Raw genomic sequence first — 72,089 nt, 5'->3', positions numbered from 1 at the left:
AATTTAAATTTATTTTTTGGAATATTAATTTTTTAATTTTTAAGATTTTTTTTTGTTTTATTTTTCGGGATTTTAATTTTTAATTTTTTAAGATTTTTATTTTATTTTTTGTTTTTCGGAATTTTTATTTTTTTAATTTTTAAGATTTTATTTTATTTTATTTTTCGGGATTTTTAGATTTTTAAAATTTTTAAAATTTAAATTTTTTAACTTTATTTTTTATTCCAGAAATAAAGAAACTATAAACTTTAAATATCTTAATTTCAGATACTTATTATTATTCATTGCGTAAAATCAAAATTTATAATCCCTTGTGATTTATTTCATCACGAAAAAAATAAAAATAAAACAGAAAAAAGATTTTAATTTAATGATTTCTCTTAATTATTATTTTTTTGAAATTTCACTCAAAAGTAAAAAAAGTAATTTTAGATTTTCAAGAATTTTTAGATTTTCATGAATTTCGATTTTTAATTTTCAAGAATTTCGATTTTTAATTTTCAGTATTTTAAGTTTTTTTAAGTTTAGAGATAAGATTGTAATATATCTGTGTTTTTTCGTAATAATAGCAGTAATAAAACATATTTATGTAGAAGGTGTATGAATGCTTTTGATAGGGAAATAACTCTAGTTATTCACAAAAAGAAATATACATGATTATTGCGAAGTCAAAATGCCGCAGAAGGGAAACGCATCAGCAAACCTAAAATTTAAAAACCACTCGTTTAAAAATAGGGTTCCTTTCGTGGTGTTCGCCGATTTCGAAGCACATAGTGATAATTCAAATGATTCTGAGTGTGTTCTAGTAGTGTTAAAGAACTTTAGTGGGTTTTTTTTCGGGGTGTGGATTATATGTTATATGCTGGTCGGTGCCCAAATCAACAGTTTTAGGGTTGGAAATGGGATGCGGAGAGCTTGGAAATCATGAAAATTTAAAATTTTGAATTTGGAGCAGCCGATTTTGTCGTTTTTCCCTCGCTGGGGGGGGGGGTTGAAATGGGGGTGGAACCCTGCATATTACATATACTAAACACCGATGACTAATATCACCGAGTGTGGAGATAAGAGACCATCAGTGCTGCAAGCTGATATTTTGTGTGATCGAACCATCCCTCTTATCGATCAGATGAAAAAACACTATTGTATAAACACCGATGACTTATATCACCGAGTGTGGGATAACATACCATCATTTATCTCGACGTTACTGGACTGTACAGACGGAACCATGAAATTTCTTTTTGCGTTCATCTTGGTATTGGTAAGTTGCAAATCATCAGTCAGTGTTGCGATTATTTCAAAACTTCTTCTTCTCTTCTTCGTGGTGCCACAGCTTGGTGTATGAGTGGGGTTAAACACTTGGCTGTCAAGATGCGCAGCGATACGAAATGCAAGACTGGCTTTGCAACCCTGCATATTACATATACTGTGTTTATACAGTCGTGTATTCTCATCTGATCGATAAGAGGCCTGGTTCGATCACACAGATCATCAGCTTACAGCACTCGTCAAATGTATCCTGCCTTGTCCAGTGTAATTCAATAAATTCTTCGTTGATCGTAATGTAATATTTTGGCACCTGGGCCCAGTTGTTCAAACCAGTTTTGTGACTAAATACTCTCCCAAACGATGAAAATTCCTACAAAAATATATTCCCACGGTCCAAGCCAAACGGGCTGCAAGGGTTAATAAACAACCTTGTACCCAGGATCAAAAAAACAAAATTGCAGGTGTAATGTATCAAGAAATGTTTAACTTTTTCCTAGGAACAAGGTTTCTATCAACCCTCTCATACCATTTGGCTATAAATGGATATACCTTCTTTCTCTTGAGATTAACCACCTCTGTGAGGAATCGTTGCCTATCAATTGTACTTTAGAAGTAAGTTCCTTTTCCACATCTTTGTTGGAGCATAGAAGCAAATAGAGGGCCTGGTTCTAAAGAGGAGGATGCTGCGTCACTCAATACAGCATTACTTGACAGACAGTATAGTAGAGACCACCAGCCAAGTTTGAGATACATGCAAACACACAGCTGCTGATAAAGACTTTATATTCCATCTAACTCTAACTCTAATTTTATTGTAAAACAACATAGTTATATATAAAGTACATACAACAAGGTGCCACATATCCAGGTATAGTCAGACACCAGTCAATTAGACAACGGTAATTTAGACAAAGTTAATTAAAACAACGGTAATCTAGGCAATGGTCATGGTTAAGCAAGGAGGCGTTCTCTCCCCGATACTTTTTTGTATTTACACCGATGAACTGTTGTCAAGGTTAAAGGATTCTGGTTACGGATGCTATGTAGGAAATATATTTATGGGAGTATTTGCTTAAGCTGATGATATAGTTATATTATCCCCAACTAGGCATGGGTTACGCATGCTCTTACAAATATGTTCGGTATTCTCAAAAGAATACCAGGTTATTTTCAATCAAACGAAAAGTCAACTAGTGTATTCAGGGGAAGGAGTAGAGAATCACCCCCCTTTTGCCTGGGAGGGTCATGTGATTAATGTCGTATCTTGGGCCACTCACCTTGGTCATATTGTTGGAGAGAATAGTGATGGGAAAAACCTTGAAAATGCCATCAACGTTTTGTATTCTAGAGTAAATACTTTGGTTGCTCAATTTGGACATTGCCACTCAGTAACAAAATACAAGTTATTCAAATCATTCGCAATGGCACTATATGGATGCCTGCTCTGGAATTTTACCCCCAGAAAACTTGATCGATTCTGCGTCGCCTGGAGGAAATGTGTCAGGAAATTATATAATGTGTCCTATTTAACACACTCTAATCTGCTCCCACTCATCTGTGAAGACCTACCCCGAGAACTGCAACTCCATACGCGCTTCTTAAAATTCATTGGTGGGATAGCAAGAAGCACTAACCCATTGCTAAGAATTGCCGGTCAGTTGGCCCTTAAGGGTAGTAATTCACAGGTCGCTAACAACATCAATACCGTGTGTGCAAAAGCGGGTGTTACAAAATATGATGTTACACAGATTTCAATAAATAAAACTGTTTTTTTAAATGATGCAACAGTCATTCTAAGAGACAAGGCAAATGTCATCAGAGATATGATAAGTTCGAGACACAATAGAGACCGCAATTTCTTTAATCTTGATGAGATTAATACTATATTAAATGATTTATGCGTAAACTAAATTTTACAGACACCTGAGACTGAATAATTTGTTGATGCCCAATATAATATCTGTATAAACAAGTTCAATTGAGTATCACTGGTAATTGGTTGTGGCATTTGCTGCCTGTTTCTAACTTGTTTTTAAAATGTTCTTCCATCTATTTATTTTTCTCACTGCACAATACAGCACTGTACTCTGTTGAATGTACTATTATGTACGATTAAATAAATAAATAAATTTTAGGCCATGGTAAATTAGACAACAGTAATCCAGGCAATGGTCATTTTTGACCATGGTAAATTAGATACCGGTCAAGCAAGGACGGACTTTCACAACAAAAACGTTCATTTCCCAGTTTTCTCATGTTTAGTGAGATCAGTCTTCCTCATAAACTTTTCTTACAGTCTTGACACTGAAATGGTCTTTCACCGCTGTGAATAATTTCATGACTTGCAAGAGAGCTCTTGTAGGAAAATCCTTTCCCGCAATCTTTACACCTGTACGGTCTTACACCAGTGTGGGAGAATTCATGAACAGTAAGCTGGTTTTTTGGGGGTAACTTTTTCCACAATATTCACACTTGAATGGCCTTTCACCAGTATGAATACGCTCATGTTTTGGAACATCAGTTTGCCGCGAAAACCCATTGCCACAATATTCACATTTGAAAGGACTTTCCCCAGTGTGAATGTATTCATGTCTCATCAGATCATGCTTTTCAGAAAACCGCTTTCCACAGGACAGATATTTGCACTTGAATCGTTTTTCGCCAGTGTGATTATACTCTCAACAGATTCGCTTTGGTGGAAAACCCTTTCCCACATGATTGACAAATGAATGGCTTAACACCCGTGTGAGTCCGCTTATGTACAGCAAGGAGGCCCTTCTGGCCATAAGATTTCTCACAATACATGTACTTGCATTTGAAAGGTTTTGCATCAGCGTGAGTGTATTCATGCTGTCTAAGATTCGTCCTGGAAGAAAACCCTTTCCCACAATATGTACAGATAAAAGGTTTTTCACCAGTGTGACTACGCTCATGAACCTTGAGGTGCGACTTCCTTGCTTAACCCTTTTCACAAGACGTACGTGCACTTGAATGGCCTATGAATATGTATACCTTTATGAATATCTTCATGTTCTCTGCGGTCAGTTTTCAAAGCAAATGTCGTTTCACAAAATTTACACTTAAATGGCTTTTCTCCAGTATGGATGCGTTCATGTGTTGTAACCTCGCACGGCCGAAAGAACCTCTCGTCACAAAATTCACACTTAAGTGCTTTTTTACCAACATGAATGTTCTCATGTATTGTAAGATCACGCACCAGAATAAACCGTCTATCACAATACTGACACTTCAGTGGTTTTTCATCTATATGAATATATTCATTTCAGGCAAGGTGCTTTTTTGGGAAAATTCTTTCCCATAGGTTTTACACTTGAAAAGCATGAATTCAGCATTCATCGCTCGCTCATGTTTGGTAAGCTGGATCATGTCTTTAAAACAGTTCTCGCAATATTTACACGCGTATGATCTTCCCACAGTATTTTGTGTGTGTACCCCCGCATGTTTGGCACCAAGCTTCCAATTAAACACTCAGCCCCAACATAACTCCATCTGCACAATTTGTGCATCTTTGAATTTTTGCGATTTTCGGAAATTTCAGAAAAAAACACCTCACGATGTTTCGTTTGGCGGCTTACTGCATACTGGCGGTATCCTCTTTTTTCAAGATGGATCTTTCCGTGAATTAAGTATTCCCCCCCCCCCCCCCCCAAATAAAAAAATGCCCACGAAAATTAAGCGGATGACAGGTCGTCTATGATCCAAATTATACCAATTCCAATGTAATTGGTCAAAAAATGTCAGCGGCAGTACACTCACCTATAATCTTATTCTGAATGAGTGGACTAAGGCCTGTCAATGTTGTCCCTGTGTCTGGTTGTCCTAACTGAATAAAGGATGACTAAAATTGTTACAAATTTGGTTAAGACAAATGATCACTAGAATTCCGAAATTTGCTGGTAGCTAATTCGATAGTCCCAAGGTTGTCGTCATGTCAACCGAGTAGAAACCGAGTAACAAACTCGACTGTAGTCAAACTACGAAGAAGAACGTGTGCAAATACTCGAGTCGAACGCGTTCGAATTAACAGCCTGAGTGTAGTATTTGACCTCGACCCGATACTCTCGTCAAAATCGCAGCACATCAAGAACTGAGATTTCACAGGCAGCACCTGTGACTCCAGGGTTGTTTTGAGGGCGATATCGTAAGAGTTGGTCTTGCCTGTCCATTGCGTCTGGAGTGTAGACATCATCCTGATGAGATCCTTCGTAAAGCACGTTTTTAGAAGGTTGTGCATCATGTCCTCGCGAGATCATAAAGCCCTATGTCCGTATTAGTTACACGAAGATGGTCAGCTTTACCCAGCTCCATCTGATTATCACCTTGTCAGATATCCTGGGATAAAGGTGTGTGACCAGTCCAGACGTCCGTCGCATTATACTACATGTATATCATCCCTAATGATAACATATATGACAGCGGAGATTCTGAAAGAGCCGTGCGTACTAACGTGGAATTTTTAACGCTGCGACCTATGATAATACGACAAAACGGGTGAAACCGGTAATCATCACTGGGTTGGATATTGATTGAGGGTCGCGGTGATCACAACCGATACTTGTCTTATGCACCTGCAATGACCATCTCAAACGAGATATTTTTGACGCATGTTATCATGATCTCAGACCACAGTAATTTAAATCGCCCGTTTGCGGGGCGCTGTTTAGTCTGCAGTTAGGAGACCCAACTAACGAACGGGACATGACATGATATATTTTTAAAATGTGATACTTTTTTGGTTGTAATCTGATCACGTCCATGACATGTGTGATCGAACCAGCCGTCTGAGATCAGAAGAGAAGTTCATGTATAAATACAGAGTGGAGATAAGAGACCATCATTCATCCCGACGTTATTGGACTGTACAGACGGAACCATGAAATTTCTTTTTGCGTTCATCTTGGCCTTGGTAAGTTGCAAATCATCGGTCAGTGTTGCGATTATTCCAAACTTTTTATCCTCTTCTTCGGGGTGCCACAGCTTGGTGTATGAATTGAGTTAAACACTTGACTGTCAAGATGCGCAGCGATATGCAACGTACGACTGGCTTTGTCTTTGATGCAACTCTAAAAATGTTCGTGGTCATCTAAATTTAGTTGATGCCATGAGTCGAATATTGTTCATTTGAGCCATTTTAATTTTGCCTCCAAAACTTTTTTTTAAAAACTTTTGGCGGCGCATAAAAAATTGATAATCATTTTTGACGACTATGCAAATGCAGAATTTAGAATGTTAATCCCGGATGTATTACTGGTGTTTCGGGGTTAGGGGTTCAGATAGAGTTACAAAAAGGGTATACCAGCCAGAATGAAGCAGTTTTGAGATTATTATAGTCTAGAAGTTTCTCAAAAATATTATTTTTGCTTTTCAGGCTTGTGTTTTGGTGATATTCGCAAGAACTGAGGAAGAGGCTTGTGTAAGTATAGCGGCAGCGTCTAAAACCACATACCACATACGATACCCATTTCATGTACCAAACATTTAATTAACAATGAACTTTTATGAATTGCTTTTATAAGCAAGAACTATACTTACACTTGTTATCATCACAATGAAAACGCAAGACTGTTAAATACTCCAAGTAACTGGTCTGCTATATAACACCAAACCCGTGCCAATCCCTTGAACATTTGACAGCGACCAGGGAACACTGGTAGAAACGTCGTGCTAAGTAAAGTATAGAAAGAGTAACCAAAATAAGTTATTGCTAGTTAAAACCCTTTCTACAAATGCTTTTCAAAGAGGTTCAGATATTGTATTTCGATAGGGCCATATCAATGCGCGAGTGTCGATTCGACGGATATGCTGTACAGAAGTCATTTAAAGCCCCAAAATATACTTACACCAGTGCGACAGAAATGTCAGTCCCCCTGTAATTAATTCCTGATAATGCAATATGATGGGATCATGACGAACAGGGTCAAAACATATTGCCAGGATAGTCAAATAGGAGCTGTTTTAACTGCGACATCTCAACTCCACCGCGAGCGATCACGACATTTTACGTGGAAGGGCGTGGTACTTAATTGTAGTCGAGGTAGGAGCATGCAACTGACCCACGAATGCAAGGATGCTTCATCCCTAAGGCTATCCTTTCTTACTTGCAGCCCGCCAGTAAATGTGATTCAGAGAACAAGGCTTTGAAATGTGTAGCGAAATGGTCCTGTCAGCCAAAAGAAAGATGTGGTGACAAAGGGACCTGGATTGGTGGGTGTGTCCCCGACCACAGTAAGTTTTTCCCGGCCCAAAGCATTAATTTTGTTGTTGGTGGATCGGTGTGTTCTTTGATTCCAATTTATTACTGGAATAATATTGGTTCTATCAAGCACGTCATCAGTCTTTTCACGACTGCGAATGGTCAGGAGCCGTTGAGAGGGTCCATACATGTTTACATTCCTGTCCACGCTGTTTATGATGGCTCCTGGCCAAATTGACATCACAATATTATGTTCGTATCTATGGACATCATTGACAACTTTGGTGAAGTGCATCGAGCAGGTTTTCCTCCTGAAACCTCTCTTTTGCCGTTAAAGGAGCGATCAAATCATTTTGGAATCCTTCACTACTTTTCAGCTGCCGCAAATACATGTAAGCTGCCTCTGGAGACTGGTCCGTGCTTGGCAAGCTTCCGTGTGTGGGGCTTCAACAGTAAACAGGGCCAGTGTGAGCAATTTACATACGGAGGATGCCAAGGAAATGGAAACCGTTTCGAAAGCAAAAAAGAATGCGAGGGCAGGTGTCTGATGGCATAAATAAGCCAGTACTCTGGCATCATTTTGGTCGTGCATTGAATTATGAGACGTAGCCATAATTGTAAAACTCGTACTTGAATAAACTTGAACCGTCTCTTACCACGACTAGTGTTGTTACTTTTGTAAGTAGCAGGATACTATTCAGGCGTCTTGACACATAAGACCCTGGCTGGGATCACAGAGTCACAAGCTCGTGGACGTTTAATGTTGAGATTGGACTGGGGAAGATGGATAAAGGTGGTCAGAAATGGGATGCAGAAAGCCAGAAAGCCTAACCGTTCAGTGAAATTCAGGGTCACTTGACGCTTATTTCGCGATAAAAATATCTTCAGAGTTTCTTATCTCGAAAAAAGCCCCGAGTGACCAATTAATCTGTGTGATCAGAAAATAAGTGTTGTTTGGAATTGAAACCTCCTCGTGTTTGTTTTTTAATGGTGATCCAGGTAACTTATTCCTTTACCTAATATTTCTATCATTCATTTTAGCATTTCTTCTTTTTTCAACTGGTCAGTACAATCATCGGTTGTTCTTAAAATGGGTGCGGGATATTCCTCAATCCAGACACATGTATATAACTTATTTTAGAGCATCATCCTGAATTGAGAGAATGTCGCAATCATGGTGGATTGCGACATTGGCTTACATACTCATCTCGAAATCGGTGTCAAGGTTGTTTTCCTCCAACTGTAGTCCCATTCACCTGATTAAGTTCTAGCTAAGTTCTCTGAGTTTAGCTAATCATGACATCACCTCAACCGTGATGAATGTTTTGCCCGATACAATGTGTTGGTCAGGATAATGGTAAATAAAGAAAACGTGCCGTGACCTGACTCTTCATATTAAAAGACTCTGGTTGACCGTGATAATTTAAGGGTGTTGGAAGTCTGAAGTTTGGGGTCATTTTCGACCATTTTTGACCTGTGAATCGACTTTTCGGCCGCGACGGGTTAATTTGACCCCTGAGACTACATTATTTAGGCTACAGGACTTAAACTTCATCATTGATAGAGAAGAAATTCATTCATAAAATATATGTATTTATAATGGACAACACATCCATACTGGTGACTAAAACCATGTATCAGAATTCAAATTCAATTTTGTGTACAACCTAGTCTTAGGCACTTAATTACTATGTGTAACCTGGAAAATGATGACCCCTTGAGCCCCCGTCGTGAAATCTCTCTGAGAGCAAATTATTTCACCGGGGCTCTGGTTAACCAGCTTCAACCTCACGCAATGCTGATGTCTTCATTAGCATTCAAACGGGAACTGGAGTGGAACTGAGAATCAATTCGCGAACGCCAACATGGTGGGCTAAATGATGAACAAGCTAAATGTGCGCAATGTGCTCTGCGCCGTCATCTATCTTTTGGACAATGTTCATCTATGATTGATCCATAATTGTAGAGAAAAGTTCGTGTTACCTCTCCCGAAGTCACCCGCTCAACACTTCCCGGGAACGTCGAGATGCTCGAGCACCACAACCTCTACATCCGGGTTCTACTTAATTAGCATTGAAAATAGCTTTAGGGCAAGTGACCATTGGAGCGCGCAATGACCCCTGGGTAAACGAGGTTACTCGAGCACTGCGGTTTGATCTTTTTTAAACTAATGACGTCACGACGTCATAATAAAGCAATCACTGGAGGGCACACACTAGTAATACAATGCTAAAGCATTAACCAGTCAATTTGGCGACATCTAGCGGCTCATAACTTTTTCTCATAGCTCCGATGAAAGTAATACCCGGAGGTCTAATAGACCTATGCCAGTTCTTCAAACCATATATTTTTGTGAGTTGCTATCAGAGAGATTTTAACATGCCTTGTAGATTGTTTCGCCATGTGTTCGACCAATCGGTTCCTATGCTGGTACCAAAATTACTTTGTAAGATAGATCACGGTTCGTTAGTACCAGGAGCTGTCTTAACCTGTCGACCGCCAAGGGCGTCTATTTTCGACTTTTGCGGAATAAGAAAGGTCAAGATGAGGCTTGAGTGCAGGATAATGTTTATCACTCGATCACATAAAATTGTCACATGGCGGTGAAGAAAGTTGCCATTTGCCTTTTTTAGAGTTAGAAAACAACATCTCGCAGGGACCCAACACAATTTTTTGGCCTGTAGTGTAAGGTGAAAACGGGCAATGTTTTAAACTAGGTTTATGTCCACGAAAAACATACAAAACAATTATTTCGTTATCATATGGTTGCTGAAATGTGAAATTCCTCTTGGCTACCAAAAATACTAAGAAGATTTAAGAACAAATAAAATTTGAAGAAATCAGCCCGGTAGTTTTTTCACCGTAGCCCAAAAAGTCAGTAACATTCTCGTATAGCGCGAAATGTCATCCTTCTGTCGAGGAAAGGGAACACTCTACGGGTTCTAGCCTCGAATTATTTTCGGCGACATCTAAACACATCCCCCAAGGCACGTCTAAACCGCCGACCCGTTGCGCAGTAGATAAAGAAATTGACAAAACTGTTTAAATTGATTAGAAAGTATACAATACTAAGAGCAGTATCATATGCACGAAAGTCAATGGTGAGACCTGAGAATGATCGAAGAACTGCAGGTATTTGGCAAATACCACCAGGGAGCTCTAGTATTATAAATACAACCACCACAATGACTACTCGAAGTGTAACCATATCCATGTGTTTGGCTCGCCGTGTGTCATTCCTGCCGAGATGAGAAGTGGTCGCCTGCTTGAGGCTAGATAATATTAAGTAAGTGAGGATTGTCAGGCTAATTATTGGTATTACTGAATTGATAGAGATATAGACGCTTGTAAGATAGATGATGTCAAAATAAAAGTTAAAGTATATATCCGAAGGATACCACCTGGGCAGGATCATTCGTGAGCAAGGGTCGTACCGGTATTTTACCTCTTGCGTGAAAAACAGTGGGATTCGATACAAGAAAGCCCCCAAACAGATTGTAAATAATGAAATGTAAGCGTTTCTCTTTGTGCAAACAGTCGCAGCCCGCAGTGGCCTGCAGACAGCAATATATCGCTCCGTAGCTACACAAAGAGTGATGAAGATGGATGCTGTCTTTGAAAAGTACTGTGCTGTGTAAATGTAACGGTACGCATGCGCGATAAACAATATGTACTCGAACCATAAACCCGTGTAGTAGTACAGAACCTGCAGTGATGTTCCCAATACTTGCGAAATTAAGACTAGACTATCGGTTACTGCTAGACCTTGTAGCAACACAGAAGTTGATGTGTAAGGTCGCTCATATCCTATGCAAATAATCGCAAGTATATTTGCAGGCAACCCAATGACTGCTATGAGAAAAGTTAATGGTACTTGAAAGATCACTTTGCTCCAAGTGTAGTAACCAACCACCGGATATACTTGATGTAAGCAACGTCCTCGCTCTGTGAACATAGTGAAAGTAGTATTATCGTCTGTTGCCGCCATCGTATAGCTGTTTAACCTTCAAAATCAGTTGACACCTCTTGGTGCAAATTTATTATACCTCAAATCAATAGGACTTCACTGATCTCCTGCTCGATAAGCTTGGCGCTGCCTTCATAATGATGACGTCATAATCACTGTGAATATGTTTAACAGAGGAAAGAAGTCTTTTCTTGGTTATCCGAACATGCAAATGCTGGATGAAATACCACGGCCAAAGGGTCCCCAAATGGAAGAGCGGCTTTTCATGCGACGTTCTGTAATCAGTGGTGTTTGGTCGGTTGCTGCCGATGTATCCGTTTGGGTAGTTGTAAAACAAGAAACACAGAAACGAAACAGAAACGCAGAAACGAAACATAGAAACGAAAAGGTAACGGGTTTTCCTGTAAGTTGACCATGACCAAGTCGTTGTTATCGTCGTTAAAGTAACCTCTGTGGATGACTCGGTCAGGGGCACGAAGGGAGTGCAGTCTTTTTGAGATGGTGGTGAAGTGCTTTGGTAAGTTAGATTCCTACAGCCTGTTGTTTTAAATGGTGGTGCAGTGCAATGTATTGGTAGTGTAGTGTTCGTTCATGGGTTCAATTCTTAAAATCTATCTTTAGATATCTGCTTTATGTTATTGAGGTTCAAGGTAGATTTCCGGTAGAAATTGGGAGATTTTTCAGGCGAGATTGAACACTCCTCCTCGGACATGTTGGAGCTGCTGGCGATAAGGAGAAATCCGGAAAAAACTGAGGGAGTGAGGGAGGTTTACTCATTTGCATAATTTATGAACTTCGGAACCTACGAACGCCGCTTGAGGCCTTGAAGAGGCTAAAGAGATATTGGGAAATGAGCATTCCTTCTTCCATTCCGGATGAGTGCCTGATTTGTTACACCCGCTTTCGCGGCAACAACCATGGCCACATGATGGTGTCTGCACACCAGAATTCGCAACAGGAGTGGCGGTTCCTGCGTTTCTGTGTTTCGTTCCTTCGTTTCTGTGTTTCTTGTTTTACGACTACTCTCAGTCGTCCACATGCAATGTCGACGAAAAATGGCGGTGTTAGTTACAAAAACTCCAAGGATGACATTTAAACTGATTACTGTCGACAAAATCGTATGAAGTTTTCCATCTTTGAAACTGCAACGAACTACACCATCCAGAAGTTCTTGTCAAGACACCAATTCATTTCTCAATCAATTCCTGCGGGAAACATGGAATACAGCTCTTCGTAGTCTTCTCATCGGTTACCAATATGGGTGACCGTGGATTTCCTGAAATAGCTAGGCAATATCCTTCATCATATAATAGAATGTTGTCGGATGTGAAACCCTCCCCGCTAGCGAAACTCGAACTTGCGAACAACAACGACAGCCTTAACTATGCGGAAAGAAAACCACAACATTGCTATTGCACGCACTTCCTGAAGCCCAACAGCAACGCAATGACTCAGCTTGTCAGCCTTGCACTCTTTACCTTGTGTGCGTGTTCATAATGCTCGTAATCGTGGTTAATTGGAGCCGTTGAAAGCGGATAACTAATCTTGTAACTGGAGACAATTACACTTTGAATTCGTATCAGTGGTGTATTATGTCTAGTTAAATACAAGACATGTATTGTATTGTCAGGATCTACCCTGTGACGTCTTGTCGCTGACATCGATTTTTATAAGACACCTCCTGTTACGTCGCATCATAGATGATTAACTGACAAAACTGTTTGACCGTCTGTATTTTGTTAAGCTGTACCCCGAGCCCAGGCAAAGTAGTGTGGATACAAGCTTCCTGCAAAATTGCCAACAGCTTAACATTTAGTGTCACCTAATGAAGAGCTTTACTCCTAAAAAATATTGCCTCGGGGTTTTTCGTCCCTTACACTGTAGGCAGTTGTTAGGTAGGCAAGATAAAGATACACAAAGTCGACAATAGGGGGTGTCTCCCATCTCACAGTACGTCAAAGCTATTCACGCTTGTACAATAAATATATCAAGAGCTGAATCTAACATGACACAGTGCCCTTTATTTCTGTGCATGTTAGTCACCCGAAGATGGCCAATCGAACCCGAGGAGGAATGCGTGAACGATTCTGAAGAAAAGAATGAGTAAGATAGCCTGAATCTATCTTGATGTTTCGATTCTTTTTTGTAATCATAATCAATTGAAATGAAATTTTACGAAGTTCTCTCTCATCGAACAATTATCATGTCGCATCATATATACTGTCTGTTCCCACTTAACCGAGCGCCAGGAAAATGGCTCGAAAATGACTAAGTCCAGAAACATGGCAGTCTGTAGTTTTTTACGGGTGGGCTGCAAACATTCAATATGACAGCCAATTATATTGATCAATGGATATAGGAAGACAACCTTGTAAATGTTGTCAATTCAATAACGCCTGGTCGCGGCCAGGGCCAGTAATCCCTGCAGTTAGGGTGATGTGATTATTGAAGATTCGTAAGTCTATTACAAGTCCATGTAAATGGTTGACCGATCCAGAGTCTTTCAAATGAATTTATTTTATCTGATCGATTATGGAATCGTTTTCTTGTGGGGGAAATCCAATGAAGGGAACTTTCGTGTCAAATGTCATGATTGTTGACTACCATCTTGCTTTGACCACGTTCTTCAGGTAAGATGCACGCAATCCGATGGATTTTGTGGGTATGCCTAGCAGGCACCCTGATGATCATAACGTATGGAATGGAGCATGGGGAAGATGTTTACATCCCTGACCCTGATACCACTACTGATGACGACGACGACGACGACGACGACGACGACGACGACGACGACGACGACGACGACGACGACGACGACGACGACGACGACGACGACGACGACGACGACGACGACGACGACGACGACGACGACGACGACGACGACGACGACGACGACGACGACGACGACGACGACGACGACGACCAAGCTGTATCGGGTGTACGTAGGCACCAGAAAAGCTACAGTCTCAATCAGAAGATTGACCTTATCGATATATACCAATTGGAGCATGCTATAGGATTACATCATGCTGAAACTGCGACATCCTTTGCTAGACACCACCACATAGCACCGCAGACATTTAGACGTTGGATAAGCACACATGATGACATGTACCAGACGTCATCAGTGTTGTCATTGACGATCAGACATTCTAGTTAAATGGTAGTATTTTTTAGGAAAATCAGAACTTCCATGACTAAAATTGTTGTAGGTTTGTCATGGATGCAACCTAGTTCCTGAGGACGATGACGAAGTCGGGGAGGGGGTAGAGATGGTAAATGGTGAGCTTGAGCAGTTTGTTGAGGGGATTGAGTTCTCGGAAGGAGAAGAGGGTGATGATGTTATTGATGATGACGTGTAAACCCCGTTTGGATAATACAATTGATTGGTAAATTGATAGGTAAATCTGTTATCTTCTTTAATTTATTCGTTGACAACAATACTTCTTTATTGGGACATTCTGCAGACCCATGAAGCTGGCTTTATCATAGACCCCATATTAGACATTTCTGGTCAACCAACACTATAGGCATAAAATGAGGACACTAGCTGTATTGTATTCATGTTCATGTCTTTTATCCACTCACGTGGAAGGCAATGGCATTGCCCACGAAAAGGGAGTCAATTATCAGCTGTGGCTGTTCTTTCTAATGTTCGCCTGCCACCAGTCAAATCGGCCTATTCATTTTGGACTTAGTCATTTTACGATTCAGCCGCGCTCGGTTAGGTGGGAGAAGACAGTATGTAGTTAACCATAGCTGGTTAACGGTTCTTGGACAATCCCCCCACCCCAAAAAAATTGCCCCCAGTCAAATAACTCATTCATTTCAATTGATTGTTCTTTTGAGTTGCCATTGGTCTCGAGGCAACTTGGACCCTTTTATTCATGTGTGTGATTCACCACGTGGTCAACTAAACTCGAAAATTGCCCAAAGCCAAATTGCCCCCCCCCCGTGAAATTGCCCCCGTAAATATTTCCCTCAGAAAAAGTTCATGAAATAATGAATTATACATTTTATGATGGTGAAAGATCAGTTTCGCCCCCAACGATTCAAGGAATCTTTGAGATTCACTGAATCCATCATATATTGTTTCAAGATACCTTGTAGTCAGAGCCATAGACAGTTTTGAAACGACTGGTCGAAAGCTTCTCTTAAATGGGTTTTCAAAGGACTTGGCTGGAGGGAGTGAGTTTTAAAGGTGGCAGTACATATCGAATGCAGTCTTATTGAAGAGATAGCTTAAACACGAAATAAAGAATAGTTTACGGGTCTACTGCTTGCTATCTTAAGTACAATTTAGGCATGTAGAAGACCCATTGCCTAATATCAGACCAATTAAACGTTTATATGCAAGCAACAGCATGGAGCGAGCGTCTAGGTATCCTGACGTTTAGCACATGAGGTTTATATGAACGACTGGGAACATGAGCAGCTTTTTAGCCCGTGTCCTGAGTGCTTCTGCAAATACCTGAAATATTGACAGTTTTTGAGACAAACCAGGTCACCTTCATTGAATAAATCAATGGCGAGCTATGGCTAACCTTGGCTAACACAGCACATTATTCTGTTTAACCTAGGCATAACAACTCTTTATTCAGGGGTTATTTTCACCAATACATTCCGGACTAAAGTTTTGAGATTGTTCTAGTCTAGAAGTTTCTCCAAAATACTATTTTTGCTTTTCAGGCTTGTGTTTTGGTGATATTCGCAAGAACTGAGGAAGAGGCTTGTGTAAGTATAGCGGCAGCGTCTAAAACCACATACCACATACGATACCCATTTCATGTACCAAACATTTAAGTAGCAATGAACTTTTATGAATTGCTTTTATAAGCAAGAATTATACTTGTACTTGTTATCATCACAATGAAAACGCACGACTGTTAAATACTATAAGTAACTGGTCTGCTACATAACACCAAACCCATGCCAATCACTTGTACACTTGACAGCGACCAGGGAACACTGGTAGAAACGTCGTGCTAAGTAAAGTATAGAAAGAGTAACCAAAATAAGTTATTGCTTGTTAAAACCCTTTCTACGAATGCTTTTCAAAGAGGTTCAGATATTGTATTTGATAGGGCACATAAGACCCTGGCTGGGATCACAGAGTCACAAGCTCTACTAAGGGTTCAGAGCGACATCCTTGGTAGTTTGGACAGGGGTGATGTGACAGTGCTTGTCATGATCGACCTCTCTGCAGCCTTCGATACCATTGACCATAAGATCCTTCTAAAAAGGTTTGAACAGTTATTTGGCATCACTGGCTCTGCTCTTGCCTGGATTGCATCATATCTTGATGACAGGTATCAGACCGTCGTTATTGATCGTCAAAGATCTACGGCTGTTCTCTTAAAATATGGTGTTCCACAGGGGTCAGTGTTGGGCCCAAAAATGTACTGCATGTACACAAAGCCACTTGGCAACATAACAAGAAACCATGGCCAAGGTCATCATTTTTATGCTGATGATGCCCAGCTTTATGACTCTTTTAATCCGGTGATCCAACATGCACAGGAAGATACAATTGACTGTCTTGACTTATGCATAACTGACAATGGTTCCTAGTTGAAGGAGAACATGCTGAAAAAGAACGACGACAAGACGGAGGTGGCACTCTTTGCATCCATTCATCGTTCCAAGACCCTGGATCACGTTTCGGTGAATGTTGGTGACTCTATCATTGACTCTGTGGCATGCGTACGAAATTTGGGGGTGATGTTTGACAAGAAAATGAACATGGAAGCACAGGTGAATGCTGTCTGCAGATCGGCCTACGCCCAACTGAGGAATGTTGGACTTATCCGGCAGTATCTCAGCGCTTCTGCGGCCCGCTCGCTAGTGTGCGGCCTAGTCACATCACGGCTGGACTACTGTAATTCACTGCTCTATGGCATTTCAAAAGACCTTATGAACAAGTTGCAGAGGGTGCAGAACGTGGCGGCCCGCATCATCACGCGCACCAAGCGTCGAGACCACATCTCCCCTGTACTACGCGAGCTCCACTGGTAGCCAGTTGAGCAGAGGGTGAACTATAAAATCCTCATGCACGTTTTCAAGTGTGTGCATGGAACAGCCCCGGGTTACCTGTCAAGCCTAGTTAATATCTATAGGCCAGGCAGAGACCTTCGGTCAGCTGATGACAACAGACTGGAAGTTCCAAGGGCCCGGAGCAAATATGGAGAGCGTTGCTTCTCTTTCTCCGCTGCTGTTCTGTGGAATGCGCTCCCTTTTGAGGTCAGGCAAGCAAGGAGCCTTGAATCATTTCAGACGATGCTAAAGACTCATCTTTTTCGACAATGTTATTAATATTGTAAAAGCGCCTTTGAACGGATAATAATCTGAAAAGGGCGCTTAAATTTAAATATGGTATATACATACATACATACGCACATACAAGCTCGTGGACTGCTGTTTAATGTTGAGATTGGACTGGGGAAGATGGATAAAGGTGGTCGGAAATGGGGCGCAGAAAGCCAGAAAGCCTAACCGTTCAGTGAAATTCAGGGTATAGAAATAGCTTCAAAGTTTCTTATCTCGAAAAAAGCCCCGAGTGACCAATCAATCTGTATGGTCATAAAGTTAGTGTTGTTTGGAATTGAAACCTCCTCGTGTTTGTTGTTTAATGGTGATCCAGGTAACTTATTCCTTTACCTAATATTTCTATCATTCATTTTAGCATTTCTTCTTTTTTCAACTGGTCAGTACAATCATCGGTTGTTCTTAAAATGGGTGCGGGATATTCCTCAATCAAGACACATGTATATAACTTATTTTAGAGCATCATCCTGAATTGAGAGAATGTCGCAATCATGGTGGATTGCGACATTGGCTTACATACTCATCTCGAAATCGGTGTCAAGGTTGTTTCCCTCCAACTGTAGTCCCATTCACCTGATTATGTTCTCGCTAAGTTCTCTGAGTTTAGCTAATCATGACATCACCTCAACCGTGATTAATGTTTGGCCTGATACAATGTGCTGGTAAGGATAATGGTAAATAAAGGAAAGCTGACTCTTCATATTGAAAGACTCTGGTTGACCGTGATAATGTAAGGGTGTTGGAAGTTTGAAGTTTGGGGTCATTGTCGATTATTTTTGACCCGTGAATCGACTTTCCGACCGCGAGGATTCTCTTTGCTGGGTTTAAGGATGGCCAAGCTAATTGTGCACATCGTGCTCTGCGCCGTCATCTGTCTTTCGGATAAATTTCATCTATGATTGATCCATAATTGTGGAGAAAAGTTCGTGTTACCTCTCCCGAAGTCACCCGTTCAACACTTCCCCGGAACGTCGAGATGCTCGAGCACCACAGCCTCTACATCCGGGGTCTACTTAATTAGCATTCAAAATTGCTTTAGGGCAAGAGACCATTAGAGCGCGCAATGACCCCTGGGTAAACGAGGTTACTTGAGCACTGCAGTTTGATCTATTTTTAAACTAATGACGTCATGACGTCATAATAAAGCAATCACTGGAGGGCACACACTAGCAATAAAATGCTAGTGCTAAAACGAGTTAATTTGGCGACATCTAGCTGCTCGTAACTTTTCTCATAGCTCCGATGAAAGTAATACCCGGAGGTCTAATAGACTTATGCCAGTTCTTCAAACCATATTATTTTGTGAGTTGCTATCAGAGATATTTTGACATGCCTTGTAGATTGTTTTGCCATGTGTTCGACAAATCGGTTCCTATGCTGGTACCAAAATTACTTTGTAAGATAGATCACGGTTCGTTAGTACGAGGAGCTGTCTTAACCTGTCGACCGCCAAGGACGTCTATTTTCGACTTTGGCGGTATAAGACAGGTCAAGATGGGACCTGAGTGCAGGATAATGTTTATCACTCGATCACATACAAATTGTCACAAGGCGGTGGAGGAAAGTTGCCATTTGCCTTTTTTAGAGGTAGAAAACAACATCTCGCAGGGACCAAACACAATTTCTAGGCCTGTAGTGTAAGGGGGGGGGGGCAAGGGGCAATGTTCTAAACTAGGTTTATATACACGAACTATATACAAACAATTACTTCGTTATCATATGGTTGCTGAAATGTGAAAATGCTCTTTGCTCGCAAAACTGCTATATATAAAATATGAAGAAATCAGCCCTGCAGTTTTTTCAACGCAGCCCCAAAAAAAGTAACATTCTCGTATAGCGCAAAATGTCATCCTTCTGTCGAGGAAGGGGAACTCCCTAAGGGTTCTAGCCACGATTCATTTTCGACGACACCTAAACACCTCCCCTAAGGCACGTCTAAACCTCCGACCCGTTGCGCAATAGATAAAGAAATTGACAAAACTGTTTAAATTGATTAGAAAGTATCCAATAGCGAGAGCACTTTCATATGCACGAAAGTCAATGGTGAGACCCGAGAATGATCGAAGAACTGCAGGTATTTGGCAAAGACCACCAGGGAGCTCTAGTATTATAAATACAACCACCACAATGACTACTCGAAGTGTAACCATATCCATGTGTTTGGCTCGCTTTGTGTCATTCTTGCTGAGATGAGTAGTGGTCGCCTGCTTGAGGCTAGATAATATTAAGTAAGTAATGATTGTCAGGCTAAATATTGGTATTACTGAATTGATAGAGATATAGACGCTTGTAAGATAGATGATGTCAAAATAAAAGTTAAAGTATATATCCGAAGGATACCACCTGGGCAGGATCATTCGTGAGCAAGGGTCGTACCGGTATTTTACCTCTTGCGTGAAAAACAGTGGGATTCGATAAAAGAAAGCCCCCAAATATATTGTAAATAATGAAATGTAAGCGTTTCTTTTTGTGCAAACAGTCGCAGCCCGCAGTGGCCTGCAGACAGCAATATATCGCTCCGTAGCTACACAAAGAGTGATGAAGATGGATGCTGTCTTTGAAAAGTACTGTGCTGTGTAAATGTAACGGTACGCATGCGCGATAAACAATATGTACTCGAACCATAAACCCGTGTAGTAGTACAGGAACTGCAGTGATGTTCCAAATACTTGCGAAATTAAGACAAGACTATCGGTCACTGCTAGACCTTGTAGCAACACAGAAGTTGATGTGTAAGGTCGCTCATATCCTATGCCAATAATCGCAAGTATATTTGCAGGCAACCCAATGACTGCTATGATAAAAATTAATGGTACTTGAAAGATTACTTTGATCCAAACGTAGTAATCGATCACAGGATATACTTGATGTAAGCAACGTCCTCGCTCTGTGAACATAGTGAAAGTAGTATTATCGTCTGTTGCCGCCATCGTATAGCTGTTTAACCTTCAAAATCGGTTGACACATCTTGAAACATGTTTATTATACCTCAAATCAATAGCATTTCACTAATCTCCTGCTCGATAAGCTTGGCGCTGCCTTCATAATGAGGACCTCACAATCAATATGAACTTGTTGAACAGAGGAAAGAAGTATTTGCTTGGTTATCCGAACATGCACATGGTGGATGAAATACCACGGCCAAAGGGTCCCCATATGGAAGAGTATATTTTCATGCGACGTTCTTTAATCAGTGGTGTTTGGTCGGTTGCTGCCGATGTATCCGTTTGGGTAGTTGTAAAATAAGAAAACAGAAACGAAACAGAAACGCAGAAACGAAACACAGAAATGAAAAAGTAACGGGTTTTCCTATAAGTTGGAATTGAGGCGCAGGCATAGGCGGTACCTCGATACTTTCCATGACCAAGTCGTTGTTATCGTAAAATATAACCTCTGAGGATGACTCGGTCAGGGGCACGAAGGAAGTGCAGTCTTTTTGAGATGGTGGTGAAGTGCTTTGGTAAGTTAGATTCCTACAGCCTGTTGTTTTAAATGGTGGTGCAGTGCAATGTATTGGTAGTGTAGTGTTCGTTCATGGGTTCAATTCTTAAAATCTATCTTTAGAGATTTGCTTTATGTTATTGAGGTTTAAGGTAGATTTCCGGTAGAAATTTGGTGATTTTTTTTCCCGGCGAGAATGAACACTCCTCCTCGTTTGCATCATGTATGAACTTCGTAACCTACGAGCACCGCTTGAGGCCTTGAGGAAGCTAAAAGAGATATTGGGAAATGAGCATTCCTTCTTCCATACCGGCTGAGTGCCTGCTTTTGTTACACCCGCTTTCGCGGCAACAACCATGGCCACAGTATGGTGTTTGCAGACCAGAATTCGCAACAGGAGTGGCAGTTCCTGCGTTTCTGTGTTTCGTTCCTTCGTTTCTGTGTTTCTTGTTTTACGACTACTATGGGTCGTGCACATGCAATGTCGACGAAAACTGGCGGTGTTACAAAAACTCCAAGGATGACATTTAAACTGATTACTGTCGACAAAATCGCATGAAGTTTTCCATCTTTGAAACTGGAACGAACTACACCAGCCAGAAGTTCTTGTCAAGACACCAATTCATTTCTCAATCAATTCCTGCGGTAAACATGGAATACAACTCTTCGTAGTCTTCTCACCAATATGGGTGAGCGTGGATTTCCTGAAATAGCTAGGCAATATCCTTCATCATATAATAGAATGTTGTTGGATGTGAAACCATCCCCGCTAGCGAAACTCGAACTTGCGAACAACAACGAGAGCCTTAACTACGCGGAAAGAAAACCAGAACATTGCTATTGCACGCACTTCCTTAAGCCCAACAGCAACGCAGTGACTCAGCTTGTCAGCATTGAATTCTTTACCTGGTGTGCGTGTTCATAATACTCGTAATCGCGGTAAATTGGAGCCGTTGAAAGCGAATAACTAACCTTGTAACTGGAGACAATTATACTTTGAATTCGTATCGGTGGTGTATTATGTCTTGGTAAATGCGAGACATGTATTGCAAAATATAAAATAAAAGAAATCGATTTAAAGGACCATTGGCATTATTAAGGGTAATATTACCCAGCTGTTGGCTGCCCAGTCACCTCCTATTCAACTTAAGTACATGTAGTTCCCTTCAACAAATTGCACGAAAAAAGGAAAAATTCAAAATCTGACTGAATTATCGCGCTTTTCTGATGTTTACTTCAATTAGACACGAGTTAGCTCTCCATGCATTGATCCTTTCCACGTGGAACGATGCACTAGTTAGGCGTTCCCTGGAGTCAGGATCTAGCCTGTGACGTCTTGGCACTGATATCCATTTTTCCGACGTCACGCTGATGGCGCTTGATTTGTAGACATTAGTCGACGAGTATCTTTAATTCTCTTCTATTATCTATTCTATTCTATTATCTCAATTTCGGTTTGCTACTCACGAAGTAAAATACAGGCTTTTAAAACTTTATTGCATGTCTCTTAACGGGTTGCAGGGGTGGGATATATCATTTCAAGGAATTGAGAATGTATCCGTGGCATGGGGGATATGTATTATAAAACTTCTTAGTTTACCGTCTCGCACTCATAAGTTTTTACTTCCATTAATCATACATGATTCTCCGATTCAGGCCCAAATAGAGGAGCGTTTTCTTAACTTTTTAAAAACTCTTGGGAAATCTAAAAATGTATATCTCAAACTATGCAAACGTATCATTGAGGGTGTGAGTCGATCGTCTCTTGGGAAAAGTTTTAATTTTTTGTTAGCAAAGTATGGTTGGGATAGGGGCAATTTGCCAAATGTATTTTTTATGACACGAGACATTGGGAGGTCAAATGTAACTGAGGGGCAGAAAAGATTGGCGGGACAGATTAGGGAATTATTATGTGGCCGGGATAAAGGGATGTGTATACTTACGAGGGGGGAAATTGATGATACAATTTTTTTTTAGAATATTATTCTCTTCAACTGGTTCAGACTCGGCCTATGTCTTAATCTTTTATTGCCCATTTACTTCTTCTGTGACTAAGGTTGTGCCTTAAAATAGTTTAATACATTGCGGACAATTTTGTTACGGAATGAATTTGAGGAAAATTCTTTGAAGAAATTACCCAACAGGGGAGCTGACGTTTTTTTGGTAATAACTACATTCATGTTCTTATAAATTTTAAAATACTCGAGTCGTATTCTTATTAGGGGCGGATCCAAGATCTTGGGAAGGGGAGGCGCACTTAGCATCCTACCTGGCATTTCACATTAAGATTCTCGCCAATTTCCCTATAGTTTGTGTTTGGTCTTAAATCTAGTAATTTGTCTGTTAAGACCTACTTAGCTAGGCACATTGTTAATTTGATCCATCTCTATGATGAGTGTTAATTGATTAATTGCAATTTAACTTGAACATTGATGCATTTATCAGTTAACCCTTTTGCAGAGGGAATTGTCCTAGATCTTTACAATCATCATGATCTTGATAGCCGTGTTTTCACTATTGAAAACCATAACGGTATACTGGAAATTTGATATACCTATTTCTAAGGCCTATGCAATGCCTATGCAACAAATAAAGTTAAAGTTATGAATAGAAAAAGAGAGAATTCATATGATTTTTTTTAAAAATATTGTGTACCTTTTTTACCTATTTATGCCATTTTGTTTACCTATTTTTCCAGTACCTTTTTTTCCGGTACCTTTATTTCCGGTACTTTTATTTCCTGTACCTTTATTTCCTGTACCTTAATTTCCTGTACCTTTTACCTAGATTCTAAAAATAAGTGTCACCTAATGAAGAGCTTTACTCCTAAAAAATGTTTCCTCGGGGTTTATTGGCCATTACACTATAGGTAGTTGTTAGGTAGGCAAGATAAAGTTACACAGAGTCGCCAGTAGGAGGTGTCTCCCACCTCACAGTACGTCAAAGCTATTCACGCTTGTACAATGAACATATATCAAGAGCTGAATCTAACATGACCCAGTGCCCTATATTACTGTGCATGTTAGTCACCCGAAGATGGCCAATCGAACCCGGCTGTTCCTGTTTTAGGGAAATAAGGGAAACTAGTTTTTTTTCTAAAAATTCTGAAAAGTATTAGGGGTATTTATCTTCAAGAGATAGACGAGACCCATTTCATGTACCAAACATTTAATTAACAATGAACTTTTATGAAATTGCTTTTATAAGCAAGAATTATTCTCATACTTGTTATCATCACAATGAAAACGCGACTGTTAAATACTATAAGTAACTGGTTTGCTATATAACACCAAACCTGTGTCAATCACTTGTACACTTGACAGCGACCAGGGAACACTGGTAAGAAAGTGTATATTGCGATGGTAGGAACTAGGTTATGTTTTAGGCCCTTTTGACCAAAGACCTTACAGGTCTTTTGCCCCAAATAAGCCTACAACCCCAAAGAACCATCCACCGCAATATACACTTTCTATCATTCATGAGATTCCCAGTGAAGCGTTGCAATGAAATGGTCAGTGAAATGGTGAGGGAATACTAGAGCTCAATGGGTTAATGTAATCATGACTTACTGTATTCCAACAGAAAGTACACGTCAATAGCTTTCCAAGGATACATCATTGCAAATATCCGTTAAAAAATAGCAGAGAAATTGACCCTATTCCCATGCATGTGCCACACTGAATGAGATATCACATTACAGCTGTGACGCGCATAATCAATAGGCGCTCTTATTACCTTAAACAGAGGTTACTTTTAAATAGGCATAAATATTATTGATCTAAATAGAAAGTTCAATAGCCTAGTGGGATAACATATGCTTACCACGCAGAATACCCGGGTTCGAGTCTGGCCTATGTCAAGCTTGTTTAGTTAGATGTTACAATGAAAGATGTCGCAATCGGTTCTGGTCATCCATGACAAACACACCAAGGTGTTTACATAGGCATAGCAACCATCCTTCTCTCAGGGATCGTTGTTAAGGACCAAACTTTTTAGGCCCTTTTGACCAAAGACCTTACAGGTCTTTTGCCCCAAATAAGCCTACAACCCCAAAGAACCATCCACCGCAATATACACTTTCTATCATTCATGAGATTCCCAGTGAAGCGTTGCAATGAAATGGTCAGTGAAATTGTGAGGGAATACTATAGCTCAATGGGTTAATGTAATCATGACTTACTGTATTCCAACAGAAAGTACACGTCAATAGCTTTCCAAGGATACATCATTGCAAATATCCGTTAAAAAATAGCAGAGAAATTGACCCTATTCCCATGCATGTGCCACACTGAATGAGATATCACATGACAGCTGTGACGCGCATAATCAATAGGCGCTCTTATTACCTTAAACAGATGTTACTTTTAAATAGGCATAAATATTATTGATCTAAATAGAAAGTTCAATAGCCTAGTGGGATAACATATGCTTACCACGCAGAATACCCGGGTTCGAGTCTGGCCTATGTCAAGCTTGTTTAGTTAGATGTTACAATGAAAGATGTCGCAATCGGTTCTGGTCATCCATGACAAACACACCAAGGTGTTTACATAGGCATAGCAACCATCCTTCTCTCAGGGGTTAAGGACCAAACTTTTTAGGCCCTTTTGACCAAAGACCTTACAGGTCTTTTGCCCCAAATAAGCCTACAACCCCCAAAGAACCAATCCACCACAATACACACTTTCTATCATTCATGAGATTCCCAGTGAAGCGTTGCAATGAAATGGTCAGTGAAATGGTGAGGGAATACTAGAGCTCAATGGGTTAATGTAATCATGACTTACTGTATTCCAACAGAAAGTACACGTCAATAGCTTTCCAAGGATACATCATTGCAAATATCCGTTAAAAAATAGGCATAAATATTATTGATCTAAATAGAAAGTTCAATAGCCTAGTGGGATAACATATGCTTACCACGCAGAATACCCGGGTTCGAGTCTGGCCTATGTCAAGCTTGTTTAGTTAGATGTTACAATGTTAGATGTCGCAATCGGTTCTGGTCATCCATGACAAACACACCAAGGTGTTTACATAGGCATAGCAACCATCCTTCTCTCAGGGATCGTTGTTAAGGACCAAAATGCGCATGACTGAATTGCTAATGAGAGCCGATCAATATTACAATAAAGAATAGTTTATCAATTACCATATGTGGCATAAAGCCACGCTCCATGAATTTTAGAGGCCTTTATTTTGCCTGGAAAATGTAAGTATTGTAAGTATTGTACACTATACATTCGTTTCCGTGCATTTTACCTGATATATGATGTTGGCACTGTTCACTGCATGTACATAATTTTACTAGTAAATAAATAGAAAATGGCAACATGATATTTATTAAATACCGAAAGGGCACATAAGATTCCACTTGGTTTGAAAGCTGAGAGGCAGCATCATATCATTACTCATAACCCCTCATCTGCTAACCCCAAAGAAACACTGTATGTTAGAATACCGGCATTGCGAGAGAATACATTCTTTGTACCTAAATCTCTTTATCTGTCTGCTGATGTAACCATTTCTGGTGATTCTAAAAATAGTGTTGTAAATAATCTTGGTAGAAACCTAATCTCAAAGATGGTGGTTAAGTGGGGAACAGAGCAGATATTTGACCTTGACGAATACAGTCATTATTCTACATTTAAAGATCTGTGGCTAACTGGAGAAGAAAGAAATGATAGAGTTTCAGGGTATTCAGTCAAAAAATCTTAGAGAATTAAGATCAGGAGTCGCTGAAGCTGATGTCACTGGAGAAACAGCTAATGAAAAGACTTTAAAGAAAGTGTTTGACAAGAAGTACAAAATACCATTAGATTTTGAACTATTCCATCATCATGCTCCATTTTACAAGTTTCCAATTCAAGAAGATGTTATCATTGAAATCACATTAGCACCAAAGGAAGAGATCATAGTTACCGCAACCACAGCAAGTATTGGCTACAAACTAGAGAATATTTGTTTTGAATATGATACCGTAACCAACAAAATGATTGCTAGTCAATTGAGTAACAAGTACAATTCTGGATTCTCAATATTTTATGATTGGGTAGACCATTTTAAGACAGTCAATGTTACTGCTAATGAAACACTAATTAATGAGAACATCAACTTTCCAAGAATGTCTATTAAAGGATTATTATTACTATTTGTGTCTGACTATGTAGATGGAGCTAGAGATTCAGAGAAGTTTGAAAACCCTAACATAAGTAAAGTGCAGATCACAATTGAGGGTGTTGCCAATCAGGTGTTCCCAGAAGGAATGAGAATGATGGATCAATGGGAGGAGATCAAGAAACACTTCATGTCTGAAGATTTGAAGAAAACTCATGACTGTAACATGACCATGGAGAAATACTATGGTGATTCTAATCACTATGGTTTATGGTTGGACCTGAGAACTTCTGAAGATAATCGTCTACACGGATCAGGAAAGAAGCTCCAGAACACAAAATATGGTATTCAATTATCTATTACAAAGAAATCTGGAAAGGGACCATACAAAATGCACATATTCGTGGTTTCTGACGCCCAGGTAAACATCCAGAATTCTCAGATTGCTTCACTCCAACACTAAGGTGTTGCAAGAACAAAGTTCGCTCCAGCACTGAATACTAGATAAATGAGTTTTACTAGTGATTTTCTAAGTAATTAAATGGATACACCAGGAAAGAAAGATATCATAAATACACTGTATCAAAGTTTACTGTTGGCATCAACAACAATTGGTTACTCTATGTTACTGAAAAGGTTCTTGAGAATCAATATTGGTCCCCCAAGTCAGGCCGACCTAGAGGAAATTCTTAAACTGGGCGGAACTGTAGCTATTAGCAATGGAACATTAGAGTACCTTTACGATCAAGGAATCCTACCCAGAAATATTATGAAGTAAGAATAATTTACTTATTTGATAAAAGGTAAATTTGAAAACGAAAATTTACTTAAGTAAATGGTTACTGTAATGAACATAGATTCAAGTGACTATCCAGATCAGAGTTCAAGTGATTTAACAGTCAATCTCAAGACTGAAATTCAGGATGCATGTAGCATCACTTTAACTTTTGCAGTAATACCTTGTACATTCTACAACATAAGTGCAGCCAGGGAGAATAACCGAATCAAAGTTAAGGGGTTTGATGTGGCAGAGATTACGCTACCAGATGGTCTCTATGACCTACAGAGCTTTTCAAAAGTATTTGCGGATAAGTTGAAAGAAAATAGTATGAGTAGAGGTGCTGTCAGATTTGACCTTGAAGAACCAACAGGTAAGGCCATCTTACACTTCCTAAAGAGAAAAAATGAGGCGCATTATCAGATCTATTTTCTTGGTAAAAGTAATGAATTATTTGGCATGAAATCAGAATGGCCTTACTCTTTAGACAATAAAAGTAAGGATGATGTTGTAAGCGAGAAACCCATCAATTTTAGACCAATTAACCATTTTGTTTTTCACTGTGACATAATCGAATCTAATAGTGTATTAAGTAATGGTGAAGCATCTGATGTGCTAACCACAAGACCAATAAAGGAAGCTAATTTTGGGGATTTAATAGCATACACATTTGAGAAACCAATAGCAATTCCCTGTAAACCAAGATTCAATAAGCTGAATATTCGCTTAACTGATGAAAAAGGTGACATCATCGATCTTAATGGTCATAATGTACAGTACCAATTGGTATTAACTCGAGCTATGCTCTCAGGGACACATCATTGAAATTAACATTTTCACTGGAATTAAATGGCTGGCATTGGTATGTTATTTGGATCTGCAATAATCAATGGATTAGCATTCACTGGATCCGGTTACCTTTTTAAAAAACTAGACAAAAACGGTTATGAGACTGAAATGAAGAGACATAATTTAGCTCAAGAGCAATTGCAAAGAGCATCCACAGAATGGGATGAGCATAGGAAAAGTACCATTGACTTCGTTAATCTTGAATTAAAGAGAGAAAGAGACGCTTCTATTGATTTTAACAATACTGATTCAGCACTTACTGTTTACAATCATTTACATCCAGAAAGAACTATTGTACTACCTCAGCGACCACAATTAAGTGATTACTACCAACCTAGTGATGAAATGAAGAAATACGAGTACCTATGGATTATCCTAGGACTTAGTGGTTTAGGGTTAATAATTTATTATTTTACTAGGGTTAGAAAGACTAAGACCACTGATCGGACACAGTCCTGATGATCGGACACAGTCCTGATGATCGGACACAGTCCTGATGATCAGAAGCGGGACTAAGATTTTTGATGGGAAAGAGTAAATCCAAATGGATGTTGTAGTCTAATGATCAGTTTTGATCCTTTTTTCATCTTAAGTTCTTCTATGTAGTACTGTCTTTTCTCCTTAGGAATAACACTGTTTTCTTCTAAGGCATCTTTCATGGCTGATTCATCCTTGTTAAAGAACAGGACTAAAATTCTTATGTTCTCTCTGTAGTCCTTGACAACTGAATTGTACTTCTGAACTAGTAACCAAACAGTGAGATTGTAGTGCCTGCCGGAAAAGGCAAGATTACATAACTCGGACACCTTCTTTTTTGTGTCTCTCAAATTAGCACAGTCATCAATGAGGAATAATGTGTTAGAACCAGCAAAGGTCAGAGTAGCAAACTGAAGCACAAGGTCCAAATTACTGGCCACTGCTTCGGGATTAACTATGTAGACGTTCTTGTCTTGGTAAATCCATTTCCTTTCATATGTCTTATTGTTGAAATATGTTGGACAGAAAATGACTATGTTCTGGAACTTGTGCCGATACTCCTTTTCTAAGAGGTCAAGGGCAAAATATGTCTTACCACAATTGGTAACACCAGAAATTAACATATTGTGTGGCTCGTAAATAAATACTTCACTCATTTAAATGGATGTAAAGGATGACACACAGCAGTATCTAAGGGATTTGTACTACAACCCCGAGAGTCCTGTTGCTTACAATTCTTTGAGTAAAATCTGGAAACAGGTCAAGGAAGATATGACTTCGTCACGAGAGCAGAGTTCAGGAAAACTTATTAAACAAAAAGAAGTGAAAGAATTTCTAGAAACACTACCAACTCACCAACTACACAAACCGGCCATTAAGAAATTCACCTTCAGGAAGACAATGGTATCGTACATCGATCAACAATGGCAAGCAGATCTTGTGGACATGCAAAAATTTGAGAAACAGAATAAGGGTTTCAGATTCATTTTAACAGTCATAGATCTATTTAGTCGTTTTTCTTGGGCTCTAGCAGTTAAGAGTAAGAGGGGAGAAGAAATCAGAGATGCATTTAAAGTGATATTTGAGGAAGCAAAACCAACGAAAATCCAGTTTGATGACGGTAAAGAATTTTACAACAAACACTTCAAGGAACTCTTAACAGAAAATGACATAGAATGGTTCTCCACAAAATCTGATAAGAAGGCAGCAGTAGTAGAGAGATTCAATAGAACCCTTAAAGAAAAAATGTGGCGTTATTTCACCGCTAAGGAGACTGACAAGTGGATTGACGTTCTGGATGACCTGGTCAGCGGCTACAATAACACATTTCACTCATCAATAGGTATGAAACCTGTAGACGCCAGAAAGATGGAAAACGAAGGAACAGTGTGGTACAATCTTTACGGTCTTCACCTCAAAGAGACATTTGGTGATCCAAAGTACAAAGTAGGTGACAGTGTAAGAATTTCAAAGTACAAGTCCATTTTCGGTAAAGGTTACATGCCCAACTACACTGAGGAGGTGTTCCAAATCAAACAGATCATCTTTACTCACCCTATCGTCTACCAGCTTAAGGATTACCACAAAGAAGAAATTCAAGGATATTTCTATGAAGAGGAATTGAGCTATGTTCCTAATCCTGACCAGCTAGAGTACAAGATCGAGAAAATCCTAAGGTACAAGACCAGTAAAGGCAAGAAATACGGATTAGTGAAGTGGAAGGGTTACAGTGATAAGTTCAATGAATGGTTACCAGTTTCTGATATCAAATCATTGAAATGAAATAAAGTCTCTAAAGTGACTTAAGTCACAAGAACAAGTTCGAAAAACGTAATTTAAAAAAAAAATGTCCTACTAAATAAAGAAAGAAATGGATGGAGCAATATTTGATAATCAAAATGGTATGATGAATCAAAATGGTATGATGAATCAGAATAATATGATGAATCATGATAATATGATGAATCAGAATATTCAGAAGTTTTTGTATTATTTGCATCAAAATAATATGTTAAATCAAAATATGATAAATCAGATTATGTTAAATCAAAATATGATAAATCAGTTTATCTTAAATCAGATTATGTTAAATCAAAACATGGAAAATCAAAACATGGAAAATCAAAATATGGAAAATCAGAATAATATGATGAATCAAAACATGGAAAATCAACCTACAATTTATTGTGTTAAGTGCTGTGAAAAGAAACCTGAAATTAATTTTGAAAAGAACAGGCGTAATAAACTACTTGATTACTGTAAAGAATGTGGTTCAAGTAAAATCAAGGGATGTAATAAATGTTATGAAATTAAATTACTAAGCGATGGTGAATTTGGTAAAGACGGAAATAGAGGTAACTGCAGATCATGTTTTAATTCATATTACAAAAAGGATTACCTTGACCAAAATGGTAATAGAGACAGACACAAAATTAGAGTTGGTCTAAACCGCATTTCTAAGGGAGAATGTAATCGAGCTCTGCTCTCAGGACGAAGTCCGACTGGTAATTCCTCATTTAATCTAGGATGAACAGACAGTTTCTTCCATCAGTGGTTAGAGTACCAGAGGAGTCTATCTCCAATAGGACAAAGTCCCGAGAACAGAGTTCGAATAGAAGAAGAGTTGGATCATGTCTTACCAATCAAGGAATTCAAAGATAAACCTGAACTGTGCTTTGCTTGGTTTAACATGAGACCAATGGAAAAGACAGAAAACAGACAGAAGAGTGCTAAAGTAGACTACACACTATTTAAGGATCAATTGGATAGGTCAATGGATTTCATGGTAAAGATGAGAAGTGAAAACTGGTTTGTCTTTCGAGACCAGGATGTAATACCAGATTGGAAAATAGTGATATCACAGCATTTCGGGGATTATCTTCGTGATGAAAATATGATTCTGCTTGATAGATTATCGAATTTAAATAATAACATGAGAATGAACCAGAACATTAACATATGTAGTCAGACAGAAATCATAAACGAGATGATTAAGTTGAATAATAGACTTGAAAGAAATTTACTCTTTGCAGTGAATTGATTTTATTTTACTTAATTAAATGAATAGAACTTTGGGTTACACAAAACGACCACGTAATTGGAAAGAAAGATTAGAACGATTTCATAGAGAATTAGAGGCAGAAGTAGAGTCAAAGTTGGAGCCTGGTCCCGAAAAACCTTTAAAACCTGCTGGGCCTGCTGGGTCAGAAAAACCTTTAAAATTTAATGTACTTCAAAAACCTGTAGTGTCTGCAAGATCAACACTAAACACTAGAAATGACAGAACAACTGATTCTAGTTTTTCCCACTAATTAAATGGATGGAGACAATAAGGTTTATCCAGATTTAAGTAATTTAAACTCTGAAAGTCAATTAAACTATGAAAGGTCTGAAAAGCATACAGAAAGTAACCCTCAGGCTTTCAGACTACAACAAATATGTGATGTTAAGAGTTTCTTAGAAAGCGAGATTGAATTTAGAAGAAAGATATTTTCAAAGTACAAAAAAGCATTTAGCGTAATTACTGGCATTAGCCACTTCCTTAATTTAACTAGCGTAGCAGCCGGATCTGTTGGTGTTTCCGCTCTAGCTGGTGTCATCACGGCACCAATAGGCTTAGCTTTGGGTGGCGTAACAATAGGTAGTGCCATTATTTCATCAGCCTTAGGCTGGGAGAAAAAGAATATTCTAAGGAAAATTGAAAAGCATGAGAATATCAGAATGTTGGCAATTTCAAAACTGAACACAATCAATGATTTGGTTAGTAAAGCCTTAACCGATTCTCACATATCTACAGATGAGTTTACTTTGATTCTCAAGGAGAAGGAGAAATACATTTCGATGAAAAATGCCATTAGGAAAAAACAAAGGGAGGCAAGTTCAGCTGTTGATGTAGAGTCTTTAAAGAAGACTTTTTTAGAAGAAGGAAAAAAACTAGCACAGACAGAGATGCTAGAAAAACTAAAAGTTCAGTAAATCAAACAGGACCCGGACTACGTCCAGAGAACAAAGTTCGACTCGAGCTATGCTCTCAAGACGAAGTCGGACTAGGACAAGGTCCAGAGAACAAAGTTCGACTAAATAGTCCTAATCCTAATGTGGTGTATCACTATCACTATTATCATTACTTTGGTGTTAGGGATGAATTTCACCAAGTAGCACTACCATCAGCACCACCCTATTCATTAGTTTAATCGAGCTATGCTCTCAGGAAAAAGTCCGAATAATGAATTTTGCAACTCAAGCGAAGTTTGAATCGCTGTAATCTATGTAGCCTTCATAATACATTCCAAATGGTAAGGTGCTTATTCCATCTTCAAGTATGAACCTCTTGTCATCAAAAGGACTGAGGCTTTTTTTGTCAACTTCTTCCAAATATATTTGGTGTTTATCTGATCTTAAGTGTCTCATCTTGTGGTAAAATGACCTACTCTTTTCAAGACAATCAAAATAGTCATCAAATGAAATATTTCTCTTTACTACATTCTTGGCAATACCCTTTAATTTCTTAGAATCGTAATCTTTTGTCCTGTAAGCGTACATCTTACTTCTCAGGGCAATGAATTCAGTCATCTCTACTCCTCCTAGCTCATCCTTAAAGTAGCCTGGTACCTTCTTCTTACTGGTATCATAGAGTGTATGATCTTTTGGATAATTACTGAAGTCAAAATAGTGTTTCAACTCCTTTAAGTCTTTAGTTAAGTCATCAGTATTAATGTTAAGTACAAAGGAATCTGTATCTAGATACAGCAGTTCAATATTTTTCTCACCAAAGTACGGTTGAAGAACTTCATAATAGAATTCATACATTAATAATTTAGACAATTCAAGTACTGAAGCTCCTATGTAGATTGGTTTGTTGAATTTCATTGATGTTTTCCTCATGCTAATAGCAGCATTATGTTCGTCAAATACGCATATCGATGAAAACCTGGGATTGGCCATTACATTCCTGGCTCTCTCCCCGTCCGATACAAATTCAATTTCAACCCTGTTCCTTACATTCTCACAAGTCTTTCCGTAGAATGCATTATTCATGAGCTTAAAATAGTCTTTCTCAAAATCAGTCTTAGAATCCATACGTCTTTTAGTGTTAAAATCAATGTATGGTGCTAACCACTTTGATTGTTTAAAGCTTATCACTGAATGAACCCTCTTAAGTACCATTCCGTGCTTGAGGTAAAATTGTAGCATTCTGTAATGCACTATGTAATTAGTTTTATCCTTTTGTGTTAGTATTAGTTTCTCTACATTTGATCTTTTATCATCGCCCAGTAACTCTCTCTGGTAAGGACTTAATTCATCATCTTCAATAAAGATAGATTCAGGACAGAATGGAAAGTTCCTCGACTTAAATTTAATATTTCCTGGATACTCCAAATCAACCTCTAAAAAGTAGCCTACTTCACTATCACTTGGAATTGCCATAATCTGCTCTTTACTGATAACATTCATGTTAAGTGGATCAATATCTATCATTTCAAAACTACCATAGGGTTGAGGTTCCATCATGGACCAGCCGTAGAGATTATTTGCGTCTACGTAGAGTAGTTTGTGGTGTTCATCTGCCTTGACATGTCTTGTTCCCATAACACCCGAAATTCCACCTCGTATTGCTTTCTCAAAAGTAAGTAAGATGTTGGTATCAGTCAGTAGTTCTAGGTTTATTCCTGTGTACTTCAAACCAGCTTGCCAGGTTAGGCCTGGTGCCGAGTAACAGTGACATGGATCTATCTGAAAGTAGTTCAAATTGACATCCCTGAATTTCTCAAATAAATCAGCTAAAAGGATCACATCAGTTTTGAGGTAGAGGTCAATGAACTCACCGTGATTCCTGATCTTGAAATGATCCCATATTACCTTAGCCTCATCATAGGCAGAATCAGGTGCCATTTCATTTTTCAATTCGTCAAAAAACATAGACTTTTCTAGGTAAGTAACATTGTAGCTTTCATGTGATGTGTAAAAAGAGTAAGGTACTGAACCCTTCTTCCTCAATGGCTTAAAGTCAGTGGTATTTGGGAACAGCTGTCTGGTAATTTTAAAATCATCATCCAACATTGATTTGGTTATGTTGTCTAAACTGGACTGCAGGAATCTGTACGAGTCCAAAAACCTGAAACAACCGAACTGAAATGAAATGTATTCCTCTGATGTTTTGGCAAGTATTTTCAGTTTCTTGTACTTCGGTAGCTTAGTCATTAATTCTTTAATAAATAAGTGAGAATCGTAATTACTGAGATTGTGAAAAAACACTGGAACAAACATAGCTTTCTTTTCATTCAAATTACACGAGTTGTGAGCAGCACCTCGATATCTACCACAGTAGTGATCATGATCCTTGACCTTGTCATATCCCAAAGGTTGATTACAATAGTAACAATGTGTTTCTAATTGATATTTATGCCAGTCTTCATCTGTCATTGTTAGAGGAAAGTTACAGTTCAATAAATTAGAGAATTGTTCTTCCATCCTGATTAACCAATTACAGAACACATCAACAACATCAGCACCCCTGTGAGACACATACTGGCTACTGTAAAGGTGTGTGTAGTCTGAGTGAACATAAACACCAACAGCTGATGCATTTTGTTTAAAAAGTTTTTTAGTGGTAACAGTGGTATCTGTCTGAGGACGAAGTCCGGCTCGAGCTCTGCTCTGAGTTGTGTCGGACTTTGTCCTGAGAGCAGAGCTCGAGTTATCATTGACTGTTGTGCTTATCGCTTCGAAATCAGCATAGATCACAAACGGAACTCTATTTTTGAATGAGTGTTTTTCAAATTTAATTTGTGACCATTTACTGTTAGGTCGAGGCAAAGTAATCTTACAGTAATCGTGTTCTCCACATTTCTTTTTATGCTTATCTAGTGTTGACTTCCTGTAAAAGTAATTCATGCATCTCCTGCAAAGATACACTCTATGAGCTAGTGTCCTGAAGAAAAGATTGATGTCTCTTATGTACATGAAATGGTCCTTGAAATACAGCAGATCGATGACATCATCATCATCATAATTCTTGGACAGGTAGAGAGGTTCTAGTTTTGCCTCACAGGTGCTCTTAGCCCATTCGTTCTCTAACTTGAACACATTAATCTTGAGATTATTATCACTCTCTATCTTAGGAATATCCTTTTGAATACATACAGGAAATGAGTCTATTCGTACTCCGTACTGAGAGTAGTTTTCGAACTCTGTTCTCGTGACGAAGTCATTTGTAGCATATCGGTAGTGATATTGAATGTACTCTCGAGCTCTGCTCTCAGGACAAAGTCCGTCTCTGGATTTTCTTTCAGATATTTAGCAGCCAATAAAGACCAGAGAAAACATTTATTGTCATTTGATTCCACATTTATTACTGCTTTTGTTTTAAATGGTAATTTAGTGTAATGACCACCTTTACACCTCTTGTAAGAACAGATGGTCATGTTACAAGACTCTATTTTATTTAAAGTAAGTCCAGAACCTTGAAAGTACCTTTCCTCAATCTGTGTCTTAATGTAGTTTAACTGGTTGGTTATGGCATAAATTGCCTGGTTCCTTGAAATTATGCTTTCCATTGGGGACTGTATGGGGTGTGTCGAGCTATGCTCTCTGGACGTAGTCCGGGTTACACTTTCACCCTGACGATCAATGCTCTGCTCTTCGACCAAAGGTCGATCAAACTGAGCAAATACTGATATGCTAATTTTGTGATGGTAATCATTGAGTTGAAATAATACCTCCTCTAATTTATCTCTGTATTCATACACTTGTTTAGCTTCTCTGTCAATCTTCAAACTAATGGTGACTACAGGCTTGCCAAATTGTTTTACTATTTCTATTCCACTCACTTTCTTTATGCCATCTAGCTCATTTTCCTCAAATGCAAGTTTCTTATCCATAGTTTTAGGGATCAGTGATTGGGCTCGGGGTTGAGCAATAGGGACATAATCCGGATTTAATTTACTTAAGTGACCTTTGGTTCTCCTGTGAATAGCCATATTATTGTAGGATATGTACTTGTCACATGTAGTGCAAAGTATTTTCTGATTCTTATCAGTCATTCTATTAATTAGATTAAAATTTATTAAATTCAATAGATCTCTTGAATTAAATAGAAATGGACTTCATAATCAATGAACAAGAATGTAATGAAGCAAAATTTGAGTACTACTTAACAGACCAATTAGACATAAAATCCATTACTTTGAAATCGATAACCTTTTACAATTCATGGTGGACAGGTGATTTTCTACCAGAGGGAGTCAGGATTTTCTCATTTCTAGTCGAAATAACCAGAATTACAACAAATGAGCCCTTAGATAAACAATTATGGTGTATGGATGAATTTAGGACATTATTTGCTCCTGGACTTGAAACAGATACACTTGAAAAGGAAGTCATGAAAGTTTGCGAACGGAATTTGGAAAATGAATCTACCACAACTAAAGACACCATTACTCAATACACATTTCCATACTCTCGACATTTTAGTTTAAGTGAGTTTTGTGAGGTATGGCAAAAATACATAAAAGAAATTGGAATTAGCCACATTAAGATCAACTGTGATAACAATAATTACATAACCCTTGAACTTACAGAGGATAAAGAGTACCCTCTGAAAGTATACAAGTTAGATAAAAATGAAAAAAATCAAGATTGAGAGAAACACAGAAGGTTTTCAAATAAGAAAAACCATAAGAGAGGTGATAAAAAAACAGCTCACAGTGGTGAATGAGTGGTTTGGCTTTAAGCAAACTAAATTCACCAAGAAAGGAAAATACTACTCCACAAGACCACTCACCTTTTGCAGGAAATATCTATTCCTGCAAGCTTATTTGGTTGACAAAACTAAGACCCTCTACAACAATAAACCATCTAACATTTTCTGCATCATACCTGTAGAAGATGGTGACCAAATAAAAATGCAGCGATACGAACCGAATTTTAAGAAAACGATAAATAAGTGTACTAATCACATAAAATTCGAAATCACTGATGAGAATGGTAAGCTAGTTAATTTCAGAGGAACAGAGGTTTCTTTAGAGTTAAGAATCGAGCTATGCTCTCAGGACAAAGTCCGAATAGAGTTAAACTCTCAGGACAAAGTCCGACTAGGACAAAGTCCAGAGAGCAAAGCTCGACCACCTGATGAGATCATTCCATTAAAGGAATAGTACATTTCTTCTCTTTAACTACAGGTTTAACAAGAGGGCTAATTGATCCCTTCATGACTGCTTCATTCGGACTTTGTCCTGAGAGCATAGCTCGACTAGGACAAAGTCCCGAGAACAAAGTTCGATTCAAGCCTGATCGCTGCTCTTTACTTACTTTTTTAGGAAGTTTCTTAAACATAATGAATGCTGCTAAAATAACGGCACCTAAACCTAGTACATAGACATAGGTATTACTACTAGATTCACGCAGTGATACATCAGTATTTTGAGATTGTGGTTCTTCTTCTTCTACTTCTTCTTCCTCCTTTTCCATAACTCTGTTTTTTGGGACAGAGTCCTGTACTTTAAATGTCGTCTTATCCTTTTTTATCCTCTTAAATTCCTTAGATCTTCTACCCAGTTCTCTAGACCATGCTAATTGTTTCTCTGATCGAGGTTTCTTAGACACTGAAACTTTAGTCGGACTTTGTTCTCTGGACGTAGTCCTAGTCGGACTTTGTCCTGAGAGCATAGCTCGAGTAGTATCAGTTACAGTTTCAAGTTCCATTTATCTTGGCCGAATTTAATTCGAACTATGTTCTCATAACCAGGTTAATTTAGTCTTCTTTATCATCACTACCTGTGATATCTAGACTTTCATCTATTGGTTTGTCACATTCAGAGACAGTCATATTTGGTGTATTCATATTTGATGCAGTCATACTCGATGTATTCATAGATGATTCCTCATGACAATGACCTAAAGTAATAAGTGTTGTTGAAGCAAGTGCAGTTAGTGCACCCATTCTCAAACTCAACCATCCAAGCCATTTATCCAACTCGTTAGTTATCAAATAATCATTTCTAAGATCATGATAAAGATTATCTTCATCATCTATTGGTAATAACCACCTTGATAATTTAGTGTAAGCTTTAAGTACTGTCTTACCCAAAGAATCATTAAGTCTGGCAGCCATCTTTGTTTCATACATTCTATGGTGTTTTAAGATTTCTTTTTCAGTCATATTATCTAAGTCATTAAAAGTTATTTGTTTATTAAGGAAATCCTTGCTTTTACCAGTTGCAACTAGAATCTCTAAGTCTTGTTTGGCTTTAAGGCCACTATCAGTCAAATAGTTCAAATTTTGTTGATTGCTACTTGAACCTTGTTGATTGCTAGTTGAGCCTAGTTGGCAACTAGAATTGACTATTCCTTGACTGGGATTAACTATTCCCTGACTAGGAGTAACAAAATTTGAACTATTCAACTGCTTGTTTGAAACTTGTTGATTTGTAGAGCAGTTCTGTTGAAAGTTAGTTCTGTTTTGTTGGTAACTACCAGTGTTCTGTTGGTTAGAAGCCCCAACTCGAGCTAAGCTCTCAGGACTCATAACACCAATCTGTTTCATCTGTTGTTCAGTCACTGCAGATGTCTGACTATTCATTTGCTGATTATTCATTTAAAATTATGGAAAAATGACTGTTAAGTGCAAAATGCTGTTTTCACAACTTTATTGCATCTTAACACTAGCTCGAGCTATGCTCTCAGGACGAAGTCCGGCTCGAGCTATGCTCTCAGGACGAAGTCCGGCTGGTGTAAACTTAATACTACTGATGCAGTTATTGTCTCTACCTGCACTGGCACTCAGTAAAACGTCAAACTGCTTGTCAATATCCTGGTCATATTCCTTCTCAACCTTGTAATTCTGGAAGAAAATACTTTGAGTGAAATCATACCATAATCTCTCCAAATCATTAACTCGCTCCTTGTTGGTTAAAAAAGGTGTAAATATTACATAATCAATTTTCAGCGTTTTAAAGGCTTGGTGTAAAAATACCTTGTAGTTAATGGTGACCTTGACACCACAGTAATGCAGAAATCTAAGGAAAGCATAGTACACTAGTCTAAGGTCAGTGATATTCTCATCGGTTAATTGCGGTTTACCAATTGCCCTGTTAATAAATTCAATGGCAAGAAACCAATCATATTCCCCACAGTGAAATTTAAAAAGCATGGCTTCACCATGTAACCCTTGGTTACATAACTTAGAGGGGAGAGTGTTAATACCCATTTTTAGGGCTGACTGAAGAGTACTTTCATATCTCTGCTTACTAAGACATTTTCTGTGACTTGAAAAGTAGCACTGTAAATACCCTTCCACAAAGTCCTTTAAATACTTAACTGCCGATTCGGACAGCCGCCTCCATCCAAGTTTCCTTAGAATACTGTCAAAGTAACGTGTCTTGTTGTCAATATTGATCTCAAGAGTTTTAAAATCATCATCGTAAGTAGTCGAATTGCAATTGGTGCAGAATTGATACTTCACAGTTTTAGCTGCGTACCTTGCTGAATTCAAGTTTTTTTTATACTCAAAAAGGGTCCACCTTTTACAATTACGGCAGAATTGGGCATTAGTGTTGGTACTGACGTCATATTCTTTCATTCTTGGCAGGACTACTTTGTGTGTCTCAGTCGAGCTTTGCTCTCGGGACTTTGTCCTAGTCGGACTTCGTCTTGAGAGCATAGCTCGATCCATAACCCTAGGACGAAGGAATCCAGTAAGATTTTCATTGCTACATTTACTAAAATAGTCTTTTAATGAGATGTATTTATTCATATTTACATAATAATTATTTTTTAAACATTGTTTTGATAGAAGTTCACCTAAGACCTTTTATGTTTTTTTACTGTTTTACGTGATTTTAAGGCTTTAACACCCTTTATTAAACCATAGATTATGGAGCTCACAATAGCAATAACTGCTATGATCAGATGTTCAGCTAGAAAGCCAACAACTGCACCAATTGTTTTCAGGAGAAATGATACGATAGAACCGATGATTCCCGGTAAAGCCGCAGCTGATTTCTTGGCTAGTTCTTTTAGACATTCAGCAAACTTCTTGAGAGCTTCTTTTACTTTATCTGGTATTGATGGTTTTGGTCCTGGTCCAGGTTCTGGTGTAGGTCCAGGAGTTGGTTCTGGTCCTGGAGTTGGGTCTGGTCCTGGAGTTGGTTTTACAGATTTAGTGGCACCACTTAAAGCACTACTGATACTGAGACCTAGAGTTGTAAATGTCATTACAACAGCTGTTATTATGGCGCTAATGGTTACACCATACGTCTTAAAAAGTAACTTTATTCTATCCTTCAGAGGAATAGTTGAATCTGGTTTCTTTAGAACATCAACAATTAAACGTTTAATTCTTCTAGTTTGTGACTCCCTGTCATTGTCTAACCTCCATACCTTTGACATTTCCTCATGCAATTTATTATTTAGTTCATCTATTTGCTTTTTCAACTCCACTTTATCTTTAGTATCTTCTTCTACAGACTTTACATATTCTCTTTTTAAATTATTAAGTTCTTCTTCTAGGCTTTCTATTTGCATGTCCTTATCCATCTTTACTGCAGCTAGATCATCACCAGCGTGTTTTAACCCTCTAAGTTCTCTCAAGGCATATTCAGTAAAACCCAGTGATTTAAGTTCATCATCAGTAGCATCTATCAGTTTATCTATTGGTTTGTTTGAACTGTTTACCTCATTAATTAATATATCTGTTTGAGTGGATGCAGATTTAGGTTCCCTTACTGGTGGGTCAGGTGCAATCATATCTTTAATCATGTCAGCAAATCTAGTACCAAACTTAGTCTTTAATGTGCCTTCAGCATAGAAGCTTCCATTATCCTTAGTTAAAGGAATAAACTTTATCTTTTCTCCATTTTTATCAGGATATTCAAATAAATTTTTGTTTCCTAGTTTATCTTTTATCAAATCAAATTCAGAATTTGTCGGATTGTAATAAAGTTTGTTACCTTTGTAACTAATGTGTGGTGAAAGATTACTCAATTTTTTCTTGTCATACTTCCAGTTTGATCCTCCCAATGCTGTATCAAGTTTATCCTCTATTGTATCGTAACTTAACTCCTTTTCCATCAATTCAGGGACAATACCTCTTACTCTTTCTGGTGTACTGAATGAAGTTTCACCAGTAAGATTTTCACCTCCTGTGTTGTATGTTGTGCCTGGCCTTTCTGGAGTTTTAGTGAATGAGGTTTCATCAGTATGATTTTCACCTCCTGTGTTGTATTTTGTGTCATAATCTCGAGGCTTTTTATTAAAACCAAAGATATCAGCATAATCTTCACCTCCTGTGTTGTATGTTGTGTCATCATATCGAGGCTTTTTATTAAAACCAAAGATATCAACATAATCCTCAGGTTTGTAATCAGGTTCGTAATCAGGATCGTAATCAGGATTGTAATGTGGATAGTAATCACTCATTTCATAATTTTCACCTCCTTCAGCCATAATTACTTATTTATCTAACCATAAAAACAATCAATGTACCAACAACTGAGTAAAGCATGAATTTAATTGTTTCATGAGTATCATCCACCTTCTCAACTTTGGTGTCAAGTTTAGTAGTAGTAGGAGTATTCTTTGAGGTTTCAGTTGTTTTTGGTGTAACAACATTACTCTTTGGTGTATGACTGGTCTCGAGCTTTGCTCTCAGGACGAAGTCCGTCATTGATGTACCAACGCTACTCTTAACTCTTATTTTCTTAGAACTATTTCCTTCCATCAGTGGTGGTGGTAAGGTCTTTTTGTGGTTAATGTCATTCTTACCAGGTTTAGCATTTTTTGGTGCTATTAAAATGTTATTATTGTAGTTATCCAGCTTACCAATAACGAGTACCATATTTGATCCTATGACATACAATCCTGGTGCTATTACATAATATAGTCTTGTATGAGTGTCACTCACTGCTTTTTGGTATCTTTGAATTGAAGTGGGAATATCTGGATGTTGATTAATCGAGTCCTTTAATAGTTTGTTAAATTCCTTCTGAGCATCCAATTCTGTACCCGGTACTCCAATTATTGGTGTTCTGGTCAACGCCTGAGCACCCAGAATACAGTAAACATATGTTCTTATTGTGTCATTCAACCTCTCTATTCCAGGATTAGAGAAACCATTTGTTTTAGATATCATGAATTGTTGATAGGTTTGACATTCATTTTGTGTAATTACATCAAATACATTCTTGTGTTGTTTCACATGATACTTAATGAAGGTATCAGGATATTTGAAATTAGCCATTCCAGCATCCCAGTCTTTACTGAACATTGGTGGCATTCTATTTTCATGAACTTGCATGAGGAAGAAATTGATTTTAGAATCATTGATGTAATATCCGGGATCAGTTATGTTCGGGTTGTAATCCGGTACACTCCATGACCTCCAACCACCGTTATTTTCAAACACCGAGAAATCGTACTCGTCTTTTAAACCAAATTCACTCAATAACCCTCCTAGTTTCCTACGGTTAATGTTATTGTTTGTCTCATTAAAATCACTTTCACCTGGAATCGGTATCTCTAGATTCTTCATGATCTTCAATATTTGATAGTAAACATGAAACCTGTAAATTGACCTTATCAATGGGTCACTGTGATTCAAGTGATCGTCTATTGAAATACCACAACCTGTTGTAGCAAACCAAACAGCCATGTTAAATTGGTTCTGGTAAAACGACAATGGATTCTTTTCCAGTCGCAGACAGTCTTTCTTATTTTTCAGGCTCAAAAACCCAGGTGTTATCTTAGTTTCTTGTAGTCTGAAGAAGTTATTAGTATTAACAGTTACTTCTAAATTAAAGAAGTCATAGGTGAATTTACTTTTATGTTGATTTGCTATTGGATAATACTTTATTACTCCAGAAGCTGATGAATAATTATGTTTGGTTTTAACTTCAGTTTTGGATAATGAAGACAGTAAAAAGGCCATTTATTTTAATGGAATAACCCATTGAGCTCTAGTATTCCCTCACCATTTCACTGACCATTTCATTGCAACGCTTCACTGGGAATCTCATGAATGATAGAAAGTGTGTATTGTGGTGGATTGGTTCTTTGGGGGTTGTAGGCTTATTTGGGGCAAAAGACCTGTAAGGTCTTTGGTCAAAAGGGCCTAAAACATAACCTAGTTCCTACCATCGCAATATACACTTTCTCTGGTAGAAACGTCGTGCTAAGTAAGGTATAGAAAGAGTAACCAAAATAAGCTATTGCTTGTTAAAACCCTTTCTACAAATGCTTTTCAAAGAGGTTCGGATATTGTATTTTGATAGGGCCATAAGTAGTAGGAAAATGCGATATACGATATCTACGACTATTGTGAAAAAAGGTCAAAACCTATTGCTTAGGGAAAAACACAAGTTTTTTTCCCAATTAAAGTTGCCAAAACCGAAATAATCTAGCATGCATTTTCCTATTACTTTAGACTTATTACAACCTGTAAAGTCTGTAAAGTCTGTACACTAGTATTTGATAACAAATTAGTTATAAATGAATAGATATGGTTATTCCACCTAAAAAAGTGGTAAGGAATTACCCATTAACAATACAACATAAGGATATGTTTACATATTACTTTTTTAACTTTGATGTTTATGTTACCCCTATTAGTTTTTTCACTATAAAAGAATTTAACATAACTCCTGGGTTAATAAGTTTGAAAAATAGCAAGGATCGTCTAAGACTGATTAATAATCCACTATCGTTTTATCAGAATCAATTTAACCTGGCTGTATGGTTTGCAACAACTGGTTGTGGGATTTCAATTAATGACCATTTAAACCACAGGAATACAATGATAAGATCATTTTACAGATTTCACGCTGATTATCAACTTCGTGAAATCATGAAAAACTTCCTGACTACAGGAAACACCTTACTAGTGCATCGTTCCACGTGGAAAGGATCGACGCATGGAGAGCTAACTCGTGTCTAATTGAAGTCAACATCAGAAAAGCGCGATAATTCAGTCGGATTTTGAATTTTTCCTTTTTTCGTGCAATTTGTTGAAGGGAACTACATATACTTAAGTTGAATAGGAGGTGACTGGGCAGCCAACAGCTGGGTAATATTACCCTTAATAATGCCAATGGTCCTTTAAATCGATTTCTTTTATTTTATATTTTACAATACATGTCTCGCATTTACCAAGACATAATACACCACCGATACCAATTCAAAGTATAATTGTCTCCAGTTACAAGGTTAGTTATTCGCTTTCCACGGCTCCAATTTACCGCGATTACGAGTATTATGAACACGCACACCAGGTGAATAATTCAATGCTGACAAGCTTGGTCATTGCGTTGCCGTTCGGCTTTAGGAAGTGCGTGCAATATCAATGTTCTGGTTTTCTTTCCGCATAGTTAAGGCTCTCGTTGTTGTTCGCAAGTTCGAGTTTCGCTAGCGGGGAGGGTTTCACATCCGACAACATTCTATTATATGATGAAGGATATTGCCTAGCTATTTCAGGAAATCCACGGTCACCCATATTGGTAACCGATGAGAAGACTACGAAGAGTTGTATTCCATGTTTCCCGCAGGAATTGATTGAGAAATGAATTGGTGTCTTGACAAAAACTTCTGGATGGTGTAGTTCGTTGCAGTTTCAAAGATGGAAAACTTCATGCGATTTTGACGACAGTATTCTGTTTAAATGTCATCCTTGGAGTTTTTGTAACTAACACCGCCAGTTTTCGTCGACAATGCATGTGTACGACCGAGGGTAGTTGTAAAAACAGAAACATAGAAACGAAACAGAAACACAGAAACGCAGGAACGAACACACAGAAACGCAGGAACCGCCACTCCTGTTGCGAATTCTGATCTGCAGACACCATCCTGTGGCCATGGTTGTTGCCGCGAAAGCGGGTGTAACAAAAGCAGGCACTCAGCCGGAATGGAAGAAGGAATGCTCATTTCCCAATATCTCCTTTGGCTTCCTCAAGGCCTCAAGCGGTGCTCGTAAGTTCCGAAGTTCATAAATTATGCAAATGAGTAAACCTCCCTCACTTAGTTTTTTCCGGATTTCAACAAATCGCCAGCAGCTCCAACATGTCCGAGGAGGAGTGTTCATTCTCGCCGGAAAAATCTCCCAATTTCTATCGGAAATCTACCTTGAACCTCAATAACATAAAGCAGATCTCTAAAGATATATTTTAAGAATTGAACCCATGAACGAACACAACACTACCAATACATTGTACTGCGCCACCATTTAAAACAACAGGCTGTAGGAATCTAACTTACCAAAGCACTTCACCACCATCTCAAAAAGACTGCACTCCCTTCGTGCCCCTGACCGAGTCATCCACAGAGGTTACTTTAACGACGATAACAACGACTTGGGCATGGAAAGTATCGAGGTACCGCCTATGCCTGCGCCTCAATTCCAACTTAAAGGAAAACCCGTTACTTTTTCGTTTCTGTGTTTCGGTTGCGTTTTTGTGTTTCTTGTTTTACAACTACCCAAACGGAAACATCGGCAGCAACCGACCAAACACCACTGATTACAGAACGTCACATGAAAAGCCGCTCTTCCATTTGGGGATCCTTTGGCCGTGGTATTTCATCCACCATGTGTATGTTCGGATAACCAAGCAAAGACTTATTTCCTCTGTTAAACACATTCACAGTGATTATGACGTCATCATTATGAAGGCAGCGCCAAGCTTATCGAGCAGGAGATCAGTGAAGTGCTATTGATTTGAGGTATAATAATCTTGTATCAAGTAATTTTGAAGGTATACGATGGCGGCAACAGACGATAACACTACTTTCAATATGTTCACAGAGCGAGGACGTTGCTTACATCAAGTATATCCTGTGATTGCTTACTACGCTTGGATCAAAGTAATCTTTCAAGTACCATTATCTTTTATCATAGCAGTCATTGGGTTGCCTGCAAATATACTTGCGATTATTGGCATAGGATATGAGCGACCTTACACATCAACTTCTGTGTTGCTACAAGGTCTAGCAGTGACCGATAGTCTTGTCTTAATTTCGCAAGTATTTGGAACATCACTGCAGTTCCTGTACTACTACACGGGTTTATGGTTCGAGTACATATTGTTTATCACGCATGCGTACCGTTACATTTACACAGCACAGTACTTTTCAAAGACGGCATCCATCTTCATCACTCTTTGTGTAGCTACGGAGCGATATATTGCTGTCTGCAGGCCACTGCGGGCTGCGACTGTTTGCACAAAGAGAAACGCTTACATTTCATTATTTACAATCTGTTTTGGGGCTTTCTTGTATCGAATCCCACTGTTTTTCACGCAAGAGGTAAAATACCGGTACGACCCTTGCTCACGAATGATCCTGCCCAGGTGGTATCCTTCGGATATGTACTTTAACTTTTATTTTGACATCATCTATCTTACAAGCGTCTATATCTCTATCAATTCAGTAATACCAATAATTAGCCTGACAATCCTCACTTACTTAATATTATCTAGCCTCAAGCAGGCGACCACTACTCATCTCAGCAAGAATAACACGCAGCGAGCCAAACACATGGATATGGTTACACTTCGAGTAGTCATTGTGGTGGTTGTATTTATAATACTAGAGCTCCCTGGTGGTCTTTCCCAAATACCTGCAGTTCTTCGATCATTTTCAGGTCTCACCATTAACTTTCGTGCATATGATAGTGCTCTCGATATTGTATACTTTCTAAGCAATTTAAACAATTTTGTCAATTTCTTTATCTACTGCGCAACGGGTCAGCGGTTTAGACGTGCCTTGGGAGAGGTGTTTAAATGTCGTCGAAAATGAATTGAGGCTCGAACCCTCAGAGAGTTCCCCTTCCTCGACAGAAGGATGACATTTTGCGCTAAAAAAAACTACCGGGCTTTTTCTTCACGCCTCAGGCTCAATCATGACCTTTCTTATACCGCAAAGGTAGAAAATAGACACCCTTGGCGGTGGACAGGTTAAGACAGCTCCTGGTGCTAACGAACCGTGATCTACCGTACAAAGTAATTTTGGTACCAGCATACGAACCGATTAAAATCTCTCTGGTAGCAACTCACAAAAAAAAAAATGGTTTGAAGAACTGGCATAGGTCTATTAGACCTCCGGGTATTACTTTCATCGGAGCTTTTAGAAAAAAGTTATGAGCCGCTAGATGTCGCCCAATTAACTGGTTAATGCTTTAGCATTTTATTACTAGTGTGTGCCCTCCAGTGATTGCTTTATTATGACGTCGTGACGTCATTAGTTTAAAAAAGATCAAACTGCAGTGCTCGAGCAACCAACCAGGTTGTGATGCTCGAGTATCTCGACGTTCCCGGGAAGTGTTGAGCGGGTGACTTCGGGAGAGGTAACACGAACTTTTCTCTACAATTATGGATCAATCACAGATGAAAATTGTCCAAAAGATAGATGACGGCGCAGAGCACAATGCGCACATTTAGCTTGTTCATCCTTTAGCCCACCATGTTGGCTTTCGCGAATTGATATGATCAGTTCCACTCCAGTTCCCGTTTGAATGCTAATGAGGACATCAGCATTGCGTGAGGTTGAAACTGGTTGACCAGAGCCCCAGTGAAAAAAATTGCTCTCAGAGAGATTTCACGACAATGGGTCATCATTTTCCAGGTTACACATAGTAATTCAGTGCCTGAGACTAGGTTGTACAAAAAATTGAATTTGAATTATGATACATGGTTTCAGTCACCAGTATGGATGTGTTGTCCATCATAAATACATATTTGTTTATGAATGAATTTCTTCTCTATCAATGATGAAGTTTAAGTCCTGTAGCCTAAATAGTGTAGTCTCAGGGGTCAAATTAACACGTCGCGGCCGAAAATTCGATTCACCGGTAAAAAATGGTCGAAAATGACCCCAAAGTTCAGACTTCCAACACCCCAAAACTATCACGGTCAACCAGAGTCTTTCAATATAAAGAGTCAGGTCACGGCACGTTTCCTTTATTTACCATAATCCTGACCAACACATTGTATCGGGCAAAACATTAATCACGGTTGAGGTGATGTCATGATTAGCTAAACTCAGAGAACTTAGCGAGAACATAATCAGGTGAATGGGACTACAGTTGGAGGAAAACAACCTTGACACCGATTTCGAGATGAGTATGTAAGCCAGTGTCGCAATCCACCATGATTGCGACATTCTCTCAATTCAGGGTGATACTCTAAAATAAGTTATATACATGTGTCTGGATTGAGGAATATCCCGCACCCATTTTCAGATCACCCGATGATTGTACTGACCAGTTGAAAAAAGAAGAAATGCTAAAATGAATGATAGAAATATTAGGTAAAGGAATAAGTTACCTGGATCACCATTAAACAACAAACACGAGGAGGTTTCAATTCCAAACAACACTTATTTTCTGATCACACAGATTAATTGGTCACTCGGGGCTTTTTTCGAGATAAGAAACTTTGAAGATATTTTTATCGCGAAATAAGCGTCAAGTGACCCTGAGTTTCACTGAACGGTTAGGCTTTCTGGCTTTTTGCGCCCCATTTCCGACCACCTTTATCCATCTTCCCCAGTCCAATCTCAACATTAAACAGCAGTCCACGAGCTTGTGACTCTTTGATCCCAGCCAGGTCTTATGTGTCAAGACGCCTGCATAGTATCCTGGTACTTACAAAAGTAACAACACAAGTCGTGGTAGGAGACGGTTCAAGTTTATTCAAGTACGAGTTTTACAATTATGGCTACGTCTCATAATTCAATGCACGACCAAAATGATGCCAGAGTACTGGCTTATTTATGCCATCAGACACCTGCCCTCGCATTCTTTTTTGCTTTCGAAACGGTTTCCATTTCCTTGGCATCCTCCGTATGTAAATTGCTCACACTGGCCCTGTTTACTGTTGAAGCCCCACACACGGAAGCTTGCCAAGCACGGACCAGTCTCCAGAGGCAGCTTACATGTATTTGTGGCAGCTGAAAAGTAGTGAAGGATTCCATTAAATCTGATCGTTTCTTTAACGGCAAAAGAGAGGTTTCAGGAGGAAAACCTGCTCGAAGCACTAACCAAGATTGTCAATGATGTCCCGAGACACGAACATAATATTGTGCTGTCAATTTGGCTAGGAGCCATCCTAAACTGCGTGGACTGGAATGTAAACATGTATGGACCCTCTCAACGGCTCCGGGCCATTCGCAGTCGTGAAAAGACATTGGCCAAAGCATTGATAAGCTGATGACGTGCTTAATAGAGCAAATATTATTCCAGTAATAAATTGGAATCAAAGAACACACCGATCCACCAACAACAAAATAATGCTTTGGGCCGGGAAAAACTTACTGTGGTCGGGGACACACCGACCAATCCAGGTCCCTTTGTCACCACATCTTTCTTTTGGCTGACAGGACCATTTCGCTACACATTTCAAAGCCTTGTTCTCTGAATCACATTTACTGGCGGGCTGCAAGTAAGAAAGGATAGCCTTTGGGATGAAGCATCCTTGCATTCGTGGGTCAGTTGCATGCTCCTACCTCGACTACAATTAAGTACCACGCCCTTCCACGTAAAATGTCGTGAAGCTCGCGGTGGAGTTGAGATGTCGCAGTTAAAACAGCTCCTATTTGACTATCCTGGCAATATGTTGTGACCCTGTTCGTTATGATCCCATCATATTGCATTATCAGGAATTAATTACAGGGGTCTGACATTTCTGTCGCACTGGTGTAAGTATATTTTGGGGCTTTAAATGACTTCTGTACAGCATATCCGTCGAATCGACACTCGCACATTGATATGGCCCTATCAAAATACAATATCTGAACCTCTTTGAAAAGCATTTGTAGAAATGGTTTTAACTAGCAATAACTTATTTTGGTTACTCTTTCTATACTTTACTTAGCACGACGTTTCTACCAGTGTTCCCTGGTCGTTATCACGTGTACAAGGGATTGGCAAGGGTTTGGTGTTATATAGCAGACCAGTTACTTATAGTATTTAACAGTCTTGCGTTTTCATTGTGATGATAACAAGTATAAGTATAATTCTTGCTTATAAAAACAATTCATAAAAGTTCATTCTTTATTAAATGTTTGGTACATGAAATGGGTCTCGTATGTGGTATGTGGTTTAGACGCTGCCGCTATACTTACACAAGCCTCTTCCTCAGTTCTTGCGAATATCACCAAAACACAAGCCTGAAAAGCAAAAATAATATTTTTGAGAAACTACTAGACTAGAATAATCTCAAAACTGCTTCATTCTGGCTGGTATACCATTTTTGTAACTCTATCTGAACCACTAATCCCGAAACACCAGTAATACATCCGGGATTAACATTCTAAATTCTGCATTTTCATAGTCGTCAGAAAAATGATTATCAATTTTTTATGCGATGCCAAAAGTTTAAAAAAAGGTTTGGAGGCAAAATTAAAATGGCTCAGATGAAAAATATTCGACTCATGGCATCAAGTAAATTTAGATGACCACGAACATTTTTAGAGTTCCATCAAAGACAAAGCCAGTCGTACGTTGCATATCGCTGCGCATCTTGACCGTCAAGTGTTTAACTCAATTCATACACCAAGCTGTGGCACCCCGAAGAAGAGAAGAAGAAGTTTTGGAATAATCGCAACACTGACGGATGATTTGCAACTTACCAAGGCCAAGATGAACGCAAAAAGAAATTTCATGGTTCCGTCTGTACAGTCCAGCAACGTCGGGATGGATGACGGTATCTTATCTCCACTCTGTATTTATACACGAACTCTCTTCTGATCTCAGACGGCTGGTTCGATCACACATGTCATGGACGTGATCAGATTACAACCAAAAAAAGTATCACATCTTAAAAAATATATCATGTCATGTCGTTAGTTGGGTCTCCTAACTGCAGACTAAACAGCGCCCCGCAAACGGGCGATTCAAATTGCTATGGTCTGAGATCATGATAACATGCGTCAAAAATATCTCGTTTGAGATGGTCATTACAGGTGCATAAGACAAGTATCGGTTGTGATCACCGCGACCCTCAATCAATATCCAAGCCAGTGATGATTACCGGTTTCACCCGTTTTGTCGTATTATCAAAGGTCGCAGCGATAAAAATTCCACGTTAGTGCGCGCGGCTCTTTCAGAATCTCCGCTGTCATATATGTTATCATTAGGGATGATATACATGTAGTATAATGCGACGGACGTCTGGACTGGTCACACACCTTTATCCCAGGATATCTGACAAGGTGATAATCAGATGGAGCTGGGTAAAGCTGGCCATCTTCGTGTAACTAATACGGACATAGGGCTTTATGATCTCGCGAGGTCATGATGCACAACCTTCTAAAAACGTGCTTTACGAAGGATCTCATTAGGATGATGTCTACACTCCAGACGCAATGGACAGGCAAGACCAACTCTTACGATATCGCCCTCAAAACAACCCTGGAGTCATGAATTCACAGGTGCTGCCTGTGAAATCTCAGTTCTTGATGTGCAGCGATTTTGACGAGAGTATCGGGTCGAGGTTAAATACTACACTCAGGCTGTTAATTCGAACGCGTTCGACTCGAGTATTTGCACACGTTCTTCTTCGTAGTTTGACTACAGTCGAGTTTGTTACTCGGTTTCTACTCGGTTGACATGACGACAACCTGGGGACTATCGAATTTGCTACCAGCAAATTTCGGAATTCTAATGATCATTTGTCTTAACCAAATTTGTAACAATTTTAGTCTTCCTTTATTCAGTTAGGACAACCAGACACAGGGACAGCATTGACTGGCCTTAGTCCACTCATTCAGAATACGATTATAGGTGAGTGTACTGCCGCTGACTTTTTTTGACCCATTACATTGGAATTGGTATAATTTGGATCATAGACGACTTGTCATCCGCTTAATTTTCGTGGGCATTTTTTTGGGGGGGGGGGAATACTTAATTCACGGAAAGATCAATCTTGAAAAAAGAGGATACCGCCAGTATTCAGTAAGCCGCCAAACCAAACATCTTGAGGTGTTTTTTTCTGAAATTTCCGAAAATCGCAAAAATTCAAAGATGCACAAATTGTGCAGATCGAGTTATGTTGGGGCTGAGTGTTTAATTGGAAGCTTGGTGTTGATACCACTCTGGTCCTATTGTAAGATCTCCTATGATGCCAGATGAAGCAGTCAATGAAAAACCCTGACCCCTGATCTCGATGATCTACACCAAAAGAAACGATTGATGGTCAGGGGTCAACATTTATTCCCCAGAGGACAAAGTAAATAAACAGGATTTCAATGGAGGCCCGCGAGTTCTAGGTTCAACTTTTGTAACATTTCGCAAAGTCTGCAAAGTTATTACAATTTGGGCAAAATCCATTCTCTACAAATGGTCGAAAAAACGATGCAAAACAAACAGCCACACTTTCATCTAGCAGAAAAGATGTCCTTAAATGTAGAACTTGTGGTATACAGTCAACTGATCTGCGCAGCCTCAAAATGCATGAGTATGATCACGTCAAGAAGACAGCTTATGCGTGTCAACATTGTGGTATTAGATTTTCTGCGAAGACCTATCTTACTGATCATGAGTTGAAAAATCATTCCGGAGAAAAACCATTCAAACGCAAATACTGTGTGAAAAGGTAGTTGATAAAGCTTGGAATCAGTGAAACCTTGGAACCAGTGATAAACCTTGGAATCAGTCCTAAAAATGCATAAAAACATGAAATAATGCCATTCGAACCTAACGTGGTTACGAATCAACATTTGGAGCTTATTCTTACATGATCAGATCGGAATTTTATGGTAATTTAGAAATCTGTCGCATATCCGATTCAATAGTCTATATTTTAGAACAACCCAGTTGTACTTCGCCTCCAGTGTACAGTACTGATCTCCCAAATATGGGAAGACACGCCCACCACACACCCATAATATGGACCAATAGCGCTCCTCTTATAAATACGCCACCACCACGCTGGGCCTATTTGAACTACGGATCGGTCTGTTCATACAGGGTGATACAGAGAAAATTGGGGGCCTGTCATGCATTATGCATGGAAAAGGTTGACGACTATGTCTAGGCCTAATTGTCTATGATTGACTGATATTTTATAACAAACGATGAATAAAAGAAGCCTAGTCATGTATGTTTATTACCGAAGTTTGCGGATGAAAATTTCCTTCGCCGTGAGCGATTTCTTACATCTTCCAGTACGCATCGAGGGATGCAGAGATCTTTGTGACGTCACCAGTTCTAAGCGGTTTTTTTTATTCACGTGTGTGTTTGTCCTATGATCTCGTGCATCTAGTACCGAGCATAATACTTTATCGTCTATGGAATACAAAACAATCATAAAAACTAATTTTTGCTTCCATTGAAGAGAAATAAAATATTTTAACGACCACAGCGCATTGCCAATTGATGACGTCATCCTCCACATTAAAAATGTTGGCTTCTGAACTAACTGGCAAATTGCTATTAATAAAGTCAGCTGGGACGAGACTGTCAGTTGGGAGGGTATAAATCGTGGAAGGAACGCACCCGATTTCCCGCGCTATTTGCACAGTGATTCCATGGTTTACATTGAATATTCCAAGGTTTATCAGTGTTTCCAAGGTTTCACTAATTCCATACTTTATCAACTACTGTGTGAAAAGGTTTTCTCGGAAGCCCAGGCTTCTACTGCATGAAACATTCCATACTGGTAAAGAGGCATTCAAATGTCAGTATTGTGAAATGTGTATCGATTGTGATAGTTCTCTTGCAGGTCATGAGTGTATTCACTCTGGTGAACAAGGTCGCAGGTGCAAATATTGTGAACCCTCACCGAAAGGCAGTGCACTGAAAATGACTGCATCACACTGCTTTTGACTGAAACCCCCACTGCATATGACTGTCTTAGGCATATCATTTTTTCTTAATATTTTAAAACCACTGATTTTGACTGAAAGACCACTGCAAAGCACTGCCACTTGCATATCATTATGAACGACGTATTTCAAAAACACTGCCTATGACTGAAAGACCACTGATTTCCACTTCTCCAACCAACTCTGATCGAAACCCGTGGCATTTTCAACATGACTGAAAACCACTGCTTTATGACTGTTGAGATTAAGACTTGATGGCAGTGTAAAGCAGTGGTAATTGCAGTCATATTCAGTGTTAAACATCACCCACAATGCAACCTGAGACAGGAAGCTAGTAAGTTTGAATTTGATAGTCAAACATTCAAGAAATCATGGTAGCTCTTCATATTTCTCGATATGTACCCGAATTTCAATATGAGAAGAGGGGAGTTTTAGTCAGTTTGAATTTAAACACATAAGGAGCCAAATGAATGCAAAAAGGGTAATCTAGACAGACATTGAAGTTGTATTTTCAGCAAATCAAGAAAGCTGTAGGCCCTATAGGTGTTGTAATGTATGCATACACTGCAATATATCTGTATGTATCTGCATGCATCTGCTGTAGGCCCTGTAGGTGTTGTATTGTATGCATACACTGCAAGATATCTGCATGGGAGCTGCAATCAACAGCTGATGTTGTGGGCAACAATACACATCAATCAGTCTGTTAGATCATTATTCTACAGGCCGCGTGCAGTTACTTTATTTTGACGTCAATTTGATTTAGCTTCAATCCCTGACATCACTGACAGTAGCTATATGCCATGTGTTGTTTCAATTGTCTAGTAACCCCATCTGACCACTGTCATTATGACAAAGTTTGCAATGACGTAGGTCAAGGACGTGAATTTGTCATCTTTTTACTGTGTCACGTAACCATGCAATGGCGATGCCCTCTATTTGTGCAGATGACGTCATCACTGCCATATTGGACGCAAACACACCGTCTTAAATAGGACAGCAAAAGTAACAGTTGGCTAGAAGTTTTTGCTTTTTCGAACAATTTCTTTGGTTGTCATCAGCACAGGGGGGTCAAGCCCCCAAACCTCTCTCGGCATCCGCGTCTGCATGCCATTGAATAAATTATTCATATTAACACTGAAAATGACTGCTCCCTCCAGGAGGTTTTGGAAATGGCAGTCAAAATCAGTGGTGTTTCAGTGTGGATTCAGTGGGCTGCGAAATATTTAAATTAACACTGAACCCCACTGCCAGCCCTGTGCAGTGGGGAGTCATTTTCAGTGTCCAAAACAGTGTAAATCAGTCAGCCTAATTATTTAATTGAGCACTGCTTTTGACTGCCTTACCACTGCTTTTGACTGTCTTACCACTGCTTATGACTCCCTAACCTCTATTTTTGATTGCTGTATAACTGTATGCTTAGGTAACCTATGACTGAAAAACACTCCCTATGACTGCTTTCCACCGATTTCAACACTGCCATAAAAATGTGAGGTAACACTGCAACCTGACTGAATCCTGACTGATATCACACTGCTTTTCGGTGAGGGAACGTACATTTTCTAAGCCGTCTGATGTTACAAATCATGAGCAGACGCATGTTGGTGAAAAACCATTTGGGTGTAAATATTGTGAGAAGAGATTTGTGCACAGATCTGCCCAAAGAAAGCATGAGCGTTTTCATGGTGAAAAGGCATTTCATTGTAACTATTGTGACAAAACGTTTTATCAGAAATCAGATTGTGCCAAACATGCGGGGGTACACACACAAAATACTGTGGGAAGATCATACGCGTGTAAATATTGCGAGAACTGTTTTAAAGACAAAGATCCAGCTTACCAAACATGAGCGAGCGATGCATGCTGAATTCATGCTTTTCAAGTGTAAAACCTGTGGGAAAGAATTTTCCCAAAAAAGCACCTTGCCTGAAATGAATATATTCATTTAGATGAAAAACCACTGAAGTGTCAGTTTTGTGATAGACGGTTTATTCTAGTGCGTGATCTTACAATACACGAGAACATTCATGTTGGTAAAAAAGCATTTAAGTGTGAATTTTGTGACGAGAGGTTCTTTCGGCCGTCCGAGGTTACAACACATGAACGCATCCATACTGGAGAAAAGCCATTTAAGTGTAAATTTTGTGAAACGACATTTGCTTTGAAAACTGACCGCAGAGAACATGAAGGTATTCATAAAGGTATTCATATTCATAGGCTATTTAATTCTACGTCTTGTGAAAAGAGTTATGCAAGGAAGTCGCACCTCAAGGTTCATGAGCGTAGTCACACTGGTGAAAAACCTTTTATCTGTACATATTGTGGGAAAGGGTTTTCTTCCAGGACAAATCTTAGACAGCATGAATACACTCACGCTGATGCAAAACCTTTCAAATGCAAGTATTGTGAGAAATCTTATGGCCAGAAGGGCCTCCTTTCTGTACATGAGCGGACTCACACGGGTGTTAAGCAATTCATTTGTCAATCATGTTGGAAAAGGTTTTCCACGAAGGCGAATATGTTAAGACAGGAGTATAATCACACTGGCGAAAAACGGTACAAGTGCAAATATCTGTCCTGTGGAAAGCGGTTTTCTGAAAAGCATGATCTGATGAGACATGAATACATTCACACTTGGGAAAGCCCTTTAAATGTAAATATTGTGGCAAAGGGTTTTCGCGGCAAACTGATGTTCCAAAACATGAGCGTATTCATACTGGTGAAAGGCCATTCAAGTGTGAATATTGTGGAAAAAGTTACCCCCTAAAAAACTAGCTTACTGTTCATGAATTCTCCCACACTGGCGTAAGACCGTACAGGTGTAAAGATTGTGGGAAAGGGTTGTCCTACAAGAGCTCTCTTGCAAGTCATAAAATTATTCACAGCGGTGAAAGACCATTTCAGTGTCAAGACTGTAAGAAAGAGTTTATGAGGAAGACTGATCTCACTAAACATGAGAAAACTCATCTTATTGGGAAATGAACGTTTTTGTTGTGAAAATCCGTCCTTGCTTGACCGGTATCTAATTTACCATTATCAAAAATGACCATTGCCTGGATTACTGTTGTCTAATTTACCATGGCCTAAAATGACCATTGCCTAGATTACCGTTGTTTAATTAACTTTGTCTAAATTACCGTTGTCTAATTGACTGGTGTCTGACTATACCTGGATATGTGGCACCTTGTTGTATGTACTTTATATATAACTATGTTGTTTTACAATAAAATTAGAGTTAGAATTAGATGGAATATAAAGTCTTTATCAGCAGCTGTGTGTTTGCATGTATCTCAAACTTGGCTGTTGGTCTCTACTGTACTGTCTGTCAAGAAATGCTGTATTGAGTGACGCAGCATCCTCCTCTTTAGAACCAGGCCCTCCATTTGCTTCTATGCTCCAACAAAGATGTGGAAAAGGAAAGTACTTCTAAAGTACAATTGATAGGCAACGATTCCACACAGAGGGGGTTAATCTTAAGAGAAAGAAGGTATATCCATTTATAGCCAAATGGTATGAGAGGGTTTATAGAAACCTTGTTCCTAGGAAAAAGTTAAACATTTCTTGATACATTACACCTGCAATTTTCATTTTTGATCCTGGGTACAAGGTTGTTTATTAACCCTTGCAGCCCGTTTGGCTTGGACCGTGGGAATATTTTTTTGTAGGAATTTTCATCGTTTGGGAGAGTATTTAGTCACAAAACTGGTTTGAACAACTGGGCCCAGGTGCCAAAATATTATATTACGATCAACAAAGAATTTATTGAATTACACGGGACAAGGCAGGATACATTTGACAAGTGCTGTTAGCTGATGATCTGTGTGATGGAACCAGCCCTATTTTATCGATCAGATGAGAATACACGACTGTATAAACACAGTATATGTAATATGCAGGGTTCCACCCCCATTTTAACCCCCCCCCTAGCGAGTGAAAAACGACAAAATCGGCTGCTCCAAATTCAAAATTTTAAATTTTCATGATTTCCAAGCTCTCCGCCCCCCATTTCCAACTTCTGGAATGAAAAATAAAGTTAAAAAATCCCGAAAAATAAAATAAAATAAAAATCTTAAAAATTAAAAAAATGAAATTCCGAAAAATAAATAAACTAAAAATCTTAAAAAATAAAAAATAAAAATCCCGAAAAATAAAACAAACAAAAAATCTTAAAAATTAAAAAATAATATTCCGAAAAATAATATAAAATAAAAATCTTAAAAATTTAAAAATTAAAATCCCAAAAAATAGAATAAAATTAAAATATTAAAAATTAGAAAAATTAAATCCCGAAAAAAAAAATCAAATCAAAATCTTAAAAATTGAAAAATTAAAATTCCGAAAAATAAAATAAAATAAAAATTTTAAAAACTAAAAAAATTAGAATCCCGAAAAATAAAATAGAATAAAAATCTTTAAAATTAAAAAAATTAAAATCCTGAATATTAAAAATCTTAAAATTTACTTTAATAAATGCTTGAAAAAATAGTTAAGATTGAGTCCAAGTGGTTAGGTGGTCAAAATGGTAATGATCTTATAATTCAGTTGGATGAAAATTGTCTAAAGTTGGTGGTATGAATATTATCTTCGCCGGACTTCCCTGTACTTTTTACAACATTTCTAGAAACTAGGAAACAACGCCTTCATAATCAAAAAGGGTAAAGGCAGTCACTATGTTATACTTCCAGATGGACTTTACTCAATAAAATCTTTCATTGAGGGTTTCAGAAATCAAATGGAAATAGATGGCCATAAGAAAATTGCGTTATATTTTAAACTCCAGGAAACAACCGGCAAACTTGGTATCAGTTGTAGAAAAAATAAACTGCAGTATTGTCTTATCATTACAGAGAAAGTGAAAGATCTTTTGGGGTTTATTGTTCGCAAGGGGGAATTTATTGAGTTGTTAGGAAAACCCGATGAGTACATATGGGGCGACAGGCCAATTAATTTTAGACCGTTCGAATACTTCCACATTTACCGCGAAGCGCCATGATCTCATCGGCTCTAAGTTGGGAGAAAAAAAAAAACATACTTAAAAAATAGGAAAACATGAAAAAATAGGAATGTTGGCAATTAGTGATGACGCCTTTTTCAAAATAAAAGAAAGTAATATAACTCTGGGATTTTTGCGTTTGAAAAATAGATCAGATTGTTTACGATTGGAAAAAAACCCACTGTCGTTTTACCAGAATCAATTTAACATGGTAGTGTGGTTTGCAACAACCGGCTGTGGGGTTTTGATCAACCATCACTTGAACCACAAAATTCCAATGATCAGATCGTTTGATAGATTCCACACATAATATTACCAGATTTGTAAAATTATGAAAAACTTGCAGATCCCCAGCCCGGGAGAAATACATTTTAACGAAACAAATAATGGTATTAACCGGGGAAAGCTAGGAGAGTTGCTGAGCAAGTTTGGTTTAAAATTCGAGTATGATTTTTCGGTTTTTGATGGATGGACTTCCTGGAGTGCTCCAGACTATAATTCCAACATCACAGATCCAGGTTACTACATTAATGACTCAAAAATAATTTTTTTCCTGATGCAGGTTCACGAAAATAAAATGCCTCCGATGTTTACTGCAGATTGGGATACTGGAATGGCTACCTTCAAATATCCATATACTTTCATCAAGTGGCATGTTAATCAACATAAAAATGTTTTTGATGTTATCAAACAGAACCACTGTCAAACGTATCAACAATTCATGATGTTTAAGTCATCAAGTTTTTCAAACCCTGGTATAGAGAGACTGAACGATTCTGTCCGAACATATGTTTACTGCATACTAGGGGCCCAAGCACTCACCAGAACTCCGATTACAGAGGCAACAGCAACTGAATTTGATGCCCAGAAAGAATTTACCAAACTTTTAAAAGACTCAATCAACAAATACGCCGACATTCCTACCTCAATTCAAAGGTATCAAAAATCAATTGCCGAAACCCACACCATATTGGATTATGTCATCGCCCCGGGTTTATACATCATTGGATCCAACATGGTCTTAAAATAGGGAACATAATGAATTACAACAATAATATTTTGATAGCACCTCCAAAAATGAGTATTGGGAAAAATGATATCAACCACAAAAAGAATACTGCACCTCCTTTAATGAAAGGCCCACCCGTAAAGACTTACAAATTGAAAGCGCACGGAGTGTTGCGAAGCACGGCGGATAAAAAGTCCCTGAGGAACAATCAGCACCACTTACGCGGGAAAAAACATTAAGTGGGGAAATAAAAAAAGATAGTTTTGTAGATGATTCTAGCTGGAGCGCCACCGATCATGAAAACATTAAATTTGTTTTAGCCGCTGCAGCCGGTGGAGTTGTCAGTTTAATTTGGTATTTTAACTAATCTAAATGGCTGATGGCGGATGAGAATATATCCCAATGGATGATATTAGTGGTCCTAAAACTTTTCCATTTGAAGAATTCAAAAAAAATTGTTGATCAGATAGTTGATCCAGATGATACAAATGATCAATACAACAACGGTGTTCGACAAGAAAGTAATTTAACTGCAGAAACCTCATTTTCTACTCCCGAAATTCATATTATAAGCTTAGAAGCTAAGCAGTTAATGTTAGACGGAATTGAGGACAAATTAAAAAAATCATTAGTTAAAAAAGAAATGGAAAGATATATATATCTGTTTATTCCTCCTAGATAGAAGATTACAAAAAATTCAAAGCAACATATAACAACTAATGTACACTATTTACATACTTCTAGCTGTTGTCAAAAATATGTAGTCTTAGGCACGGAAAACATTTTAGATAATTAGCCTAAACATTCCAGCACTGTGCTGTGATCCGAAGAAGTGCTACATTTTCTTCATAATCAAAAGCGGAAAGTTGTTTCCCGAGCAATGTTTCTGTGAGTTCATCATCGCACATGTTCCACAGTGCTGTGCTGAGTTCAACTGGGCATTCATTTTCAATTTGTTCCCAAAATTTCTCACGTTGGGAGGAAAAACCTGAACATCCACAGACGCTAAGCAGTTAATGTTAGACGGAATTGAGGACAAATTAAAAAAATCCTTAGTTAAAAAAGAAATGGAAAGATACAGAAACAGGCAGACGTTAACTTGCACCTGAGTTGAAAGAAACCAATGGGGTGTTGTCAGTAAAATTTAAAGATAAGTACTATGTTATTACTGACACAAATGGGAAATTCTATAAGCCTATTACAGTGAGAAAAAAAGGGAAAGCAGTAGCTGATTATGTTAGTTCTATTCTCCAAACACCTGATGGAAAGGTTCCAACTAGGGATGATTTTAGGAAGAGGGTTACTAATGTACCATCGGGAGCTGACGCTCCACCACCAGCTGAACCATCCACATCAGAAATTTATACTTCTGGAGTGCCAACTCCCGCTGGAGCGCCAGGTAGACCCAATAACAAGATTGATAGTATAATTGATGCAAATGATGCAGAATTAAGAGAAATTGGGTTTATAGATCTTGTTTAAGAGAAATTAGGACAATAAGGTTGAATGAGAAAAAGATGGCTGAAACGAGATCCAGGCTTATTACTAAGAAATATCTTAATGATGAATCTGAATCACAAAATGAAAGATGGAAGAGAATTTGGAGAGACTACGTTAAAAAACCAGACTCAAAAATACCTCTGAAAGATAGATTAAAATTACTTAATCACTCAAATTAATTGGAAGGCTTAACTATTGAAGCAGTTGTAACTGCGATAATAATGTTTTTCACAACCTTAGGTCTTTCTATCAGTAATTCCTTGAGAAAACCTCCTGGACCAAATCCTCTCCCTCCCAGACCAACTCCCCCAAAACCAGATATACCAGATCGGGTAAAAAGTGGATTAAAGAAATTTGCTAATTGGTTAAAAGCATTGGCGAAGAAATCGGCTGCAGCTCTGCCAGGAATAATAGGTTCGATCGTGTCATTCATTCTGAAATCAGTTGGAGCAGTTGTTGGGTTTCTGGCTGAAAATGTTATTATCCTATTGATGATTGTTGTTAGTTCAATAATCTATGGTTTAATCAAAGGAGTAAAAACGTTTAGGGGGAAGAACAAATCTTACTAAATAAATGGCTACTGGAAAAGTGTTAAACCCCCAAAGAAGCAATCGAGTTCCACTAGGTTTGAAAGCTGAACGTCACCATCACGTTATCACTCACAATCGTCGGCACAAAAAAAGGAAACTCTATATGTGAGGATTCCGAAGTTAAATACTAATACCTTCTTTGTACCTGGTAGTGTTTATCTGTCGGCGGATGTTGTTATCTCGGGAAACAGCAAAAGTTCTGTAGTAAATAATTTGGGGATGAATCTTATTTCAAAACTGACTGTTAAGTGGGGGACCGAAAACCTTCTTAAAATCGATAACTATAATTTGTATGCCACCAACAAAGACTTCTGGTTGTCCAATGAGGAGAGAGAAAATAGAGTTTTTCAGGGAATCCAAAGCAGTAACCTCAGACAGCTTAGATCCAGGGTATCTTTGGTTGACATCACCGGGGAAACCAGCGAGAAGCCTTTGAAAGACGTTTTTGAAAATAAGTACAAAATCCCAATTGACTTTGATTTGCTCTCAACCCACGCTCTGTTTTACAAATTTCCGATTCAGGAAGACGTTATATTTAGCATGACCTTGGCACCAAAAGAGGATGTTATTTTCACAACCACAACTGCGAATATGAATTATCAATTGAAAAATATATGTTTGGAATATGACACTGTTACAGATGGAAGAGTTGCGGGGCAATTACATACTAATTATAATTCTGGATTTTCGGTATTTTACGATTGGATCGATCATTTTAAGATAATAAACGTGGTAACAAATGAAACAATAATTTATGAAAATATCAATTTTCCAAAAAGATCCATCAAAGGAATTTTGTTACTATTTTTAACCTCACATAACGACGGCGAAAGAGACAGTGAAAAATTCGAAAATCCGGGAATTTAAAATTTGAAAGTTATGATCGAGGGAATGGCTAATAAAATATACCATGAAGGAGAGATTGTAAGATCAATGGGAAGTAGCAAAAAAAACATTTCATGTCCGAAGATATTAAGAAAACACACGACTGTAATTTAACTCTTGAAAAGTATTACGGTGATGAGAACTATTTTGGGTTGTGGCTTGATCTGAGAACCACTGAGGACAATAATCTACATGGATGTGGAATAGCTTTGCAAAACACGAAATATGGAATTCAGTTGGCTATCACAAAAGATGGGACTGAAGGCCCGTACAAAATGCACATATTTATTGTTTCAGACGCGCAGTTAAATGTTCAAAATTCTCAGATCGTGAGCGTAATAAATTAGGTGAAACATTACCTTAATTTTGTGGTTTGTAAATGGAGACAATTGACAAGAAAGATATTGTGAACACACTTTACAGAAGTTTTGTTTTATCGGGAATTACGGTAGGTTACAGCATTTTGATGAGAAGATTTTTAAAAATGAAAATTGGAGACCCCAGCCAGGGCGATATCAATGAGTTTCTAAAACTTGGTCTGGTAGTTACTCTTGGTAATTTATCTGCAGAATATCTATACGATAATGGTCTCATACCTCGGAACCCAATGAAATAAATCCCTTTGATAAATGACATTATCTACTACTAGCTCTTCATTGTTTATTTACAAACCTTTTAATGCCATTATTTCTGGCTGCACAAATTGTGGAAAAACTCACTTCGTCTTAGATTTGTTGGGGATTTACTACAAAGCAAATTTTGAAAACATCATTCTGTTTTGTCCAACCTTTGAACACAATGAAACATACAACCGAGAGTGGATTTTCAAAGATAAAAATATCATCATTATTGATCCCAATATTGTTAAGAATAATCTGAATAAATCATTACTTGCTGCCATGGACGTTTACAAAGGTTCAAACACACTTTTCATTGTTGATGACTGTGTCAATTTGCATGACAGTAAGAGAAAATCAAGCGAGCTTTGTAACTTGGCATTCTCGGGAAGACATTATGGAATAACTACTTGGGTTTTGGTTCAAAAATACAACTCTATTGTGAAGGATTTTAGGGAAAACATTCGTATGTTGATACTGTTTTTTAACAAAGATGAAGAGTCAATGAAGGTAGTATTACAGGAAAACGATATAATTCCAAAAAGTCAAAGGGATGAAATTTTAGATCTCTTAAGAAAAAATAGGTCATCAAAACTGATTTTACATTTTGAATTTCCAAGAGAATTGTTAGTTCTTAAATGAGCAGAGAAATATACTCCAATGAAGATTTGATAGTTGTCCTCAATACCTGCTTTGCGCGGAGCGCCACTTAGTGCACATCATTCTTCGATGTCAACTAGCAGTCAGACTAGCAGATAGACTAACTATCAACTAAAGATGAATAAAAATCATAACCCAGTCACCCCCAGTCAAAACCAAGTCACCCCTAGTCAAGTCTTGTCTGAACAAGGTACACGCGCAAAGGGGGATCTAGATGTTTTAGTTGCCACTGGAAAGACAAAATAATTCACTGGGAAGCAATTAATGACCTTGATTATATGTCAGAAAAAGAAATTTTGAAATATCACAGCATTTATCAGAGCAGCTTATCCTCCAGAGTTAGTGACACATTTTATTTAGCAAAATGGCCATCAAAGCTTATTCCTCCTTAGCTGGGTGGATTTTACCGAATTGTGACAGAGATAATCTGTACGAGGATCTTATAAATGATTACATCGTGATGAATGAGTTGGATAGGTGGACTGGTTTTCTCAGTTTGAAGATGGGAGGTCTTATGGCCGTGGCCACAACTAGTTTACTCACTCTCAGCAATTGTAGTATACTAAGTGACGTTTCACATAAAACGTCAACGGGAGCGTCAGCTCCAATAGATGCATTACATTTTCGGGAAATAAATGCAGAGTGGACATCAGGAAACTGCGAACAACTTCAAAGGGAAAGATGTAACAGCCTCTGAATCTAATCTACCCGCTTCACAATATACTTCAGTTCCTAAAAAACAAAGATCACCTAAGCAAATTGCTTGGTCTCAGGAATAGGAAAGCGTTCCAGTGAGCTAAAGAAAAAAAAAGAGGGATTGTATTAACGGAAAAATTATCAATACAAAGAATTACCACCAACTTCTGACGGTATAACCCTGGGAGATGTAGCCTACGAAGTAGAGCGATGCTCAGATAAATCTGAGTCTAAATTTAATTATTGGTGGATAACTATACCTTTTACATTCATTGCTGGAATATTTTTATGCAGACAAAGATTTTCTGCAATTAAAAAGCAGACAGTAGTTTCGAAGGGATCAGTGGTTTCAGCTGTATACAAAACATTGAATAAAACCCCATCTATACTACTCATGGAATAAACTAACACTAATGTTGATGAAAGGAGGTTATAGATCTCGTAATTCCCTTTCAAGCGATACCTCACTTGATAATATCGGTCTAAAAATAACAAAGTTATTTCATGTTACATGAATTGCATTAAATTAATCAGTCATACCTTTCAGAGATCACGTGTACAAGAATTAAAGGATTGGTTGTGTTAAACTGTTATTACTCATGATGGGCCCTCCAGACTTCACTTCCGGTACATACAACCTTTTCCCTAGTTACATTACTTCAATTGGTTGCTAGGTTGTTAATGAACCGATCAATTATTCCTACTTCCGATTCAACGCGAAAATAATTTTCAGAAAATTTCTCGCGCAGGATCGACGCATCAAAAATGTTTTTCAATTCATCTGCGCACTAAGTGATTCATTGAATGGAGTGCCAACTCACGTTGGAGTTCCCGTTGGGATTCCCACTGTATAAATATTTCATCAGTCAGAGTGATCGCGTAGGATGATTAATGACTATGGGCAGCATAAGAGCTGCGGTTTTGATCTTTTGATTTGGTATATAATATGTATTAGCTGTTTAACAGTGTGGCTGGTGTGATCGGAGCAGGACTTTTAGTGAAATATCTGATGTGAGGCAGGGTGTTTTTTTTTTGATTTTTCGATTTATTTTGATGTCCGGGTAACGTGGAAATGTTAGAAATGTTGAATATCATTTGGAGTGACTCTTGGGATTAACGGTTTTGCGTGAGTAGTTGATTTTAACCCTTTATTATTTAGATTTTTTAGAAAATTAGTGTTAAGGAACTTTAGTGGGTTTTTTTTCGGGGTGTAGAGTATATGTAATATGCTGGTCGGTGCCATAATCAACAGTTTTAGAGTTGGAAATAGGGTGCAGAGAGCTTGGAAATCATGAAAATTTAAAAATTTAAATTTGGAGCAGCCAATTTTGTCGTTTTTCACTCGCTGGGGGGGGGGGTTGAAATGGGGGTGGAACCCTGCATATTACATATACTAAACACCGATGACTAATATCACCGAGTGTGGAGATAAGAGACCATCAGTGCTGCAAGCTGATGATCTGTGTGATCGAACCATCCCTCTTATCGATCAGATGAGAATACACTACTGTATAAACACCGATGACTAATATCACCGAGTGTGGGATAACATACCATCATTTATCTCGACGTTACTGGACTGTACAGACGGAACCATGAAATTTCTTTTTGCGTTCATCTTGGCCTTGGTAAGTTGCAAATCATCAGTCAGTGTTGCGATTATTTCAAAACTTCTTCTTCTCTTCTTCGTGGTGCCACAGCTTGGTGTATGAGTGGAGTTAAACACTTGACTGTCAAGATGCGCAGCGATACGAAATGCAAGACTGGCTTTGTCTCTTGTAGAACTCCAAAAATGTTCGGGGTCATCTAAAATTACTTGATGCGTTGTTCATCTGAGACATTTTGCCTCCAAAACTTCATTAAAAAAAGCCTTGACATTGCATGAAACAATGAGTAATCATTTTTTGTGATGAGGAAACCAGCCCTGTAAAAATTATCTCCTAACCATCCCCTACCAACTAATGGAAAATGCCTTAGAAGCCGGGGGATGGATATTTGATGAGGGGAGAGTTTCTGAGGAATAGTTTATTGACTTTAGCTCTCAGCTTATCTGAGCCAGGTAACCTCCTGCTGAGTTGCTTGACCAAAGGCTGAGGTCAACATATGTTGTTACATAACCGATCTTGCTATCACATCCTCGTTGCCTTGTAGTCTATGGCATGATATACGTTGCAATATTCAATAAAAATATTTTTCATGCAATATTGATTTTTGTTCATTCATCGTTTCATTTTTGATGCAATGTTACACTTTTTTATGCAATGTTAAAATTTTCATTCAATGTGTGTTCATATTTGATGCAATGTTACATTTCTTTATGCAATGTTTACTCGATATTGTTCATTCAATATTTCACATTTGATGTAATAATTCACTTTTTTCATGCAATAATGCTCAAATTTTCATTCGATAGTTGCCCTGATAATTGATCATTCAATGTTTCGTATTCGATTCAATGTTTCACTTTTTTATGCAATAACGATTTCTAAATTTCATAAAATGATCATGTAATATTTGGCAATTATTCATTTAATGTTGGCGGAAACTTTTTCATTCAATATTTTGCGAAAATATTTATGCGAAAACTGCATTGTGGGTAATATTGGAAACGCGGACGCTGATTGGCTAATCTCTTGACGGGGAATAAGACAGACGTTCCAAAAGCTCCATTGTTGTGTACATGCTGTCAATGGCTGTATGAATGAGACCAAACCATACAATTGTGATTGTCGTGACAGGCTCCCTCCAAGCTCGTATCAAACGACTTTGGAAAAAGTTGTGTACAATGTGTTAGTGGTATTGTAATCCTTATGAAAATAACTGAAAGAACACAGCTCTGAGATAAAAACACAACCTTTTCTCTTCACACCTGGACTCTGAATCCTTGAAATGACGCAAGTCACAAATCGCAACAAACCTACATGTTTGATTGTTGACAAATACCATATTTTGGTAATGACATCACCAATCTAAATATAACATTGTAAACTGTCTTCTGATTGGTTGCTAAGGTCGCTAGGCAAATACCACAATGCATTATCCAAGATGGTTGCTCTTTAGCAGACAAACAACATGACCAAGGTAAACATCATCAAAACCTGCCATTTCTAACAGAATCCAATCAGTTAAAGACTTAATTACTAGTTTAACTGATAAATAAACACATATAGCTCATATATATTACAGTATATCGCTCCTATTCCACTACACGAGATTAGCCAATCAGCGTTATCGTTTCTAAGATTACCCACAATGCAGTTTTCGCATAAATATTTTCACAGATTATTGAAAGAAAAAGGTTGCGCCAACATTGAATGAATAATTGCCAAATATTGCATGAAAATTTAATCGTAATTGCATGAAGAAAATTGAAAACATTGCATCAAATATGAAACTTTGAATGCATATTATCGAATGAAAATTTGAACATTGCATGAAAAAAAGTGTAACATTGCATCAAAAATAAAACGATGAATGAACAATTATCCGGGCAATTATCAAATGAAAATTTGAATATTGAATGAAAAAAGTGAAACATAGCATCTAATTTGAAACATTGAATGAACAATTATCGAGTAAACATTGCATAAAGAAATGTAACATTGCATCAAATATAAACACACATTGAATGGAAATGTTAACATTGCATAAAAAAGGGTAACATTGCATCAAAAATGAAACGATGAATGAACAAAAATCAATATTGCATGAAAAATATTTTTATTGAATATTGCAACATATATCATGCCATAGTAGTCGACCAAATTACTTCTAATTTTGCCTCATCAGCCCGAGTGTTATCACTGGTTACGCTGGCCATTAGGTAGATAAGGTAAATATGCCGATCATCACTGTGTGTAGTATCAGCGGGGTGCTTGAAGTTGGAGGGCGACTAAATATTTTACAGGTCTGGTTTCCTCATGTTGACGATTACGAAAACGAATATAAAATGTTAATCCTGGATGTATCATTGATGTTGCGGGGTTTAGGGTTCGGAGAGAGTTGCAAAAAGAATTCATTCCAGCATGAATCAATTTTAAGATAAACCCGGACCAGTAGTGTCTCAACAAAGACTATTTTTACTTTTCAGGCAATTGTTTCGGTGATATTCGCCAGAACTGAGGAAGAGGCTTGTGTAAGTATAGCGGCAGTGTCTAAAACCACATACCACATAAGAGATTCATTCCATGAAAAACATCACATTTAATTAGGAATGAAATAACATCCCGGCTCCATTTCTACTTTCTTGACCTTTCACAGGGAAGAGAGGGGTACTCAATACAGACCTCAGAAATGTGGGCGAGGTAGGAGCATGCAACTGACCCACGAATGCAAGGATGCTTCACCCCTAAGATTATCCTTTCTTACTTGCAGCCCGCCGGTATATGTGATTCAAAAAAAAAGGTTTTGAAATGTGTAGCGAGATGGTCCTGTCAGCCAAATGAAAGATGTGCTGACTGGAGTGGTGGGTGTGTCCCCGACCACAGTAAGTTTTTCCCTGCCCAAAGCATTAATTTTGTTGTTGGTGGATCGGTGTGTTCTTTGAATCCTATTTCTTACTGGAATAGTATTAGCTCTGTTCAGCAAGTCATCATCTTATTAATTAATGATTGGGCTAAAGAAGAATGTATTTCCACAACTGCAAAATGATCCGGGGCCGTTGAAAGTGTTAATGGTCACATTCCTGTTAACGAAGGTTAAGGTGGCTCATGACCGAGTTGACAGCATAATAGAGAGGTTGCGCATCATTGACTTCAACTTTGAGAGTGAATTAATGTCATCTAGTGACAACTTCGATTTAAATTAGGTGACGAACGTGTTCATATTAATAAACTATGTGTACATGTACAAGGATGTCAAAATTTCAGATCGGACCTGTGCATAAGGGGGGGGGGGGACTTATGGAGTCGTTTTCCATGTCGAATTGATTGCCCACGACTTGGATGACGACTTCATCATTATTCGTCTTATGCACGGATCCAATTTGTAATATCAAAAACGATTGTACAGATCCAGGTAACGTATCAATATAACATAGTTCAAAAATTCAGTTACATTGAAGATTTCACTAAAATTTAATGACTGTCAACATCAAACTCAGTTGAAGTGAGAGTGGGAATGGTAATGGTGCGCAACCTCTCTACTATCATGTTTGTATCTTTGGACATCATTGACAATCTTGGGCAAGGTTTTGAAACTTCCGGGTAAAAGTGAAAAGCTGTGGTTGGTTCTCCTCCTAACTCCACCTGCCGGGCTTTGAGCAGGTTCTCCTCCTCACTCCTCTCTTTTGCCATGAAAGAGCCGAATAAATTATTTTTGAATCCTTCACTTCTTTTCAGCTGCCGCAAATACATGTAGGCTGCCTCTGGAGCCTGGTCCGTGCTCGGAAGGCTTCCAGGTGTGGGGATTCAACAGCAAACAGGGCCAGTGTGAGCAATTTACCTACGGAGGATGCCAAGGAAATGGAAACCGTTTCGAAAGCATCAGAGAATGCGAGAACAGGTGTCTGATGGTATAAATAAGCCAGTGTTCTGGCATCATTTTGGTGCTGCATTGAATTATGAGACGTAGCCATAATTGTAAAACTCGTATTTGAATAAACTTGAACCGTCTCTTACCACCACTAGTGTTGTTATTTTTGTAAGTACCAGGATACTATGCAGGCGTCTTGACACATAAGACCCTGGCTGGAATCACAGAGTCACAAGCTCGTGGACTGCTGTTTAATGTTGAGATTGGACTGGGAAGATGGATAAAGGTGGTCGGAAATGGGGCGCAAAAAGCCAGAAAGCCTAACCGTTCAGTGAAATTCAGGGTTACTTGACGCTTATTTCGCGATAAAAATATCTTCAAGGTTTCTTACCTCGAAAAAAGCCCCGACTGACCAATTAATATGCATG

General features: G+C 38.4%; 3 protein-coding genes across 3 annotated transcripts; 2 read left to right on the top strand and 1 right to left on the bottom strand.

The window, feature by feature from the left end:
* Window positions 1-6,128: 6,128 nt before the first annotated feature.
* LOC135497925 (kunitz-type U1-aranetoxin-Av1a-like) lies at window positions 6,129-8,141 on the top strand. Its single transcript, XM_064787957.1, has 4 exons — window positions 6,129-6,196; window positions 6,659-6,703; window positions 7,395-7,515; window positions 7,861-8,141. The coding sequence occupies exons 1-4, from the start codon at window positions 6,164-6,166 to the stop codon at window positions 8,037-8,039; spliced, it is 378 nt and encodes a 125-aa protein (XP_064644027.1). The 5' UTR covers window positions 6,129-6,163; the 3' UTR covers window positions 8,040-8,141.
* Window positions 8,142-50,083: 41,942 nt separating this feature from the next.
* Window positions 50,084-52,130, bottom strand: LOC135497926 (kunitz-type U1-aranetoxin-Av1a-like). Its single transcript, XM_064787958.1, has 4 exons — window positions 52,045-52,130; window positions 51,538-51,582; window positions 50,729-50,849; window positions 50,084-50,364 (listed from the first exon to the last, which is right to left on the bottom strand). Exons 1-4 carry the CDS (start codon window positions 52,075-52,077, stop codon window positions 50,186-50,188), a joined length of 378 nt encoding a protein of 125 aa, XP_064644028.1. The 5' UTR covers window positions 52,078-52,130; the 3' UTR covers window positions 50,084-50,185.
* Window positions 52,131-67,712: 15,582 nt separating this feature from the next.
* Window positions 67,713-71,809, top strand: LOC135497928 (kunitz-type serine protease inhibitor kunitoxin-Phi1-like). The gene is made up of 4 exons (XM_064787959.1): window positions 67,713-67,817; window positions 70,280-70,324; window positions 70,564-70,675; window positions 71,529-71,809. The coding sequence occupies exons 1-4, from the start codon at window positions 67,785-67,787 to the stop codon at window positions 71,705-71,707; spliced, it is 369 nt and encodes a 122-aa protein (XP_064644029.1). The 5' UTR covers window positions 67,713-67,784; the 3' UTR covers window positions 71,708-71,809.
* The last annotated feature ends 280 nt before the right edge of the window (window positions 71,810-72,089 follow it).

Source organism: Lineus longissimus, chromosome 13 (assembly GCF_910592395.1).
Source record: "Lineus longissimus chromosome 13, tnLinLong1.2, whole genome shotgun sequence".
In the NCBI taxonomy this organism is placed as follows: Eukaryota; Metazoa; Nemertea; class Pilidiophora; order Heteronemertea; family Lineidae; genus Lineus; species Lineus longissimus.
Note: the sequence above shows the minus strand (reverse complement) of the source record. Positions and strands in the feature narration are given on the sequence as shown.

Coding starts and splice junctions, on each gene's coding strand:
- LOC135497926 (XM_064787958.1), bottom strand. CDS start 52,077: ATGAAATTTCTTTTTGCGTTCATCTTGGCCTTG. Junction 51,583..52,044: donor TTGCGTTCATCTTGGCCTTG/GTAAGTTGCAAA, acceptor TTTGCTTTTCAG/GCTTGTGTTTTGGTGATATT. Junction 50,365..50,728: donor TCGGTGTGTCCCCGACCACA/GTAAGTTTTTCC, acceptor ACTACTTTTCAG/CTGCCACAAATACATGTAAG.
- LOC135497925 (XM_064787957.1), top strand. CDS start 6,164: ATGAAATTTCTTTTTGCGTTCATCTTGGCCTTG. Junction 6,197..6,658: donor TTGCGTTCATCTTGGCCTTG/GTAAGTTGCAAA, acceptor TTTGCTTTTCAG/GCTTGTGTTTTGGTGATATT. Junction 7,516..7,860: donor TGGGTGTGTCCCCGACCACA/GTAAGTTTTTCC, acceptor ACTACTTTTCAG/CTGCCGCAAATACATGTAAG.
- LOC135497928 (XM_064787959.1), top strand. CDS start 67,785: ATGAAATTTCTTTTTGCGTTCATCTTGGCCTTG. Junction 70,325..70,563: donor GAACTGAGGAAGAGGCTTGT/GTAAGTATAGCG, acceptor TCTTACTTGCAG/CCCGCCGGTATATGTGATTC. Junction 70,676..71,528: donor TGGGTGTGTCCCCGACCACA/GTAAGTTTTTCC, acceptor ACTTCTTTTCAG/CTGCCGCAAATACATGTAGG.